General features: G+C 35.0%; 2 protein-coding genes across 2 annotated transcripts; both read left to right on the top strand.

Moving 5' to 3' along the window:
* The first annotated feature begins 30,104 nt into the window (after positions 1 to 30,104).
* On the top strand, positions 30,105 to 38,414 carry LOC128557244 (uncharacterized). Its single transcript, XM_053544425.1, has 3 exons — positions 30,105 to 30,330; positions 33,466 to 33,609; positions 37,879 to 38,414. The coding sequence occupies exons 1-3, from the start codon at positions 30,105 to 30,107 to the stop codon at positions 38,412 to 38,414; spliced, it is 906 nt and encodes a 301-aa protein (XP_053400400.1).
* A 9,592-nt stretch (positions 38,415 to 48,006) lies between these two features.
* Positions 48,007 to 64,856, top strand: LOC123556405 (uncharacterized). The gene is made up of 3 exons (XM_053542620.1): positions 48,007 to 48,370; positions 50,601 to 50,750; positions 63,045 to 64,856. Exons 1-3 carry the CDS (start codon positions 48,151 to 48,153, stop codon positions 63,674 to 63,676), a joined length of 1,002 nt encoding a protein of 333 aa, XP_053398595.1. The 5' UTR covers positions 48,007 to 48,150; the 3' UTR covers positions 63,677 to 64,856.
* Positions 64,857 to 72,089: the final 7,233 nt, after the last annotated feature.

The following is a 72,089-nucleotide window of genomic DNA, read 5'->3' as shown; positions in this document are numbered from 1 at the left end:
CTAGGCCACGGAGGCCCCAAAAGTGATTCTTGATATATAATATATAATACACAAATGAAAGGCACATGAAAGAAATAATTTAATATGACCCGAATAAATCCTTAAATGCTAATTTACAAAGTCTTAACGAATTACAGCTGATAAATTATTAAATACACCGTAAAATTTCTTAATAGAAATGGTCAACATCCAACAGGGAATTCCACGTCTCCCCAAACCGCAACTCACACACAGACACACATACACACACACACACACACATACACACACACCCTTCGACCCCTCTCCAAAACACACACTAAGCAAACACAAGCGAACTCAGTCTGGCACCGCTTTGGAACGGTCAGTGGCAAAAGCATCACGTGGAGTGCTTAAACAGGTTTATGATGCGCACCTCTCCACAAATTGCAACACGCACGCACGCACGCGCACACACACACACAAACGGGCGCATGCAGACTCCTTCCCCTATTCCGTCAGACACAATAATAGAGGGAAGCGTAGTGTCAAACTGTAAACGTGTTGAACACTGAAGATGACTGAGAAATGTATATTCCAAGATATATCTAAGAAATGTAAGTTGCACACCACGAAGAGTGATACCGAGACAAAGTAAATGGTTTCAATGAATTTTTTGTATAAACGTTATTTGTATGAACGTAAATCTGGCATCGGGGCCGGTAAAAACACTTGTTTTATGGCCTTGATTAATACGAACTTAACTCCCTCAATCCCGAGTTTTATGACGGAGTGGTTCTCTGAACACTACGCATATTTTGGTACAGCTAACGATTTTCCACGTGTCAGCTGGATAACTTCTTCGCATGAATATAACTGACACCAGACCAGAAGGAAAATGCCTCTGTACATGTTATACCCTACCCCTAGGTATAATGGTCATGAATGGGAGAATACACTAACCCATTCTCACATAAAACGCGATGAATGGGTACCAAGCATATTGAACAAGCGGTAATTTATCTTCCATCGTGCACCAGTCACATTGTCTCAATATTTCATATTGCAGAGATACTCTACATATTTTATGCTTTCCTCAACGTTATAGAAAAAAACTTGCGTGAACTTCCCTAATAAACATCCGGTCTAGAGGTCACAGCAAAGTGCACATGTTAGGCGGAATGTAAACAAACAAAAACAGAATGCAAAATATTCACAGTTATACAATAAAACTCAAAATGATGAATGAAATTCATCTTAGAAATGATTTTGAATTTGAAGTCATACATTGTGAAGTATACATCTGTTTTGTTTATTCTATTCACATTGCACGTTTTTGCTGCATATACACATTTTAGCGGACACGTGTAGTTAAACGACGACTGACCTACATTTTCACATCAACCAATCAGAATAGTTTTGTAATCTAGACCGGAACTTCAACGGGCAAGTTCAAAAAAGTTTTTTTCTGTAACGTTGAGAAACTATATTCTACGCATTGTTTCTCTAAGATAAGAAATAATGAAGAAATGTGACCGGTACACAATGGAAGATAAATTACCACTTGTTCAATATCCATAGTACACATTTACCGAACTGCACGTTTTAGGTGAGAAATGCGCGATTGAAATGGGTTAGTGTATTTTCCCGGTCATGACCATGGTTCTTATATTATACCTAGGGTTAGGGTATATGTACAGAGGCATTTTCTTAGTGATGAATATATTCTACATAGGTCCCACGAGGTTAGGTGAAGAGAGTTGAAAACTCGACACCTACCTAATACATTACTAAGATAAACATTGAAGCTGAGGCTCAAACATATGCCTTACTTTGGACGAGCTTTTAAGGACAGAAAATTAAAAACAAATAATGCATGTCAAGTAATCTATAATGACGGTTTTATGTTACGCTATATACATTCATGCATGTCTACACAAATAACAAATGCGCGTCTTTAATTTGAAATGAAAAGTACTGTAGGAAACTACAAAGCATGTTGTAATAGTTTAGTTAGAAAGGACCAAAACTCTAGATAAAAGAATTGACCATAAAAGTCCGGATAATATGCGCATGTCCCCTTCATGTTGCTTATATACTGTATACCAAGTTTCATTTCAATTGGATGGAAACTGTAGGATTGAGATCAAAATGTTATAAATTTGTAATATTTTGAAGTTCAAAAAAGGGCATCAACTTCAGGAAAAACTATTGGGCATGAAAGCCCTGAAACAAAACTCACGCCTCTTCATATTGATGATGTATACCAAGTTTTATATAAATTTAATGGACACAGTATGAGTAAAGCTTTACGGAACCGGGGACATAAAATGTGTTTATTTTATATCAACATCATCCTGAATGGAAAAAGTATGCTTTTTTTCAACGTAGAAAGTTGGTTTCGTAAACCTAGATTAACAGGAACTTCTATATATGACATTTGAGCTAGCAGTCCGAGTTATAAATTTTACATGCCATCTTGTTATGTAAATATTTGCACCACTTTATGTGAGCTTCAATATATTCATAAAAAGTTACAGACAGAGAAAGAAAATAGATGTTTAATATTTGACTACTTATTGTAACCTCGAGTTTCGAACTGACTTATTTTTGTCCTTGTTCTTACGTTTAGATATAGCATGATGGCCATGCGACACATCGAATTTTAACATTAAATGACTGTGAAAAGTTTTTTGAAAATCTATTCAATCATGGAAAAGTTATTGACGTAAGTATCTTGATAAGACGGCCTCAATGATAATAACATTATTTTAATCTCACTTTTCACCACTAAAGTTACTTCTCATCAAATGTAATAGCATGGAAAGTTTTATATTAAAGAATTAAGATTTCTAATTTATAAACGTAAATATGTAACACTTTATACAGATACATGTTACAAAGTGTCCACTATACTGTATACAATCAATGTATTTCTTAGCTTAAAACAATTTTTGGTCGGGCAAACAAACCCAAACAGACACACTGACAGACAAATCGCAAACGTGTATTCCCTAAATCAGGTTTTCAACCACACTAGATTATTAAATTGATGTAGCTAATTTAAAATTTTTATGTAGAATTATGCTGAGAAAATTTTTACAAAAAATATTGTGTCAGTTTCTACAGGACATACATTTTCCCAGAAGAGATGGGTAATAAAAAAACACCTTTCTAAACTTTCATATGCATAATGCCATAAACAATTGTGAGGTTTCAAAGTAGTTTGCAAATTACTCTTATTAATACCCTGGTGACTTCTGTCAGCAGATAAAACTAAGATGATAAATGTATTAAGTCTGGAACCTGAAAGTATAACTGTACTATCCTCGTCAATGTAAAGAATGGTATTGTTGTTGAACTCTTTCGGGATGCAGCGAAAATTGCTGTGAAAAATTGTTGAAAAAGATTGACTCAAATTCTTCAAGACATACAGTCATTGAAACATTCAAGAATAGCCTAGGAAACCTGACAGTCTTTTACTTTCTCTACCCCTCACACCCTCCGCCCCCCCCCCCCCCCCCCCCCCCCCCCACACACACACCCATGCAATGCCATAATGTATCACCATTACTATAAATAATGAAGATGATGAAGTGCAACATGTTCTACTTTTGTAAGATGACTTTCTCTTCCAATTTTAATTCTCTGATTGTTAATAGAAATCTGTTTTAGGACAATCTTATGTATCATTTATTTTTTATTTAATTCAATGAAGCAAGCATAAAAGAAAGGAATATACATGCTACATGGTTTAAAGAGTACAATCTTTAAGTTAAGCAGGTAAAGCAGCACACATGAAAATGAGATGATTTAAAAAAAAATACCTACCCTACTAACATTTAGGGGCAATGTTCCCTGAACCACACATATTTTTTTATTTTGGCCTAAGCAGGTTCTCCAAGCATGATGTACATTTTTTCTTTAAACTCTTGATATTTCTTTTATCTGATTCTCCGAATTTGTGACTGGAAAACTGATTGCACATTTTGTAATGATAGCAACGTTACAATTTTTACGTAAAATTATGATCAGAAAATTGAAAACAAAAATATTGTGGCAGTACTGATAGGACAAGCATTTGCCGAAAGATGGCATCTTTCTTAATTTCCATCTGCATGGTGTCATTAACAATAGTTAGATTTCAAAGTATTTTGCAAATTAATCTAAGGCAGGTTTTTCACGCATGATGTATATTTTTGTCTCCCTAACCCTTGATATTTCTTTGTTTCTGATTCTCTCAATATTTATCTGGAAATACGATTGCATATTTTGTATGACCCACCAAACAGTTCAGCTTTTTCCTGACAGATGGTTCAAACAGCAATGACTCTTTAGACGAGGATCTGAAAGGAAAGAAAATGTAATTGTTTCATCAACAAAATTTTTACACTAGTATAAATCTTACAGGTTTCGTATGTTCATTTTGCTTTCAGCTTGTTTGTGATATAGGACATAGCTCAAGAAAAAATAATCTGACATATAAGTCCGGAAATATGCGCATGACTTCTTCATGTTGATAATTTCATACCAACTTACATTTGCAATGTACGAAAACTGTAGGAGGCGAGGAGTACATTAGGTACACATGTAATTGTAATATTTTAAAGAGGCACAATGCCCCTAAAAATAGTGAAATGCCTTGACATTTATGGTAATAATGTAGAACAAGTTTCATAGGAATTGGATAGAAAGGGAGTGAGTAGCTGAGTACACAAAGTACAAAAGTAGCTGTAATATCTAATTTATAAGGTCCATAAAGGACCATAACTCTAGATATAGAAGTCACGACAGTATGTGTATGTCTGCTGTCTGTTTATGGTGTATCCGTAGTTTGTCTGATTCTGATGGAAACTGCAGGTGTTTAATACACAATATATCAATGGAACTGTGATTATAATAAAATAATAAAGGGGAACAACAACTCTAGACAAGAAAGATCGGTAAAACCGATGGATGCTCCCCGAAATTTGCATATAAAAAGAACAAAAGTTGAATTTACAGACTATAGCTGACGTTGAATGATCAAAGGGAAATATCTCTTTGAAGCTTATTCTAACCAATAATGAAGAAAATATGCATCTCCTCTTAAGGTGAAGCTTCCTAAGATTTTTTGCTGAATTCGAGACGGTGGTGGTTGCTTAGAAATACTCCCGACTACGATAGTGCTATAGTTTACTAATGTTGAATAATCAAATAATCTAACCGAAAGACGAAAATAATATGCGCATCTCCTCTGGACAGTAAATGTCCTTATGAGGTATGGCGAAATTCCGACCAGTGGTTGCTAAGAAATACCCCGGACAAGAATTGTACTATAATATACTACTGTTAAATTTAAATGATAAAGGGGCAAAAACTTGGTATAAAATTATCCCACCGGAACAATATGCCTATCTCCTCTTAGTGATGAACCTTCCTTTGAAGTATTGCTTGATTCCAACTAGTGGTTGCTGAGAAATACAAGAACTGTACCGTAGTACAATATTGTTGAATAATCAGAGGTCAATAACTCGATGAAAAATCCTATGACCAGAACATGAAGATAATATAGGTATCTTCTTTTAAGGGTGAAACTTCCTATGAAATTTCACTAAATTTCAATTGGTGGTTGCTGAGAAATACTCCGGACACGAATTGTACGATAGTATAAGACTGAGCAATCACTGTGAGAAATACTCCGGCCACGAATTGTACGATAGTATAAGACTGAGCAATCACCGTGAGAAATACTCCGGCCACGAATTGTACGATAATATAAGATTGAGCAATCACTGTGAGAAATACTCCGGACACGAATTGTACGATAGTATAAGACTCACTGTGAGAAATACTCCGGACACGAATTGTACGATAGTATAAGACTGAGCAATCACTGTGAGAAATACTAGACTGAGCAATCACTGTGAGAAATACTCCGGACACGAATTGTACGATAGTATAAGACTGAGCAATCACTGTGAGAAATACTAGACTGAGCAATCACTGTGAGAAATACTCCGGCCAAGAATTGTACGATAGTATAAGACTGAGCAATCACTATGAACAATCATCCTATGAAGACTTTTGACAAATCTGATTTTAAGTATTTTGAAACTATTCATACCGCTGTAGTTAAAATACTGCACATGGATCTGTCTATGTACAAATAAATGTAATTGAAAAAGTCATGCTTAACATGAACAATGTTTATTACTATTTAAACTCACTATATAAATCTGGGATAATATATGTTATTATCATTCGGTTAGTATTTCTTGACATTTTAGTTCATTACCATGCTTCATTCAGACCCTTGTCCGTTAATAAATTTATCTATATAGAGGTTGGCTTACTTAGAGGAAATTGCGTTTTTTTTGTTGTTTTTTTTGTTTTTTCAGATAATGATATTGTTTATAAAATATATTGCCATATACCCTTCTGTACTGTTGGTCTCAATCACTGGTTTTCAACATACATTCCGTGCTAGATAATACATGATTGTGCAGGCACTGGATACGCCGAGTATGGTTCGAACAATTTACAAATTTAAAATATTATTTCAATGTTGCAGGTTTTTATTCATCTGAAACGAACACACGACTTTTTTGTAAAAATGAATGAAAAAACACGGTAGTTAACATTACAGAACACTTAAGGAATCTTAGTGGCAATTTCATTCAGTGCTGACCAGCTGATTCAGCGTCACGGCCAATCATACATGTATGCAGAGGTTTTCTGCTCCCTCCCCACTCCCACGCCCTTAGAAAATACAGCTTTTTCAATTCTGTGTCAATTAATTAAGTATACATGTCCTAAACAATAAGTTCTTTTACGTTGTTTTTTTGCCATGACCGATTTACTACTTATGAAACAATGAGTCAATTTTGCATCTAAATTTCTGTTCACAGTGATACACGCATTCTCTACCTAGATAATTCGTTAAAAAATGTTCATGTTTGTGTAGTTCGTTACCAAATCTTGAAATACAGACGACTGGTTATCAATCTTGTTTTGTACTCTTTGCAACAGAACCGAATCATTTATAAACTTGCATTTACCTTGGTTCTTTCCAGAGCGACGTGACCTGTCAAATAATGTCAAAACATGCGAGGTCTTTTGACAACACAGTCATGTAAAACTCCCAGGGAAATAGTCAAAATTTGTTCCACTTTATTCCATTTATGATGATATCGTGAATTATATTAATGCATAATGTATCGCTTGTAGGTTTAAGCATAAATATATCGTTTACGAACCCTGTTCTTCAACTGTTTTACGTTAGGTGCCGAAAATTACGTACTCCTTTAGGTAATGTTCTTAAGCCTGATCACATTACTACGCACAAACACAAACATCTCTGAAAAAGTGCTAAAATATACATTTTATTCTGTCAATTACTTTACGAAAGCATCCGTTTCTAAAATCAAGATTGCCACACGGACTTTTGTGTGTATTGCCCTTGTAATGAGATTAAGTGTGTGTGTGCGCGTGTGTGTGTGTGTGTGTTCGGGTTTAACGGTTTTTTCAACAATTTTTCAGTCATATAAACGACGGTGTCTACTTGTAGCAGTGAGCACAATGCCCAACTTTATAGTGCTGCCTCACTGGAATATCACGCCGTAGACACGTGGCATGATACCCCACCCAGTCACATTATACTGACACCGGGCTGACCAGTCCTAGCACTATCCCCTTAATGCTGAGAGCCAAGCGAGGAAGCTGCTAGTACCATTTTTTACGTCTTTGGTATGACGCGGCCGGAGATCGAAACCACGACCTCCCGCAATCGAAGCGGACGCTCTACCACTAGGCTACCGAGGCGGTTAATGAGATTAAGGATTCTTGTTGTTAATACACATGTAATGCCAAATTAATAACGAAATGATGATGTTTATATGAAAAAAAGGAAGAAAGTATCAATTATCGGAAATGATCGACAGAAACAAGCCTTTTAATCACATCTAATTGAAAATTGATTGCACGGAAGTTGATGATTTATTTAAGTTTTGGTCTCGATTTTAGATAGAATACTGCTTGCTTGTAGTAGCTGTCGATTTTGAAAAAAAAAAAAAAAAAAAAACATGACCTCCTAAAAAGATATTTTCTGTCTTGCGTCAGGACTTTCAGATAAGGTTAGCATTTATTTTTCAAGATATACTTTAAAATAGTGCTTAATCGTTTTCAAGGGAGTTTCATTCATCAAAAAATGTTCGTCTTGCTTGCATTCTTTTCTCCCAAAGGATCTTTTTACATATTTTATTAACTATCACAACAGCAATCTTTAATAGTCGTGTAGCGGCTGTAAAAAGTCTCCCCGTACTTGGATTCAGTGTTGTTATATTTTCGTGTCCTTTCGGATCATGGAGTCCATTCAACATATGTGTAAACCCGTCCGCTTAGCTCAGTAGGTAGAGCGTCGGTCTACGGATCGCGGGGTCGTGAGTTCGATCCTCGGGCGGGGCGTAAGTTCCCCGTGACTATATGATAAACGACATTGTGTCTGAAATCATTAGTCCTCCACCTCTGATTTTTGCGGGGAAGTTCGCAGTTACTTGCGGAGAACAGGTTTGTACTGGTACAGAATCCAGGAACACTGGTTAGGTTAACTGCCCGCCGTTACATGACTGAAATACTGTTGAAAAACGGCGTTAAACCCAAAACAAACAAATAACATACGTGTAAAAAAGAGTTCCGCTTAAGCCGGTGCTAGGGGGCGTGAGAGGTGTTGCACATTTCATTACCGTTCGTGAGCAGACTCAGTTAAACCGAGTCCGCTATTATTCTTCTTGGTTGCATTCTTTGCTTCCAAAGGATCTTTTTACAGATTTTATTACTCTTCAGTAAAATTCCACAAAAAGGTTGTAAAGACAAAATTAGGATCTATAGTTTAGGTCGAAGATGTAAAAGACAAAATAATTGCATTTATCTAAGTAAACTACTAAATTCAGAATGTATATCTCATTAGTAATTGAACAACAAAAGTATTTTGAAAAGAATGTTTATTTGGTTTACACTGAAAAAGATTCTGGCCTTCAGGTTCTGAAAAAATATTCTGACCTTCATATGTAGAAAATATTAAACACTTGTCTCCAAACAAAACACTGCAAGTGAAAACACTGCTTGTTGTAAATCCATTACGGTTAATTGAACGGCTTGAAAACTAACACTTGTATTGCCTTGTTGTCTTGATCTATAACAGGATGTTGTTTATTTTACAGCGTGGCTACTTGCTGTTCGTGCTATGGAAACACTAGGTTTCATTGGATTGATGATTTCGGCAGTACTTTCCATGATCATCGTCTGCAAACGAATTCAAAACAAAGGAATCAAACTGTTCAACATAGTATGTGCTGGGGGCGCAGGTAAAGGACTATTTTATATTAAAGAAAGGAACAAAATTTAAATAAAACGTATCATTTTTTAAACTTATTCAGTCTTAATAAATTTTTGCATTCATGGACTTGCCTGTGGCAAGATTAATACTGAAGTATTTTGTTCATATTTAATGGTTTGTGATATGTCTCTACTGATAAAGTGTACAAATATCTACAAGCAAGACGACTAAGCATTGCTTATGTTCATACTGGCAACCATAAAGGTCGATGACACAATCATATTGTAATAACAAATACTTGTCGGATTTAAGAATATTTTGATGCAGTGAATGGTTTTGTTTTAATTCTCTGTGCAAAACGAAAAAAAAACTTATAACGGACCTTATGACCTTCGGACTGAAAACATCATATTTCTTGTCCCCGTGAACATTAACATACTTTCATTTATTTTTTTCTCATTTTTTTAATAACTACCTCAGAACTAAAAGTACTTCTCCCGGACATATCCTGCATTTGTACGGATTTTATTATCTCTGCTTTGTTTTATCATTATTATTATTATTTTGTAATTGTGTATTTCTATGCGGACGCCAAGTTAAATGTAGCTTTCTTTCATGACCGCGCCCTAAACGAAAATATTGCATCCGGGTACCGTTATCATTATCATGTAGGTTCACAGGTAGTGCTTCTAAGAAACTGTAGGGTGTCTGTCGGTGTCCATATAAAACACGTTGTAGGGTGTCTGTCGGCGTCTGTCGGTGTCCATATAAAACACGTTGTAGGGTGTCTCTCGGTGTCCATATAAAACACGTTGGCACAATAACAACACGTAAATGACATAACGTTGTTCACACTTCATTAGAGTAAGTGCCCTGTACGATAAAAAAAGCCTTCAGTTACATTTAAAAAAGACAAATGTATGTTTTCAGAAAAAATGTTTTGTTTGTTTGTTTTGGGTTTAACGCCGTTAAAATTCAACAGTATTTCAGTTATGTAACGGCGGGCAGTTAACCTAACCATTGTTCCTGGGTTCTGTACCAGTACAAACCTGTTCTCCGCAAGTAACTGCAAACTTCCCCACATGAATCAGTGGTGGAGGACTAGTGTCTGAAATCATTAGTGGAGATTTATGACACACTGATTTCCCATACAAACAACTATTCTGAAACGTATGAGGATAATTTTAAATGCTAACATTTGGCTGTTCTCCGTAGTAAGTAAAGTAACTTCAATGGGAAGTTTAAAGCAAAAGACTGACTTTCATTTGATTATATATCTTCACATTATATTTATTACTGACTTATTTATCTAGCTACGTAAGATCAGAATACCCATAATAAAATGTTCTGAACGAATTCAGTGATACACTCCTTTTTTATTTTCAGGTATTTGTATCTTCATTGGTCTTATAGTTTTCGGTGTTGAAAACGCAGAGGATTTTCGCCTCATTTACAGCTTCATTGAGGCACTTCCAATTGATCTGGATACAACTGCTTCCCTACATGCAAGTTTTGGTGCTTGTGTTGTAGCTGGAAGTGTCTGCCTCTTTCTTTGTGTTCCTCTCTTGGTGAGAGATTACTTCAAGCCAGTTTCACCTGCTGTACAACACAACCCTGTGACTGTCCAACAGGCTCAACAAGGTCAGATAAGCTTTGCTCCGCCTGGACAGACACATGTTCTTATCAACACTTTGAGTCAACAGCCGTTTGGCCACATGCCAGCATATACCTATCAGCAACCTAGCTACGTTCAGCCAGTTCAAGGAATGATGATGGCATCGACCGCTCTAACATCACAACCAGGCTACATACAACAAGGTCAAGGAATGCAGGGAGCGGTTACCTTCACACCAGGTCAAGGAATGGAAGGATCGACAGCGTACATACCGCAATCTGACTACGAACAGCCGGGTCAAGAAAAACAGGGATCGCCTGCCTACACACCGCAAACTTGCAATGTGCAGCCATGTCAAGGAATGCAAGGATCGCCTGTCAACACACCGCAACCTGTTAATGTGCAGCCAGGAGAAGGAATGCAAGGACCACCTGCCTACACCCAGTGATTCCCAGTATCAACTGCAGGAGCAAGATGTTCATAAATCATAAACAATTATAATTGATACCAACTTTTCTTTAAGTATATTCTTGTATATGAAGTAATTCAAGCCATTAACTTGTTTACGCATATATGTAGTGAATGTTAATTGTATTCATATATTCATATTTGAATATTATACTGTTTGAAAAAAAGTTACTAATTCAAGAGTTATCAGGTTTTTCAAACTTAGTTTACTTTTCGACAGGAAATGTAAAACAAAAATAACAAAATGCCATCGTAAAATGTTGACACTAACCCGCAAATCGGGAGAAAATGTTAAATGTTAAAAGAGTATCATTCGTAGTTACATAAATCAATGTGTAATATATATATATATATATATATATATATATATATATATATATATATATATATATATATATAAAGAAACAGCCAAACATGTTAGAGAAATTGCGAAAATTGAAATAAAAGATAATGATTTTATTTCAGTTATTTCTAACAGGTAGATTTTGCTATAATGTACCATAAATTGACTACTAAAACAAGAACAGGTACGCGTGCTTGTTTCCGAAATAATGTAAATTCGGTAACACCACAATAATCCATATTTTGGTATATGTTTGAAATATGCTTAATTAACACAGTGGATAAAATCAGCCAAGGAATTTTCATATGTCACGTTGTTGACCTTCTGATCGGGTTTAGATTCTATAGTATATATGTTTAAACTGATGACAAACTTCATGAAAATAAATTATCTAGCTTGTGGAAACGTTACCCCTATCTCCATTCAACTAGGTAAATCCGGCCAAAATAGTATTTTGTTGTATCTTCCTGGCATATTTTCTAACAATTGAATACAGTTAGGTAAATTTGCTAAAAAGTTCTTTAAATATTGACATGTCTTTTCTATTTATCATATACTTGTAATAAAGAGTGTCTAAGAATGTTCAATGGTTTGGGTTTATATTTCACACAATGATGGAGCATAGTTTAAGGAACTGCATTATCCAAGAACCATAGCTCTACATGGTCCTGATTTCAATCGGGTCGAATTATTATATTTCATTAAACTTTCCGTATCATAACTGACACTATTTATGAGATTTAGTTGACATTTCTCACAATGATGACGGATATTCAGAGAAACTACAATGTGCAGGAAACATAACATTTGTAGAGGTTGGTCTTGCTTCTCGTGAACTTTATTGTACGGGACTATAAATCTTTCAGACAATGTCTTAAACTGCAATATGCTATTAGACGGCATTTATATCTTTGATTTATTTTTATTTCATGGGGTAAGCATAACCAAATAAGGATCTACAATTGCTAGTAAACTGACCAATGCGTCTACAAACTATTATATAATTTACATATTGTTATTTAGTAATACTAAGAATAGTTGAAAAAGCACTTATGCAGAATAACATGGAAACATTGTTTATTAGTTTTCTTTATCATAATTTCAGAAGTTTTGTGGTAGTTTAACATTCACAATTGTATTGTAAAATCTAGAGAGCTTTTTAATTTTGGTCAAAATTTGACGATTTGGGAGCCTTTACTATGCAAAAGCATAATACGTTACCTTAAAGCCTTTGTGTAATGTAAAACAAGGAGTCATACAATATTTTCTTGCTTAACTACCGGGGAAAGATGAGAAGGTCTTATATGACTGCCTTTGTGTCACCCTTCTTTTCGTGTGTAAGACAGGGTTTTCCAAAACCCGATTAGCAGCGTGAAATGGAAAATTGAGCGCCAGCGAGGATTTTTATCCACGCTGTCCCGAGGGTTTTGAAATTACCTGTTTTACTCAGGCAGCAATGTTAGATCATTTTTTCATGACAACCGTTGATGTCATTTCAATAGGTTCAAATATATTATAAATTCAAAGTCGCTTATACACTATGACGTCAAGCTACACGTGCGCGTATTTATATGTCATTATTTGACGTTATATTATGATGTCATTGACTTAGAGCAGTATTTCTGAAAACACTGCAGTGATATTCACGATAGGCAAGAAAGTGATCTTACATGTCTGTCTGAGTAAGGCAGAAGTTTTCCCAATCCTCTGAAAAGTGAAAAGCGTGGATAAAAATATGGAAACACTTGAAACTCCACAGGTCGCTCAACACGAAAAAACAAAGGAAATGTTGCAGGCTCGATTTTCGATCCCACGCTGTCCCTCGGGTTTTAGGAAAACCCTGTCATACACGGACAGTCATTTAAGACCCTTGTATTCATAATAATTTTAGCCATTGAATTACTCTCCGTAGTCATTACAGAAAAAAATAAGTATGAGAGGTTTAAGGTATTTTTTATACAAAAGATAGTCTAAATACACAACGTTTGTTTAAGATGCAACTTTGTTATTACATGGTTTCAAAACATAGAAATAAAGTAGGTTTTAACTAGACGATGACCGCACACGTGACAGTTCTAAAAATAAGCTTGCTTCAAAACCAGCAAGACCTTACGTAATGAAAGGAAAAATATGGAAACATTTTTTGGACATTGAAAGGCGCAGAATCACTACACAAAGACAGATAAAATAGTTGGATTAATTTACTGTTATTTTTTAGCTTGTTTGCATTCTATGCTTCCGAAGGATCTTCCTATAAGTTGTGTTACTTACCCGCGGCTAGAGAGTCCGATTGGTGCTTTCGCACCGCGTTTTTAACTCATCGGAGCACAAAGTGCTCGGGATGAGCTGTTTTGATCACTTACAGTCCGACGTCCATCCGCCCGTCCAAACTTTCCTTCAAACGACATCTGCTCTGAAACCGTGCGTAGGAAGTTGATGAAACTTGGCCTGGATGTTTCCTTGCTGGGCTTCTTCAAAAGAATTTCAAACGGTTCCGCTTGGTTGCACAATGGGCCATAATAAAAAGTAAAACAAGGAATCGATAAAATCGAATGATGCTCCCCGATACATGTGCTTGTCCTAATATGGTTAAAGTCACTGCGCACACAAAGTGATTGGTAAAGAAGAGTTATGGTTCTTTGACACTGCACTTCCCGTCAATGGCCTGTATCATTTTTGAAGTTTGAATGAAATACCATTAATACTTTTCAAGTAATGCTCCGGACAAGCTTTATTTTGTATAATAAAGGGAGAAAATTAAAAAAAACTAGGTAAGGTTAAACCCCCGTACCTCAAAATTTGGATTTAAAAATGCAGCAGGAGCCACCATTTTTAACATATATTTCAAACATTTCCAGGCGGACACGCCCTGACCCACCTACCATGAGGGGTTACCCCCTTCCGTACTTAACTCCACTCGGCTCGCCGATGCCGCCTTCATTCTATATAACTGTTGCCGCTCCACGCACCCCATTGAAATATTTCTGGAACCGGGTCTGTTATACATACACGTCGTATTCTTAAAACGATAACTGACATCTGGCATATTATTGTATTGTTTTATAATCTCAGATCTCCTAATGCAGCTTTAGTGAATATAAATAAATTCTGAATTGCCTGTTCTTTCGAATAGAAAGAAAATGCTTCTAAAACCCTTTACCACTGGCTTCAGAATAACTACGTTTTATAAGAAGTCTGAAACGTGACGAAACCACGACAACTCGACAAATAAGGTTTTTGGCGTGTTTCCGTGTTGGCGGGGCGAAAACACGACAAATAAAGGCGCCAACACGAAAACTAGACAGATACATTTCTCGTGTCGGCGCCTTCTAAACGTCGAGTTTTCGCGTAAAATATTTCGTGTTTTCGCCCCGCCTAAACGAAAACACGACAAATTAGGTATTTGTCGTGTTTTCGCCCCGCCAACACGCGAAAACGAAGTGGCAGAACTCTGCCACCATAAAATTTGGATATTTTACCTCTGGATGTACTTGCTCCACGACTTGTTTTGGTGATATGAATTTACTGCAAAAATTGATATTCTACACCGTGCATGATATGTAACAGAGTCATGTGTCATTTGAAGTTCTTTGCGCTTCTCCAAGTAAATGGCTGGGACAGCTGAGAAACTACTATATTTACTGGTCATTAGCATGAATGATCATCCTGTGTATCCAAGATATATGATGCAAAGACACACTGCAAAGAGGTCAGCATATAACAATGGTTCAGTTCCCATTTACCCTCACACAAAGTAAATGTCAACTACTTTGGTACAATGCATATCTATGCCAGTCATGCACACAAGAAACATGACTGTGTATGTATATGCATAATGTATGGAGCGACGACCCGACACCGCTGCACCCTAGACTCAGGAGACCACCACCTAAACCAGGGTGGTACCTTATACTATATATTCATAATAAATGTCAATAACTAAGCATGCCGGAAATTGCCATACATAATCAGAGAGGAAAATCGACTGTATTTCGTCAGATATGCATTCAAACCAGTTCGTAATACACTGTAATGCCTTACTATTATAAATCATATGACAGTTGTTTGTCGATTATCATATTGCTGTAAGAATATATATGATATGTGATACATTGGTGTGACTCAAATAAAGACGAAATACTTGTATGATGAATAAAAAGGTATACACTCATTGTCAGTTAATTGGTCAGATATAATTTCTTGTCCCAGTTCAATCTATCTTGTACTGAATATAGCCTTCGTATAAAGGTTACTACTGTAAAACCTGTTTATAAAGGACACTATTTTAAGTCCTCGATAAAAACAAAGAAAAATATCAAACAGGGAATGCCACGCACCAAAAACGTAGCCTCCTCAAAACGAAACCCCCAGCACGCAGACGCGTGCACCACACACACATACACACACACACACACACACACCCAAAGCCAACACATAAGGACAAAACGAACAACACACACGTACACAAAGCCAACACATAAGACGAAACGAACAAACAAAGGAACACAGTGGGGCACCGCCTTGGAACGGTCAGTGGCAAAAACACCACTGGGGAGCTTAAACCGGTTTATGGTGCACCTAACCTCACTCTTACCCCCACCATGTTCCAAGAACCAAAAACGTATGTACTCAATGCCTTTTCAGAAGACAGAGCAACAAGAGAAACACCCTTAAGGGCCCGACGAAACAGGCCAGAAGACAAATATCAAAACAGTTCAGTCCTGGTAGGATTTAAAAACTGCTTATCATAGAGTCCTCCCTCTTCCGTCAGACGCAATCAAAGAGGGAAGCGTAGTGTCCAACTGTAAACGGGTTGAACACTAAACATGCGGTATGTCTCAAAACAATTGGGTCGTAACCTCTTTTAATAAAACGTTTGATAATCTTTCCAAATACATTTGGAAAATTACCGTGACCAAGATCTTACGAAGTTTGTAAACCACATCCCCATAAAAACGGGTTTAGAAATACCTTCTCGCAGAAGTGTCTTTAAATTACTATTGAATTTTAAAACTAAATCAGAATTACGATAATAAAATTTAGCAAAATATTTACGCAATTTGTAATAACGGTAGCCTTGCTGAAGAAGTTTACCTGTAATATATTGATTACGTTCATTGAAATGCTTGACATGACTACACACTCTGGCAAACCGAATTAATTGAGAAATATATACCCCATAAGATGTAGCCTGAGGTACATCCCCATCCAAATGGGGAAAATTTACAATACTAAAATTAAAATCATCCATCTTGTCATAAATTTTGGTATGTATAAAATTGTCATAAATAAAGAGATGTAAATCTAAAAATGAAGCATCAGTATCCGAATTGTTAGTTTTAATTAACTGAAGCTCCCTAGGATAAATAGTACCCACCATTGACCAAAAAACGGATTATCCATATTAAGAATATCATCTAGATAGCGTGATGTATTATTAAATGCCGTTATAATATCTGCCTGCGTATCTGGAGAGAGGCTCAACATAAAGTCTCTTTCATAACAATATAAAAACAAATCTGCCAAAAACCATAATTGCTGAAACTCTTGAGAAGATCCACTTTTGCCCCAGAATGGCCTAAAATCTGAAAGTCTCTAAATTGACTAAATTCTGAGTTTTCTTTCAGCAAATAATTTATAATTATTTCAATTATCGACGATTTGAATATTTTCCAAATACTGTAGGCCACATACAGCTGAAGTGAACCTTGACCGTTGATAGTGCAAGCTTACTTGTGTTGAGAGACCACCTGTCAATTTAGACAACATTTTTCATTTCCTGAAGGTGGACACTACAGAAAAATTTGTCTGTGAGATGATACTTGAAGTTGTGCTTATATATTAAAATTCATTTGAAATTAGATTCTAAATTATTGAAATCTTGTTTTATTCGATGTCATTGCATCTTCAGATAGGTAACATTATATGTGCAGACTTTTCTCGTAACAAAATTATGATTTTAATTAAAAAAATAAAACAGACGTAAATGTTTTCAATAAAAATGATGTGTGTAATCACAAAAAGACCATCTTGTCAATCACCAGTATGATAAGAAACAACGTTGTAAGTTCATAAACGTTATAGTTACTAAATGAGTGTTTCCTAATTATTTTACCAACAATCAAACTATATACACGAAAACATAGAGCTTCGTTTTATCAGAATAACTGCTATATAAAAGAGTGAAACATTCAGAATAGTTGGTGCCTTTTTTATGGGATGCCTAACAATGAAAAAATTGTAGAAATGCAGTGTATACATCTGTATCTAAAATGTATTGTTGTTCAATAATATGGATAATATAGTGGGAAAAACGATTGCAGGGAAACCATTTTGGTATTACATAGTTTATAGTGTAAAATAACGACTTCTCTAGTAAATTCCTGAATGTCTGTTTCTAATTTTTCAGTATTTTGTTTCTCTTGTGTGGGAGCGAATTTTAAAGTTAACTTTAAAAGTTTATATACATAATAATCATTTAACTTTCTTAGGCCTTTGGTTCTTCATTAAAGATTACCGTGTTCTGTCCTGGTAGAATTACTACTGCGTGCTTCTCCTCTCCAACCTCGTTGAATTGATTGTGTACCGACAATTCTCTGTGCATTCGACTGTAATCGTTATAGATAAAATTATTAATCCTGGCATTTTTATAATTGATTTGCGGCCTTTCTTGGTTGCGTTTATTGTTAAACTTTAGCACGAACTAAAACAAAAATAGAACTGACAGAACTAAGATCAGAAAGTCATGCAGCACGGGTGGAGCGAATTGATGAAGAAATTATGGCATTATTCTGTCAGAAGATGCAGAAAATTAATTCTTGAAAAAAAAGAATGTAGTCGTGAGGAGCTCAAAATGTAGTGTTTAACTTTAGGCATAGAATTTGTAAAAGGATTTAATCAAAACGGTCATTGTACAATCTGAATCTGTTTATAGAAAATAGTGCTATTCCTACGAGTCAATTCCTCGGATTTTCTGAAAGGAATAGTACTACTTCTCAAAGGTATACGATTCTGGCGATAAAGTTACAAAAATGCATTTTCGCTACCGTCCACCCCCTCTAGCCCCGGATTGAGCAGAACTCAACATTTACGCAAGCTACAAGTACAAACATCAATTTAGAGACATCTGCAGATGTATTCATATGGCGGTGCACATGGAACCTTCAATGATACACTAGCGTGTAATTCCAGGAAAAGCGGCGTATGGTCCCCAGTTAAAATAATGGGTTTGCCCTAAACGAAAAAACAATGGGCAGAACTAAACAAACTTGAATTTAAAAAAAGGGATATGTTGTTATGGAGCCTGCATAGTTGTTTGCATTTTCCTACGATATTGTTTTATGGCACACGTATAGACAGTCGTAATGTACATGTATATAAAGTAGATAATTAACAAAAAACATTTACAAGTGTACCTTTTTCTGACCAGAATAGTTATTTTATCAATGGATTGTATATAACAGTGAATGTCAGATGCAAAATCATCAGCCATTATTTAGAGAAAACAATCATTAAAGTTATTAAGAACTGATAATATCATCATTTCGTTGGTATATGAGATAGCGTCCGACCATTCCCGCAACAATTGAATATCAGTATAAATGAAAACTGAAAAACTGCTTAGTGGGAAAAGGCCGCCACAGAATTTAAAGATTTCCCGGTGAGATAATGTTTGCAACTATACAAACAGTTAAACGTGTATATTGAAGATAGCCTAATTTCATTTGCCCTAGCGAAAACTGCAAAGGAACAAACAAAATCCATTTGCCCCTGCGAAAACTGCAAAGGAACAAACAAAATAAATTATGTAAATCAGAAAAAATCTGAATCCAGCGAAAGAACAATTATCCCCAGCGATGTTTGCAAAGGGAAAAACTTACGAACGATACATAAATTATTAGAAAAACAAAAGTAATTTACTGATAACATAAACAGTAGTCGCCAAATTAACATTCTGATAATAGAAAAGGAAACATACGGCGTAATGAAATACAATGGAAATGTAACTCTTGTTCAAATATGCACAAATATTATACAAGATGCCGTCATATCTATTTAGATGCATGCCACAATCGAGTCATTATATTAAACATCACAGTTCAAGCCTCTACATTTTGTCACGAAGAACAAACTATATTGTATATTTCTCAAACGGAATACAAAAAAATCTCCCGGCAGGATGAATCGTGTTTCCAACACATTTAAATGCTCAGACAATTCCATGAAATACTAAAAAACGGAACTAATTCAAGCATGCTAAATTATATAACAATATTCTATGACTATCATTTCTTTTTAACTATTTCGTATGATAGCCATGCCTAACGAGCAGAAGAACACCAAAATACATGTAAATGCATTCTATATATACAACTTATATATCAAAGTGTTTATGATTTTAATTTGAAATAACACTGCCTCATCGTAAATAAATGCAGAGTATACAGGTAAGGTGCTGGGGACAGTGACATATGGTATTACCGTTACACTTTACTCCTGTCACTGATTTTTATAACTACGGTCCCGGAGGTAGGTATGCACTGTGAAACGAAGGCATGTACAGGAAAATGAGAAATTCACGAGCCACGGGGCGAGCAAATCTTGCGACCCAGACGTCTAGAACAGACCATACATTGATCAAGGTAAATAAAAATTGATACAAAGCTGAGTCTCCACACTACAGATCCTACAACATGGCAATGACTTTATACTATGACGTCATCTAATGACAAAAACTGAAGTCAATATTCGACGTCAGTTAATGACATAAAATAATGACATAGAAAGCACATCCACCTATTGTCGCGAAATTGGTCATTTCGCGCTTTAAGTGCATTTCGATAAATTGTGTCAGTATACAGTGGTCTATGTAAAAGTCAGAGGTATTTCCGTAGGCGAGTGACGTCATACGGCCATATAAATACACACTGCGCATCCAGTTTGGGCAGATCGTCCTGGGAGCTCGAAGAGAAACTGGAGAAATAATTTATAATAAATAAGCCATAATAATAACTGTGACTTTGGTAATAAATAATGTAGGTGAGGCGCCCTCATATTTGCAGCTTAGGCTCATCCTTGCTGGGTCCTCTTGATAGCTATATTATTTTATTGGTCCGGGTCGCAGTATAAGCTGATGGTTTAAGGTTATAGCGCTGAACCTTGGTAGGTCTGAGACAAGGTTTAAAACATAGTTTGAGACAAGGGTTAAAACAGTGGTTTAGGACAAAATTGTTGGGTGTTTGAGACATTTGGCTTGAAATAGTGTTAAGTTTTGGACCTAGGTGGGTTGTTGAAAGGTCAGTCCCACATCCTTGTAGCATATGCACATACTTGAAGGGGTTTCCAATCCATATACTCATTCTAGGTCGAGTGATTCGTGACAAGGTGTTGAAACGTACGGTTTGAAACAGCTAGTTAAAGGTCAGAAATTTAGGTTGTTTGATACCAGTAAGTGAACAATAAGGATTACAAATTGAATTGATTATCTGCTTGATTTTAGTTGATTTATGTTTCAAACAATCATTTACAAATCATTGGTCAAACTAATCAGAAGCAAGGCAGCTTAAGAAACATTTACTATACCAGTTTTATACTAATTAAAAGCAGATAACTTAAGGAAAATTATATATATACAGTTTAATAATTAGTTACGCTCGGTACACGTGACACTATATTGGAATGCCATTTTTTAAATTTATTATAATGAACTCATATCTAAACAGTACAGACACTGATATTCTTAATTTTGTGAAAAGAAACTTCTTGCCAAGTTAAAAGTTAGTTCATATACAGACTGACTTGATTTCCTCAACAGAATTATTTATTGGCTTCTAGCTAGTTCCGGCCGAGAGATTGTAAACATCTATGAAACACAAGTGCAGACCCACAATTGAGACTAATACGCCGACAAACTATATCAAGGATTCTGCTTACACTAGAGAAATTTATGATTTTATCTCCAAAACCACTATAACGGACCTTAAAAATTGTCCAATATACTTTCCCGCGGAAATAGTCCGAGGTGATTCCCGTGCAAAGTTCAATATTTGGCGGGACATATCCATACAAATCGATATGTTTACCGACTGACAGAATGTTATTTTATTCTATTCTTTGTAGAAATTAAATTTGTTCTATCGAGGTAAGAAGTTTATTTGTTAGATGTTTGTAAAATTTGAATTATGTTTTATTTAGTAAGTTTTTGTTCATTCTAAAGCATTTTGTAAAAGGTTTACTTTTCGGCAATCTATAAGTAGGTTTCTAGATGTCAGGCTAATTTATTTATCTCGAAAGAGGAATCTAAGATGTTTCATTTGTATTAGATGTATTAACGTGATATTTACCAATTATTTTCCTCATAAATCATATTTGTCACTTTTTCCGTTGTAAATCATGGAACGCTGATATTGTATTGTATGTTATATTAATAATGTATGGTTTGGCTAGCACCTTATATCTAATATTTAATTGCAATTTAAAAATATTGTGTGCCAGTGTATTGCATAACTATAAAGTGTCAGTTTTGTTACATGGTAGTCGATGATACAGAGTTATCGTTCATGTCAGCTATTGTATTTTGTTTAATTTGTATTGCATGGTTGCAAATAAGAGCTGCAGTAAATCTTCCTCTTATCTTTAATCATAATCTTATCATATCTTTATCATACTTTAACTTTAGTAAGTGTAGTAAGTAAGTAAATAGAAAAAGTGAAAACTCCACAGGTCGCTCAACATGAGAATTGATAGAAGTATCAAGTGACGTATTGTATTCAAGTGACATATGAACTAAATAGAACGTATACTTTGTATAACTAGCACGTATTATTTATGGGAGCCTGCAGAGGTATGGTGTACCCAACGTAACAGTTTGTGCTTTTGATTGTATTTGCTATGGTGCTTACCATATGTTATTTATTTTTGCTTCTTCCACTAGACGACATTTTTCCTTGTGATGTCACGACCCGGAAGTGATATACCCGTGACTTTCTTATCTCGCCTGAATGTAAATTCCTAGCGCTGAGTTTACGTCCCATGGTTGTGCCTTATCCGCTAAGCTGTTGATCTTTGTAAACGATTGAGATAGCTCAAGTATACAAACACCAGCTTTGGGGAGCCAGAATGGGATCAATTTCTTCGCGATATGATAGGACTGTATTTCAAATCGTGATAAATCTTTAAGTGCTACTCTAGTTGAATGGAACTGAAACATCTGTGAAACGTTACTATGAAACTGTATTAGAAATCTCGGACTCGAACATCTTTTCCTACAAACCATTATAGACATATTGAGCTCAACTGTTTCTTTCCTTCTATTTGTTATATACTTATTTTTTTTCTTTTCATTGTAAATATCATTTTCTGTAAATAAACTTGTAAATATTGTAATGAGTGTTAAATTATTCTTATAGTTTCTGTCCCCGGTTCGACCATCCTGTCACACCGGGTATTACGCAGCTGTTTTCTTCACAAAGAAACACATTTTATTGGTAACTGTATCAAGGAAGATAATGCGCATAAAACAGGTTAACACATAGAAAGTACATAATTTAACTGTAACTTTCCCGTTTCCTTGGTTTTCACTCAAATTAAATCCGGTTTTCTTGAATATGATGGTCAGTATTATGACTGTGCTTATCAATTACCCCTGCCTCAGGTCCCATAACTGTTCGTAACTTTTAATGACTTCTAACCAAGTGATTAATTCCTCTTTCGGATCAAGTCCAAAAAGGCGACTGGGAAATGCAGATCCTATTCTTCCGAATCTTTATTAAAGGCATACAACTTGGTGAAAAATTGCTAGAGTGTTTGATGTACTTCAGCAAATTTTAAGAGATCTGGTTTTGGGTAAAGCTAACACTGTTAATTTTGGCAATGATATCCTGTTAAGCAGAAAGGAAGAGAAGAAATTAGTCGAACATTTGCGAGCAAGGGCAGAGCTAGGGTATGGGTTAACAAATGTGTACACCCAGAAGTTGGCAGGAAAAATGACATATGAACTAAAGAAAAAGATCGGAAATACACCTATGAGTAACAAGTGGTTGTGCGCATTCTTAAAGAGATGGAAAATGAAATAGCATCATTAAAACATCAACTTGAAAGCACAAGAGCCAAAACTTCAACTCTAGAGGCAATAGATATCTACTTAAAGAATCTGCAAACAGTTATGGAAGAAAATGAATTGTTATATAAACCCCAGCATATTTATAACCTTGACGAAACTGGTAAACATCCAGAACATAAGCCAACAAATATTAATGCAGGTCCCTATTTCAAAACCAAACAATTACCTCACCCAGATCTACAACAACTGTCATTGGCTGTGTAAATGCGATGGGTAATACACTTCCACCCTTGTTCGTTTTTAAAGGGAAGCGATGGAACCCAGATCTTATGAAAGGAGCATATACTGGGACGAATGGAAGAATGTCGGAGACAGGTTTGTCCAACAGTGAGCTGTTTAGGTATTATCTTGAGCACCATATTTGGACCGTTCAAGAAGGCTTATTATAGTACAGTACATGTATACACATATGGGACAGAACATAACGATATATGAAATATGTGCCCTCGCATACAGAGCGTTTCTGAAGACATTAACGCCAATGAACATACCGTCTGGCTTTCGGAAGACAGGTATCTACCCTCTGAACATTGATGCAATTAGCCGTGAGCAGCTGTTACCCTTTGAAAACCTTCGAGAGAAAGATCCGGTAGGAAAGGCAAAAACCATTAAAGTCGGTCCAGACGCGGTTAAAAAATTCTTGACAACAAAGACGAACATATAAGGAAAATAGTAGAGGCGGAAAAGGAAAATGATGGCCATGAATGTTCATGCAAAAGCAAGGAGAGGTGTTTATTGTAGAAACCAGATGCTAGTGGCAAGGCTATAACAGAATAACTATTTTGAAAATATGACAAATTATATCGACCAAAGACAGAAGTTTCCAAAGCTCAATGTGAAAAAACTGCACTTAAACAAAAGTACTGAGGAGCGTGTTAAAAGGAGGCACAGCGTGTACCTGTGTCCTCATTGCAAACAGAATAAACAAGCAAAAACATCACATACATTCTATACCGTTAATATGTTTTACCCAAGTTGTTCATTGAAATAGTTACACTTGTTTTATCTTGTTGATTTATCAGCTTATTTTACAGACACATGTTTTCCAGGGCTGAGGGACTTTTTTTTATTTAAGGAGGTAGGTTACCTTAACATTTGTATGTGCGCTTGCTCAACCGGAAGCTAACGTGACGATTTACGACGACGTTTACCACAAACTAAATGTGTTTGTATATCCATTCTTCAGGAAAAAAATCATGAACTTGTCTCCGATCTGAGACTAAATGGTTTACTAATGCAGAAATAATGAATAAATTGCCACAGAAACGCTTCAAAACATTGTTGCTTTAAAATGACGTCATTGACGTCATGACGTTACGTGTCAGTTACTGCGCAAAATTAATAGTTTTTATTTTGAAAGTACGTAATTCTGTGCATTTTCTTTATTTGAACTATTTTTAAACAGCCATTTTTGCTGAAATATTTTTCATGTGTCTTTGGCTCTGAATAATAATCAATATTTTTCTTCTTTTATGTAGTTATATTGAAATGTTATGCGGAATGTAAGAAAATGAATGATAGCAGCATGCAGGACGATATTTCCATAAAAAATGTCAGACGAGGGGTACTGCTGTAAGTATTTTAAGCTGTAAAAAATGTTTAAAAAATGCAAATAACACGAAAATATTACTTACGTTAGAAATAAAATGTTTTAAAGCTACATTAACAAGAAAGATAATCTTATTTAACATTTTTTTTATAAGAAATTACGATAAAAAGCAAGATATAAGCTATTTTAAACAACCCTGTTGCCATGGTTACTTTAAACTTTAAGAAAAATAGGGTACCATGAAAAGTGCTTGGTATTTTGCTAATAATATTACCCAAATATTCCATGTTGGTCATTAACAGAATGGCACTGAAGCCGTCGAAAACCCGTTTTCATACATAATTGTTTAAAAATGAGAAAAATATGCGTTACCATGGAAACACGAGCCCCGCGACATATACATTTAAAGCTTATATTAGAAAGCTAACGCGCATACTAGTAAAATGATTAATTATGCATACTTCGTATTTTCCTTCTTTTTTCTATATAAAATACCTTTGGAGGGTCATGTTCTTCAAACCTGTATAAAAATTGTACTTGAAGAGCCAGAGATAAACGGAATTGAGATTGTAGCAGTTAAAACATTAAATTACACGAAATACAAACAATTGCTGCGGTTCAACTAATTTGAATTAACCCTGGTAACAAGGTAACCTACCTCCTTAAGTGATTAAACTGAGCAGTGACTCTGTTTTGCATTTGATGCTGGAACATATTAAATGCAATGGACTCTAGAAGATGTATTGTTCTTATAACTTTTGAATTATTGGCAAGTGTAAATGTAAATGACGTCACGAATGAGGTGAAAGCTCCCAGGCGATCCTGATCATGATGCACATGTTAAACAGGTATGCAGTTTATGCATATTTTCTAAAACTTTCATACTTTTTGTGTGTTACTAGTTTATGTTGAAGTTTATCCATCATTTAATTATGATTTGACTGCTGCCTATGCACATCGTAACGCGCATGCGCAAAAATCGGTGTAAGGGTCACAAAACTAGGGCATAACAGGATAATACTATGTCTACTTTAATACATACGGCTCTGGTACTCTTTTACTCCCACAAAAGAAAATTCTTATTTCATAAACCGACTTGACTTTCAAACCTCGACCGAATTATTTATTGGCTTCTAGCTAACTCTGGCCGAGAGATTGTAAACATCCATGAAACACAAGGGCAGACCCACAATAGAGACTAATACGCCGAGAAACTATGTTGAGGCTTCTGCTAACGCTATTAAGGGCTCATGACATCCCCAAACCAATATAAACCATAGCCAGTGGTCGACAGCTGAAAATTGACAAACCATCAACCAAGGCTAGTATATTATTTACTTTTCTACACGAGACCTAACGACTTGTATTCGTGACTATTTAATTTACTTGATACCATTCTGAATCAAAATATATATTACTGCCGATTAGAATCACTATTTTATGAAAATGTTATAGAGTCGCGACAAAAATTGATGTTATCTACCAGTTTGAATTTATGGCATTTAACAGAATTTTTACTAGCACTTACACTAAACGGTCTGACCCTGTAGGTATTTCATTCGATTTTTCAGTGCGTCATATCAGCAATAATCTCACAGAATCCGTCATTATTTTGACTGTTTTTATTCAACATTATTTCCTGATCGTATACCTTATCACTCAACAAAATTACTGATGTCACTACATAGCCTTTTGTGTGTGAGATAGTGGCATATAAAATTCTGCTATTGTACTGTTCCCTTGTGGGGTATGCTGCAGGAGCCTGAAAAACAGGAAAGATCTCTGATTCACGATAGGTGTATAAAACAATATCAGCAAATATAGGGATAGGCGGGTGGGATAAATTTGGTGAAAGTTCATGTTGTTCCATTGCTGACCAGGATTGAAATTTCAAACAAACGTGTCGAATAAAAAAAACGGTATTGATGCTTTTCCAATAAAAAACGTGCTTAAAATGCAAAGGGGAACAACTAGCGCGCTACTAAATGCTAAGATATTGTTCTCGTTGCGACAGGGGTCCATGAAAAATAAACAGGTTTATTAAGTACAAATGCAACATAAAACCAAATACTTCTCTTCAACAAATGTCTTTTCTATATTTTATACATGTCTAGCCTTAACTATCTAGCCTTAACTTTCAACGACATGAAACAGTAATCCGTGTTGGAAAAAGTAGTATATAGAGGATATTTGTCTGTTTCAGTGAAATATCAATTTTATTTCACAAGTGAGCATCCAAAACTGATATTTTCACGAGTGGCGTAGCCGCGAGTGAAAATGACTTTTTTGGTGCTCACGAGTGAAATAAAATTGATATTTCACTGACACAAACAAATTTTCTTTTTATTTCATGTGTAAAACTCTACTTTTGTTGCGTAATTTATAAAACGTCGAAAATCGCGGAAAATGTCAACAGAAAGCATAACACAAATGACGTCATTTTAACAACGTCATCGTCATTATGGTCCCCGGTATTCATAACGCTCGGTATACAATTTGACGTTAATTGCGACGGAGAACCGGAACTAGTTCGGCAAAAACAGTGAAAAATAAAAGTGATAATCTACTGTTTTAAAACTGTGGATTATCACTTTTATTTCACTGAGAAAACTCTATAATTCACTGGAAAGCATAAAATAAATACATATACTGTGGCATTCCATCGATAGCAAACTACTTTCACTTTGTGCTAATTGCGAAGGTGTCCTGCTTCTCTGCTTGCATATTGCACATTGTCCAGAACACAAGGTAAAATACATCAAAGGTACCCAAAAGCTTCGATCATTTTTTTGCTGTAAAACAAAAATCCTATCGCAATATCTAGTCGAGACTGGCCAGAATAACGGGAGCATTAACACATATTCCGTGTCCTTGTAACCCGTGCATGACGACGCCACGTCAAAATTCAAGCATCCGTCCAGCAAATATACGGCATAATTTCCGGCTATGGTGTCATTTTTAAAGAGACTCATGGTCGAGGCCTGAAAGGGTAAAGGGTAACCTGAAACTTACACTTTGTATGATCGAATTTATTCCCCTAAAATTACAACATTTTCATACTTTCTGATTTTCAAAAACTGAGGGTTTTTTATCCAAGCTGCCTCGAGGGTTGGGAAAATAGCTGTCTTACACAGGCAGACATGTAAGATCATTTTTCTTGCCTATCACGTTCAAACTATAACGTAGAGATAAAAAGGTATGGGTATTTCCTGGCATTATTTTATAGTTTATGACGTACTATGTGATGTGACCTAAGTGCCCACTATTTTAGACAATATTAATTTTTCACTAGGGAAATACAGGAGTATCTTTCCCTGGCGCGTGCTCAGACAGAATGTGTACTTTTAACGCTAGGTAGGTAAAAACACTTGTTTCTAAGACAGATTTACTAGAACAGAAAAAGTACAGGTCACTGCAACCGTTTTTATTTCATAAGGCATTATGTTTAAAGACAGTTTAAGCATTTCAGAAATTAAGTAAAATTGAAAAAAAGGTATACTCAAAAGCACATAATATCCCACAGAATGTTTTAGGGATTTCAGATCTTAGTGTTTACTATAAATACACATTGATATTGAAAAAGTATAAATGCCGTTAATAAATATCTATTTATATCCACAAGAAAAATCTTTCGTGTAGATTTTAAAGATTCTTTCTGCTTAAATGACACACAAATGGAAAGAAAAATACTTGGAGTCACCACAGATATAATAATGATTAGTAAAAACGGGCTAATTATTACATTTCTATTTATTTTCTGTTTTAACTGATGCTTTCTCGACAATATAAAGTGAATTGTTGAACACTGTACTAGTGTATTATAATTGTTATATTAGATTTATACAGCGCCCTTTTCCTGATAAAAAGCGCGTTTTACATAGCACAAAGGCTGCCATCCATTCAGAGCGCCAAATCCATCCTCTGCTAGTACAGACATGGAGCTATCTGACCACAGGGACAGAGCGAGACAAAATCCACAGAGACAGACAGACAGAGACAGAGAGAGAGAGAGAGAGAGAGAGAGAGAGAGAGAGAGAGAGAGAGCTCCGACTAAATTAGCCAAGCTTGGTTGTTTAACGTGCCTTGTGTATACTGTATAGCACTGATACACGCGAAGCCATCTTTCCTGAGAACAAATACAGGCCTCTTAGTTAGGAGGGAGACATCTCAAAAATTTCCAGTGCCTGCACCGGGACCGGGATTTGAACACCGGACATCTGGACTGACAGTAAAAAAATTATCGGAAACAAATGATGACATTTTCAATTAGAAAATGTAGTTGACATTACCGACTACCGCTGATCTTTACCTTGGAAACTAGAACTTTATTGTTTTCCTATTTCATTTTTTGTGTATATTTTTGTAGCTTTTATTTAAATGTTCACGGCATATAATTTACATACTTAAACATGGTGACGCACTATTTACACTGTTTCACTGTAATTCTGTAATAGCGTGCATTTGTCAAGTAATAATATTGATTTTGTTTCCTTCATCCTGTATTTTTCTGAGAAATAACGCTTTTAGCAGTAACATTTGTATCCTATATCCTGTTATTTTTTCGCAGAAATGAATTCTAAAAATAGCTAAGCTACATATTTTTACTGATTATTCAACCGATACGTTTAAACGGGTTTATAATAGTATAAAAGAAACTGTGCATTCTCACTGAATATCCTAATAGGAAAGTGTGTGTGCTAACAGTTTCTATTCCATCAACCGCTTTGATTTATAATGGCTTCTGGGACAACATGTTGTTTGAAACTAGCAACACTTTGTTCAGTTCTTGCTTTTATGATCTATGTTGGAGGATTTGCCAGCCCTTTTTGGTCTTCTTTCACAGTTTCAGCGGATGTTTTTATCGTTGAAGTTGATGGCAGACAGCTCTCTGGTTTATGGACGGATTGTGGCTGTGTCACCCTGGTTGGATGCATTTGTTTCCCTAAAATATATAATCCAGGTATAGTTGAATTTCATTACTAAAGTATCATATGTGTATTAAGTATAACTTATCTCATGTTTGCAGCCTTGCTGCCGCTGGACACCAAGTTATATTTTAGAACTTACATTACTGTCATAACATATTGAAGTTGACGTTGGTCGAATTGATTTCTATGATAGGGATAGAATATTTTAGCAGAATCGAAAACCTAGAATGAACAGAATCTTACAAAGTGCCTGTCAACGTTTGGTTTATTAAATTTGTTTAAGGATGTAGGATCAAATTTGTCTACAGTTAAGAAGTTTTACATACTTGGTGAGCTTGAAGAACATTAATTTCTAAAATTGAAAAAGTGGAAACTCCACAGGTCGCTCAACACGACAAAAAACGAAAATGTTGCAGGCTCGGTTTGACTGAGCCTGTTCATGGACGGTAGTGGAAATGCATGCTACCGTCCTCGTCCTCTAGCCTCGGGTTGAGCAGAACTTAACATTTACATATGCTACAAGTACAGAAATGATTTAGAGACATCCGCAGATGTGTTCATATGGCCATGCACATGAACCTTCAATGATACAATTGCATGTAATTCCAGAAAAGTGGCGTATGGTCCCCAGTTAAAATAATGTGTTTGCCCTAAACGAGAAAACACTGAGCTGAACTAAACAAACTGGAATTTAAGACAAATAAGTGCAGGAAAAGCATAGGTCATCGCACTCATTTTTATTTTATTTTATTTTATAGGACCAAACCTGATCTACTTGATTAGATATTTGAAATTACCGACACCTACCCCATTGTACATCTTACATCAATTTTAGGCAAATGCCAGCTAAAAATAAGGATGAAAATAGCCGCCGGTTTCTTTTTGCCACGCCGGTATTTGGCAAATTCAGCCCATATTTATACGCGCTTTACAAAAATGAAAATTGCCTTAAATTGTTACATTAACCCACCTATTTTAAAGTGTGTTTTGATATAATATCATTACTATTTGTTTCGTAAATAAGTACGAGAAAATTGCATTTGCCATGGCTTAAATCGATGGCAATTTTTTCATTTTTCTTAAAACTGACGTTAACTATTTCCAAACGAATATTTAGGTAGAAATATGATGTTCCATATCGATAAATCGGCAAATAACACATTCTCCGTATACAATTTCAGCATTCTTCAATTTTTACGGAATGCATTTATGTCAATTCTCATTTCTATAATGGTCGTTAGTAAGCAGCTGCTTATAAAGTTTATCAACTTTGAAGTTATTTACTATTATTCAGTTTTTTGTTCAGAAAATAGACACGATCCATAATAAAAAATTATTATTGTTTAAACCTATAAATCAACACAATAGTGGCAAAATCTATGTAGCCAGATGCTCTGTACATAATGACTCCATTAGAAAGTGTGCTTTTTATTAATTACTTTCATAAAAGTCATTTAGTTGAAGACATTTAATAATATATGCTATTTTAGATTGAGTATCTATGGATCGTAATAACAAATAAGCAATTGCGTATAAATGTTTGCTCATTTAATTTATTAAGAAAAAGGAAGAACAAAACTACTCATTGCCAATGAAAATCAATTAGCATTTATCCAAACCATTGTGAGACAATCTATGTAGCAAGATTCTGCGCTTGTCAATTTAAATATGCCATCATAAGAAACTTAAAATCATTTATATTCCTGCTAGTATTGCTTTTCATAATCACTAAATTTAAAAACCTTCCTTTAAAATATTTGAAAAAAACTGTCATGGCAGAATCTTTCCTTGGCAAAATTGCCACGGTAAAATCTTGCCATGGCAGAACCTTGCCATGGCAGAATCTTGCCATGGCAAAATAAAAAAGAACAGAGTTATCGATATGGAACATCATATTTCTACCTATACATTCGTTTGGGAAATAGTTAAAATCATTTTTAAAAAAAAAAATGAAAACAATTTGCCATGGCAAAATGATGAATTTTCATGGCAACGCATTTTGCAATGGCAATATTGGTTTTGCCATGGCAAATGCAATTTTCTCGTACTTATTTACAAGAAACTAGTAACGATATTATTTCAAAACATACTAACATTAAAATAGGTGAGTTAATGTAACAACTTTAGGCAATTTTCATTTTGTAAAGCGCGTATAAATATGTGCTGAATTTGCCAAATACCGGTGTGACAAAAAGAAACCGGCGGCTATTTGAAACGTCTTTTTGCAACAAGTAAAATATGTTTGGTTGAATAGTACATTATTAGTCATATTTTAATTATCTGGCATTAAATTTTACATAAATTCTGTTAGAAAGACATACATTTTTCGAAATGGTGGATATCCTGAAAAAAAAAACGCTTGTATCTCCTTAAGAATACATTAAATTATTCAACAGATCCTCGAATTTTATTATATTATTCAACATGTTTGATAAATTCAAAATGAAAAGACACTCGTGCAAGATCTTTTATATGTTTTCATAATTTTTAAATGTGGTTGTTTATATTTTGGTCAGCAAATGGATTGGTTCGAAACTTTAACAGCTGATCATTTAGACTTATTTGTATCACTGAATTGTTGATACATGCAAATTTTTCACTGAAAGTACTTTTCAAATTTCATTTTCCAATCCTGTTTGCCCAAGTAAGATAGCATTATTTAAGCATAGATATAACTTAAATAGATACACTTTCCCTATGGAATGATATGGATGTTAGGACTATTTTATTATTGTTTTAAGATTTGCATGGAAAAGAATATATTTTGCCGAAATACATTTTAAGTGCAAGTTTGTAAAAGCATTATTACCTCCCTTTGCAAGCTTGACATCGGTTGCACAACCAAGATAGATTGAAAATAGACGAATTCTGAAGCTATAGCTATTTTAAAACTTGCCTTTTGTTTCAGATAGTTGAAACATCCTAATATCATTCTATCAAATGCAAAAAAAAAGGAATCTGGTTGTTCACACGGTTTTTATTCAGTGATCTTTTTAATTGAAAGAAATAAAACCCTTGATATAACATAAAATAAATGAATAAAAAGTTGAATTATGTGACTATGTTTGTCAGAAGCGTAATTGTTTAATAATTGCCGTAACCTGAATACGTGAAAACCGAACAGCCTGTTTTGTGACACGAGTCTAAAGATGTTGTTTAATTTACAGGATGGCTAACAGGGGTTCGAGCCATGTTAACACTAGGTTTACTCGGATTGCTGCTCTCGGCCATGATTTCTATCGGCATAGCATGCTGTTGTGGTACGGGGAAAATAATGAGAGGTTTCAACATATTTTGTACTGGGGTTTCAGGTAAAGAACTCTTTTACATTTATGAAAGGAACAAAGAGTGATTGAAGTATAACATACCTTTTTCAAATACAATATTATGCTTCTCACATGTTTGTATTAGCACGATATAATATGTGGCAGAATTTTCTTACTTTTGTTTATTTGTGTTGTATCCACAGTTTCCAATAGCCTGACATGGATTTTATTAACGTTATCGTACACTCATGAAAAGTTAAAGCACAACATGACCTGCCCGCTTAGCTCTATACGAAGCGCGCAGATCTACAGATCGAGGGGTTTTGAGTTCGATCTGCGGACGGGGAATGTTCTCCGTGACGATTTGTTAAGAGATATTGTGTCTGAAATCTTTCGTTTTCCTCAACTGATTCATGTTGGAAAGATGACAGTTATTTCCTGAGAACAGGCTTTTACTGGTTCAGAATCCAGGAATAACGGATAGGTTAACTGATAAAACTGTATAAAACAATGAGCTTAATTAACCTTTGATTCAGAAATCTTATACTGCTGTTTCATAGTTTAAGAACTGTATACAGTCCAATAGATACGTATTAGAAGTATATGCAAATATTAAATTTAAGTCGTATAAGAGATGGATTTTTTGTCATTTTTACATATTTTTCTCCTCAGCTTTATACACTGCTCCATTTGCAGAGAGCTAAACTAAAACAATTTTGATAAAATATACGCTAAAATATTATAACTGGTTTTGTAAAGTACCAGGTAGATGTAATTATTTTGGCAGAATCAAAAATAATTACGACGGCTTAAATGCTATGCATCAAATAACAATTTGCTCGCAATTTTTTTTCATCCAAAATTTTAAAACAAATGTACAAGGAAAATGTGCGAGCTATCCAGGTAATTCATTTTTATACCGTTTTACATAAAACTGATATATTACAATCTCCTAAAGCTTGGAATTTACCATGCTAGCAGATCGATATACTGTATTTAGCCGTTATCATGCTGGCCATTCAGTCAGTATGTTTTTGGTAAGCACCTCTTTTAACAGTTAATGGTACTGTTCAAATTGAAAGATGAACAAGTTGATTGTAGAAATTAGCAGGAGAAGGGTTAAGCTAATAGCCCAGTAAAAAACAATGCATAATAAATGCACATATACACACATTTGTTTCGACTGTTTTACGACTTTAAGCCCTATAAAAGACCGTTCAGTATTAGCATGTTTCACTAGGTGGGAAATTTGAATAACTTGGGTTCAACATTTAATGTCAGACATTAAACCATTTTACGTACCATTTATTTAACTCGTTTTACATCGTATAAACGGCGAAAACCATAAATCAGATTACTTCTTTTTTCAGGTTTTTAAAAGGTCCATATCTCGTGAATTATACTTGCGCTTGTATCAGTTCAGTTTTCAATTTGACAATATCCTACCCTATAACAATTGCCATAGCTTCTTTTTTATTTAATTAAGCAAGGAAACTGATGTTAGCTTAACTTTTAACTTGTTGATTTAGGTATCAAATCTCATATGTAAACAAAGATGTTGTACTTTAGAGGACTAATTTATCAATAGGCAAAGAAAGAGATGTTAGCACGTGTACGCTGAATTTGCGGCTGATTAAATACAACTATGACCTAAGTGTAAAGAAAACTTATGCCCTACTTTCCATGCTTCGTTCTGGTTTTGACAATGCATCAATTTCAAGACCCACCACAGAAGAAGTGACATACATTTCCCAACACATGAACGTCATAAATCCACTCTGGTAAAACAATTGTTGATAATTTAGGGCCTTTCCTAGTTATATACGAGTTAAAGAAATTGTTCTTTGTTTGATATAAAATTCAGTCATTTCAGATCCATTTTGATATAGTTTCAAGATTTTTACACAGCCATAGACCTATTTCCCATAATCTATACATTTACTTATGAAGAGCTCGTAGAACACGAAATGCCCCCCCCCCCCTCCCCCACCTCTTGATGCATTCAGCTATTGTACAAGGACAGAAAGTATTTGGTCATTGTACACAAAAGTTCTACTATTCTGTCTCAATGTGACCTTGACCTTCAACCTACTGACTTCAAAATCAATAGGGGTCATCTGTTGGTCATGAACAACCTCCCTATTAAGTTTCTTGATCCTAAGCCCAAGTATTCTCAAGTTATCATCCTGAAACGGTTTAACTGTTCTAGGTCACTTTGACCTTGACCTTTGACCTACTGACCTCAAAATCAATAGGGATCATCTACTGGTCCTCCCTATCAAGTTTCGTGATCCTAGGCCCAAGCATTCTCAAGTTATTGTCCGGAAACGGTTTAACTGTTCCGGGTCACTGTGTCCTTGACCTTTGACCTCAAAATCAGTAGGGGTCATCAACTAGTCATGACTTTCATGATCCTAGACCCAAGCATTTTTGAGTTATCATCCGGAAATCGTTTAACTTTTCCTGGTCACTGTGACCTTCACCTTTCAATAGGGGTCATTTGCTGGTCATGATCAACCTCAAGTTTCATGATCCTAAGTGCAAGCGTTCTTGAGTTATCATCCCGAAATCGTTTAACTGTTCTGGGTCACTGTGACCTTGAAATTTGACCTAATGAATTCAAATAGAGGTCATCTGCTTGTGATGACCAACCTCCCTATCAACTTTAATGATCCTAGGCCTAAGCACTTTCAATGCGCTAAAAATGGGAAAATTAGGATCAATTTTTTGAGGACTTGTTTTCGCCCACATGTTTGACTGATATTTGCGTTTCATAGTGTACAACACCCATATGTAATTTATCTAACACATTTAAATGAATTATTTCAAAAACTTAAATTTTCAAAATACCTCCCTTTGATATAGAGTCTTGCCTTCTATCTTTATTGTTGTGGAAACTTGTCGGAAACTGCTCAATATGTATCACATTGTCAAGATTTTTCAAGTTACTCTGATTCGTCAAATCATATCCACTAAAGGGCTGGTAACTTTTCCTAGTATATGAAAATTAAAAAATCTTCGACAGAAACTCTTAAACTGATTGTTCAAAGTATTCTGACTCGCCAGATGACTGCCAGTTTACCAGTATATCTATAGTAGTTCCGTTAAAAGTTCTTCTTGTCAAAAAATGCTGAGCTGTTTTTAAAATAATTTCACACACATGTTCTTTTTGTTTACAAAGAATATAATCATGTCTTCCAAAACTACGCTTCAGCTGGTGCTATCCGATGAATATTCCAATCAAGTTCCCAGACAATAGGTAGAGAAATAATGGTCGTCGCAGGCAAAATAATGACAAAACTAATATTTATCCAGGAGTTTTTCAACCACCTCTTAGTGTTTAAAAGCAATTTTCTCTGACTTGTCTTTTTCAGAAATTAAGCCCATAAGAAATAAAATTTCACCTAGCGATAATTTTAATTGACCACTGGTCGTAGAAAACTACTCAAGTGAAACAGAAGTCATTAAGCTGGTTCTGCAGTATTTTCAAGAGGGCCTAAAGTGTATTAACACAGTTTCCGAGTAAATATTTAAATAGCCCTAAAATCAGTTAAAATTAAAAGTAATAAGTGTCCGCCACACTGCTTCCAAAGTAGAAAATTTGTGTGCAACTAAGTCACCTGCAATACGGACACAGACTGTAACTCGCAGGACAGCATCACTCCTATTTTAGAAGTAATTTAATCATTATTACTACAATGATACAGAACCATTATTACAATGATATAGAACCATTATTACAATGATACAGAACCATTATTACAGTGATACAGAACCATAGCTACCATGATATAAAACCATAACTACAGTGATATAGAATATTATTACAATGATACAGAACCATTACTACAATGATATAGAATCATTATTACAATAATACAGAATCATTGTTTACAGAACCATTATAACAATAATTCGGAACCAGTGTGGTTGTAAACTTACCGTCTACCTTATGAGTCTTAGCATTAACACCACTTTAGACTTATTAAACTGTACCACATACCCCTACCTTACAAGGGGAATTTTAAGGGGAATTTTACTTAACCATACTCTAGGCCAATGTAAGAGAATCTGTTCCAATAACAGTAATTTATATAGAGACTTACTCTAAACTCGCTATATTAAGGTCAAACGGCATGGGTCAGGTGAGCGACTTAGAATTATCATATCCCTCTGCTATTCCAGACATAGTAACGTCTTAAAACCGATGAACTAGTTGGAAGTTTTAGACCTTTAATACTGTATTTACTGATAAGAGTATTAAAATAAAATGTATTGTGCTGCATTGATGCTATATTATATTTATATTTTCAGGTATTTTCATCGCCACTGGCGCATTAGTTTTTGCCATAAACAATGCCAAGGACTTTCAAAATATGTTCAGTTTCATTAAGTCGCTTCCGCTTGACTTGGACACCTATGGCAGTCTATCTTTTAGTTTCATTGCTTGTGCCATCGCTGGAGGTCTTTGCCTTGTTGTTTGCATCCCCCTGTTGGTGTATGACTATCGTAATCCAATCCCACAAGGTGTACAAAGTGTCAGCATGCCATTGCAGTTTGCAACACAAGGTCACTTGAGTTTTGCTCCGCCAGGACATACATATGCTTTTGTCAACCCTTTGCGTCAAAATCAGTTTGGCTACATGCCATTATATGCCGATGCGCAACCTGACAACATACCACCGGGTCAGATTATGCATGTAGCACCTGAATACACACCGCAAACTGGCTACATGCAACAAGGTCAGGTTATGCATGGAGCACCTGAATATACACCGCAGATTCAGCCCAGTGTTTCGCAAAATCCACACCAGGAGCAGGATGTTCCAAACATATCATCAATAATTTAAATTGCTATTTTACATTTCGGCTGTTTTTTTTTTATTCATTATCTAATAACTTCCTGTGTAAAAAAGTTTAATCATTCAATTTTTTGTTCAAAATGACAGTCTTGAGATTGAGACGTGTTGAGCAAAGCTACTTAACAGGTGCTGGATATTAATGATAGAAGCGATGCCACAATCCCAGAAGTTTCTACTGCTTGTTGAACGTGCAAGGTGCCAAGCACCTACACAGGACCTCGATATAAAATCATATGTGAAAGACTATAAGTACTTTAGGTTTAGTTCGATCGAGTTTGTACCCACGAAACGAACATCCGTATTTGAAGCAAGTGCAAATTCCAGTGAGTTATAAAAAAAACTTTGCAATGTATCTCTTTAAGGCTTACAGATTTGTTGTTTTTTTATTATAATTATTATTAAATTTTCCGAATAGGGATAGTATAATTTTACGGTGTGCTATTTTCTAAATTCAAACGAAAATGCGTTTGATTTCTTTTGTTTCTGTGGACATTAGATTTTCAGTGTTCAAGCGCAGAAACGGGTTAATAGACGTGTTTGTATATTTGATATAAACACACATAATATGTCTCATATTAACTAGACTAACCATAATACGCCACAATTTGTATTTTGTCTTCCGATAAGATAATTAACAGTCTTGTATCCTTCCTTACTATAAACAGCATGTGATTATAATATCTGAAGGCATGGTTGTATGTTTGTACGTCAAACAGGATCATCTATCGTAACTATCGTAATGCTGTAGTGTATTTTATAAATTTTACATGTATGTATTGCATATTTCATTGCCTCTCATGAACAAACTCAATCAAACCGAGTCTGCTATTATTCAGCTTAGTTGCATTCTTTGCTTCCAAAGGATCTTTTTACAGATTTTATTATACATAATACTAGACTGAATCCTTTGTAAATTTTAAATTTATTTACTAGTACGAGTGGTAATGTTTACTTTGTTAAATATGTGTTGAACAGCACATATTTCCCACTGTTTTTCGTGTGCACACATAGTATAGTGCCCAAGACTAGCTACTATTGTATGAGTATGGCTAACACTGTTTTGACTTGAGAATATAAGATTTTAGGAAATGTTCAAAGTTTACTGTATAAATGGCATTTTATTAACATGTTATTGTAATAATTAATATCGTGTCTATATTAAAATATTAGAACTATAAGAACAATTATTGTCACCGGCTGGTAAAGTTCAACCTGTAAAATATTCTATATCACAATGTTTGTATTAGCAACATCTATTAATTAATTCTGCAGTTAAAAGTCATTGAATGCCTAAGTCAGATTTTGTTTGTCCACGTGTTAGTTGTCCTCCAAACGTCCGCCATTTATGCGAACCAGGATGTCGCCCATTGTTTTTTATTGTAAATGAATGAATTACAAGTACTTGTGAATTGTATGTTTTTAATAACGATTAAATTTGAATAAGCGCTGTTTTGAAATTTTAATTAAGCCTCACTTAAATATTCATCGGAAATGACGTTAAATACAATATTGTTTTGAAAAACAAAATATGATTAAATTTTGTTGGTGTTTTATTTTTTACGGGCGTAAAAGCGTGAAAATGATAATTATTTCCCTCCCAAATGGTCAGAAACTGGACTTGAATTACAGTAAAAGAATACATATACAATGTACATTTGTATACATTCCATATATACATTTTACCGTGATTTACACACTTTTCTTGACTGGTCACACGAGAGTTCAGTGCCAACTAGCAATTAATGCATTCTCCACGTTTCTTTTCTAAAATCAGGCTAAAATCACTTAACTAGTAATAGTGCCATCGCTTGTTCTATTTAAACTTTTAATCAGATGCATATCGTTCGGCTGAAATAAATAGAAAATAAGTTGTTTTATTCAGAAAACAAAATCTTGCTATTTTCGGAATATCAGTTGTTTTTTTTCTGTAGCTATATTTAGAAAATCAGTTGTTATACTAGGAAAATAAGTTGTTCAGTAAATATATTCCAAAAATCAATTGTTATATTTGGAAAATCAGTTAATAATTTCGGAAAATAAGTTGTTACATTAGGAAATCGGTTGGTTCCACTTTTTCTATTTTATATTTGGAAACAAAACATTTCCCTTTTATATCAAAGCTATTTTGAGTTTTCTTTGAATATACCGCTAAACATACCTCTAATACTTTTCTAACAAAACTAAATATGTGCTGAAAGTACTGTACGATTTAATCAGTTTCTATATCAATTTTAGTTTAAATATTTCCGATGGATTAGCCATGCATTGTCGATTTAAACTGCTGTAAAGGTTTCTGAGTTAGATTTGGGACAATACTAAATATGTTTCTAAATAAAAATCCGTAAGAAAGTTTAAATTTTGCTAAAGTTGTACTTACATTCAGCCTCTTCAAACTTGTTTTGGAAACAAAAATGTAATATTTAGCTACATCTAATATTCTATAAAAGTGAGTCTTCTTCATGGTACATGAATAACAGAAATACATAATACTAACGTATAAAAATCGTGTGTCAAAGGTCACGTGATTGTTCTAAAAATATATTTTTATTGTCTCGGGTTCAGTCTTTTATATTGTTTGTTGCAATGTTATTTAGACTTATTCATATAATATATGTAAATATTTGATCATGATATCTTAATTCTGTGAAAAAAATACTATAGATAGAATAAAGTGCGATATCTACGTCTTTGAGTTCGTTTCTTTCATCTTGGAAGTTTGTACATGTGCTAGTGTCACTTCCTGATGGTGTAGGTTGGTTACTTCTGAACGGCGATTCTGGTAATGGAGAGAGCGGTTCAAAAATGTCTGTTATTACCGTTTTCTTGTTCGTCTCTGTGTGTAGCCAATGTTTCTTCCCCGGTACGGTGCGGAATGAAGGTGTTGCCTCAAATGTTTTTTCCACGGTTTCACAGGTTTTATTTCCGCTGCTTCAGTGTTCTTTTTTCTAGTCTTGCCATGTATCTAGTTGAAGGTTGTTTATGTTTGTTATTAATGTGGACCTGGAGGTGTTCCCGTCGGCTAAACGAGTCATTACAGATGAAGCACACATATCTTATACGTGTATTTTGATGAGTTAGATAGTGTCTGTTAAAGTTGCTCTTGGATCTTTTTAAAACATTTTGCAGGTGTTACACTGTCTCATGTTTTTGTGAATGATTGTAAAGGCGTCGTCTGGAGTTGTTGTTTGTTCTTGTTTGATTCTTGATTCCATGGTTTTACCGTATTAGGTTAAGTCCAAATGGTACTCTTGTTTTAAATATTGCTATCAATGTTTCCTCTGTTCTGAGGCGGATGCTGATGTTGCTAGGTGTTGACAGTAGTACCGTGAAGTCAACGTCATTGACGTTATGGCTGTGTGAACAGAAATGGCGGGAAACTGGTTTTACGTCATTGACAGTTTTGATATCGGCAAAATGTCCATAGAAGCGTTCTCTTATCGTATTACCAATTTATCCGATATATTGTATACCACATTTTTTGCATGTAATCAGGAAAATTACGCTAGATGATGTACAGTCATATGAGCCTGTAATTCTGAAATATTTTCCTGTATAATAGATCCTGATTTCTAATTTCGCGCTTATGTGTCTGCAGATGCTTCTAATTCGGACGGCTTGGCTGTAAGCGATACTTTTCTTTTGGTGTTTCAGGTGGAATGAACTATAGTGAAGGTACATATTCGCATCAGTAGGTTTTGTGTATAATGTTGTTGATAAGTTGCCGTTTCTATCTTTGGTCATTGTGACTTCCAAGAAGTTCACCGTTGTCTGGCTGACATCGCTGGTAAATTTTATCGTCGGATTGGAATTATTAAGGGTCGTGATGAAAGCATCTAATTCCTCTCTGGTATGTGGCCAAATCATAAAGATATCGTCAATGTATCTCCACCATACTAGTGGAGCGTGTGTGTATCTAGCTAAAAAATCTTGTTCCAGCTTGTCTATAAAAAATATCGCGTAGCTAGGGGCACATTTTGTGCCCATGGTGGTTCCGGAGATTTGTTCATAGAATGTATCGTTGAATCTGAAACAAGTTTTAGTTAGTATGAAGTGCAGCAGTCTAAGGACAGTCCAGGTTTTAGGCTCTTGTTCCTTCCTTTTCTGTAGATCGTGCTTTGCAGCTAAATGCCTTCTTTGTGTGGAATATTAGTGTAAAGTGCTGTTACGTCTATTGTAACAAGATATGCATTTTAGGGACCTGTTTAAGTGTTTTTTAATTTTTCCAGGAAGTGGTCAGTATCTTTAATATAAGAAGGGATGCCTTTCGCTAGTGGTTGCAGGAAGAGGTCTACATATTCTGATAACATTTCTGTGGGCTGCCACAAGCTGAAACTATAGATCGTCCAGGATTGTTGGGCTTGTGTATTTTAGGTCGTATATAGAAGATGGGAGTTCTGCAGTTTTTTGGTGTTAAGTAGTTGGTATGGTTATTGTTTAATAGAGAATGTTTCCTCAGGTATGCCAAAAATTGTTGATTTCCCTAGAAGCTTTGCTGGTTAAGTCGGTTGGTGTCATTTTGTAGATACTTGTGTCTTTTAGTTGTCTTAAGTCTGAACCCTTCTGCTATATAGTCTGATTTGTTTAAAATGACTATTGCGCCTCCTTTGTTGGGGGGGGGGGGGGGGGGGGGGGGAGGGTTATGACGATGTCATTGACTTTTTGAAGCTTTGTTATAGCAAGAGATTCTTTTGATGTGATGATAAGTAAGTCGTGTTGGACCATGGTTAAGAAGGCATCTAAATTTGTTGATTTGCCAGCCGGTGGTGTCCATCCTGAGCTTGCTGTGAATGGGTCTGTTGCGTTTCTGGGTTGTTGAGCGAAATAGCTTTTTAGTCTCATTCTTCTGTCGAAAAGTAGAATATCCCGATGGACTTCTATTCTATTTAACTTTTTCAGGGGTAGGACAGAAGGATAATCCTCTACATAATATGTTTTTTGGTCTGTTGACGGATTGTAGTTGGATAAGTTTTTTCTATAAATTTGTGGTAGTTTCTGAGCAGTAAATTCCTCACGTGTCTAAATCTCCTGTTTGGCATTAGTAGATAGAGTATACAGAGATTATTTAGTTATAGCTGGTTTGGGTTCTGATTTGTGGATGATTTTTTGTTGTTGATATCTTTTTGGACCGATACAACTATTTTTGCGATGATGTCCGAGATGAGATCGACTTCGTTACTTGATGTAGTTTCTTTGAGATGCTTTTGTACTTCGTTCATTTCTTCTGTAATTTGAGCTTTTCGTGTGTTCCAGTAGTCTAGAAGAATTTTAGTGAGTTGTTGTCCAAAGTGTATGTGAGCTTCTTCCCATTTAATTTGGCTACTGACACATTTTTCTAAATATTGTACGTGGTGGTCTGTACGGGTTAATTGGATGTGTAATTTCTTTAAAACTTTGAAACGCGGGAGGTTCTCTTCAGCGATTCGTCTTGTTGAGATGTCGTTGTCGTCCGCTTTGCGCTTTTTATTAGACTGTGCCGGAAATGTAATTGTTGATGTTGACTGTGTAGTTATCTGTATCAGACATTCAAGTGATGTTTATGACGGGTTTCCTTTTTCAAAGTTATCGTCGATGCCTATTTCGGTGGATCCAATAACTGGATACGCAGAGGTAAGATAATGCATCTGTGAAAACCTCTCACACCGTGTTAGGTGTCTGTTTGACGAACCCGCGAAGATTGAAATTCTAACGGGATTCGTGTTCGACTAACGCAAAATACTATAAAAGTGGGAAAAGTGGAACAATCAACACAGGATGGTTTAACGTTCGTTTATTGAAATAACATCTAACATAGTCAAAAAAACTTTTTAAACAGTATTGAGCTTTTTTATAGTAGAAACACAATAACTTGCATTTATCCTATTATTTTACTACTCCAGTAATAGTGAATGCATGTTGATGATAAAACCATTATACATTTTTTTGTAAATATTGCATATAATATTGAGCTAAGATCACTCTCATTGGTATGGACATTGACATATAATGTTTTTCAATAAAATTAAACTCATCCAGAATTTAATATGCTCCATGCATCGGTATACAATTGTAACATTGTTCTGGAGGCGAGTTTTTATAACATATCATTGATCTGGAGGCAATTTTTATAACATAACTCTAATCTGGAGCCGAGATCCTATAAGAGAACATTAATCTTGAGGCAAGTCCGCATCGGATAATATTAATCTGGACGCGAATCCCTTGAAATTAACACAAATCTTGAGGTGAACCCCTTTAAGATTATATTATTCTTTTAAAACAACATAAATCTTCAGGCGAATCGCTATACAATAAAATTGATTGAATTAAGTCAAGTGTAATATTAGTATGGATAAATATATATTGAAGTGCACAAGATCAATGTGTATATATTCTATGTTTAGGATAAATAGGATAAACCTCATTACTTGGTTCTGGGTTTTTTTTCTATAAATATTGAGCAACCCTGTCACAAAGAACAATCCTAGTCAAAGTGACATGAAGAAAAAGCGTGAAAAAGACGCAGAGTAAGGTAATCTCTTATTCTTTAAAATAATTTTAACCTGGAAATACAGGGGAAAAACTCCTTAGATCTACCAGGTAAATTTGGTCAAGTATGGCACCAAGCTACTTAAAAGGAGGATGCAGATACTATAAGCCTGTCATTACAAGGTACACTTAGATTCGCAAAATCATAGAATAAAATCTGGAAAGTAGATCCCTCGGAAGCACCGAGAACAAGGCAAACAGTGAAAATTGCAGACTCGGTTTGATTGAGTCTGCTCATGAGCAGTAATGGAAAATGCAACACTGCACACGCCCCCTAGCACCGGCTTAAGCAGTATTCAATCTTCAAATCTAAATGAGTTGAAATCAATGATCCCGAAGGAATAGAAAATATAACAACACTGAGATGAAGTCGGGGCGACTTTTTACGGCCGCCACACAGCACTTAACACCCGCTGTTGTGAAGTAAATAGTAAATAAAATCTGTAAATTAGATCCCTCGGAAGCACCGAGAACAAGGCAAACAGTGAAAATTGCAGACTCGGTTTGATTGAATCTGTTCATGAGCAGTAATGGAAAATGCAACACTGCCCACGCCCCCTAGCACCGGCTTAAGCAGTATTCAATCTTCAAATCTAAATGAGTTGAAATCAATGATCCCGAAGGACCAGAAAATATAACAACACTGAGATGAAGTCGGGGCGACTTTTTACGGCCTTATTATATCCTTATCACATTTATAAGATGGCTCTGTGCAAAAGAAAATAGTTCAATGAACGATTATCAATGATAAGGGAGTCCTGCATCTGCCATTATACTATGTAAGCTCTACTAAGATAGCAAAGCCCATGGTTACCTGTAATCTGTTAGAATAACTGTATTATGCTAGTATTATCAGAATAATTTGCACGAAGTTCATGTGGGAGAAAAAAGTAGGTCATTAGGTCGTGGTAGGTCTTTAACATTACCTGAAATGATATGCATGAACTCACACAGCCAGGACTATAAAGGCATATTTAAGCCGTCACCGTACTATTGCATACTGAGGTACATGTATACTAGTACGAAGAAGATTAATTTCAATTTCCAACGTGGCTGTTCTCATACACTGATAAAATGTATGAATGATCATCACCTCCATCTTGACCCAGTGTATACTGGCCTACCCTTCAAGTACTTGAAAAATGTACTCTGTCCGTTGCATTCACTGGATAAACCTCAGTTGATTGTTTTAACGTAAACTGTATACGACGTGTAGATATCAACCTGATAAATGCATATGTATATTGTTACAAGTGGATCGGAAGTAGTATATCACATACTGATGCGCTGAGTATTTAAGTTTTCATGTACTTTACATTCTATCTGTTGTTGTTTATTTTCCTTGTTCTTGAGATAAAATTTGTCGTCTGACAGATTTTATTAAAATTGCGTTTTGTACAAGTGACACGTTATTTGTATCAGACAAAATATAAATTCATGTTGTCCCTGCTTCTTCCCGGCCGTCTACAAATCAAATTGTCACGGAATACATGATTATTCGAAATAATGGCAGTTTGGAAACATCTGACTCACACCAACACAATGAAGGTTATAGGGCGACTTTTCCAGCTTTTTCTGGTAGAGGAAGTCCCCAAGTGCCTCTCTGCGCATTGGTTCAGACATGGGTGGGCAGTGGGCACCTCCGTAGAGTCCGCCCGTATAGCTGAATTAGAAACTCGCAGATCTGCGGTTCGCGGGGCTGTGAGTTCGATTATGATCTCCTCGGCGACTTGATAACAGACATTGTGTCTGAAATCTTTTGTTCTCCACCTATGATTCATGTGGAGAATTTGGCAGTTACTGGTGAAGAACAGGATAATACTGGTACAGAATCCAGGAACACTGGCTCGGCTAACCACCCGTCCTCTGAAATACTGTTGAAAACGGCGCTAAACCGATAACAGACAAACGACATTATTTACCGCCATTTGTTATTGATAAAGCACGCTAGGTTTGAAACTAGATATTAAGTTTGCTATGACAAAATGTACTTTAAACTAGAATACATATCTTACCTGATCTGCTAAATCTCGATTAGGTAGGCACTGTTATCCATGTTCTAAAAAGCCGTTAGCAGCTGACTGAAAGCAATCTAAGAAGACAAAATGTGAAAATACTGTTGTAAATTTTATGCTTCATTCTAATTTGACAGAATAAATCACAGCAATATTGACGACACATATTATTGACATATTATTTGACGCCATACAGCCGTCCAGAAATGGTGCCGCCACATTTGATCTACGGTTTTATATAAAAGACAATCAAAATGATATAACAGAACTGTGCTATACTTACTAGATTATTAGGCGCACATAATAACTCACTAGACGCCTACGTACTCCTAAGGTATTCTAAAGGACGAGTTAGCTCCCGTATTTCAACATCGGCAACCAAGTAAAATACTAGCAGACCATGTTTATGACAGATTATGAAATGTACAACACAACTCGTGACCTTAGCACCGGCTTAAGTGGAAAAATATCATAATAAAATTGAATGCTCTTTGTGAACTCAAAGGACCAGAAAATATAACAACGCTGAATCCAAGTACGGGGAGACCTTTTACAGCGGCGACACGACCCTTAAAGACTGCTCTTGCGATAGTTAATAAAGTCTGACAAAACATAGAATGAAACAAAGGAAAATAATAGCAGCCTCGTTTATGGTAACGCGTTGGCGTCAAGTCGACCTACTACATTTAGCGCAATACAAGCGGTTGTGCTATGAAATAAATGTTTTACTATTTCATGCTATGTATACAATCGAAATAAAATATTACATGACCATATTTTGATACATGCATGCTTAAACACCCCGAATTGGTTTATATGCAAACTTGTATGTTGTCTAAGTTTAAAGCAACTAAAAAACACATTTTCATGTTAATTTTTTTGAATTAATGGAATTTATGCTATTTTTCAGTTTTTATAAAAATAACTCCATTATTTTCGAGGAAGTTTTAATGAAAACTAATAGCGAAGTGGTGGCAGTTTTAAGCCACCGTAGTAACACGCTGACTTTCTACCTCTTAGTAAAGGAATTTATAGTCCTCGAACGTTTGTTAGGTCAATTACATACTTGTAACCTATCGAACATAGGGCTAGGGCCTATATAGAAATAGGCTTATACTTCGAATCATATAGTTGGACTAGGCGACTTCATTCGCCGTCTGGCATAACTACCAGTTAGATTAGGAATGGCAACAACATGTAGCCTGAAACTAGCAACGCTTTTTTTATTTGTTGCTTTTGCACTCCATATTGCTGGATTTGTACTCCCTGTATGGTCTACGTTTAAGTTGTCGGCGGAAGTTTGGATTTTTAAAATATCCGGCACCCACGTTTCGGGGTTATGGAAAGACTGTATTTGCATGGGATTATTTGGATGTGGATGTTTCCCTAAGATATATAATCCAGGTAAAGTTTAACTGTACTTTAATCTTGAATTTAATGTCTATGTATGTTAACATATTATACATGAAACTATACCGTTGGAATACTAATGTACTAGTTAATCAAATATATAAATTATAATCAATGTAAAACAATGGTTTTTGTTCAAACAAAGAGATTTTTCTTATATATTTAAATTCATGTAACTCTACGTTCCTTTATTTTTTTCAGTGTGACTGGTTTTACCGTAATTATATTGAAATACCTATGGCCACCTGATAGCCTTTGCATAGTTATTCATCATAATTATATTGAAATGTCTATGGCCACCTGGTAGCCTTTGCATAGTTATTCTAATTTTTTTTCATCCAACTCTGTGTTACAAGATTTGTACACAGGGTGTTAGACAATAAAAACTAGTGAGAAACTTACTCCTCTTAATCTTTACATAACACAGTCTGAAAACCAACCGGATTGTTCTAAGGCCCATGATCTATCACTAGTCCCAATCCGTGACTCTAGTTACCTCCCCTGACGGTCCGTCCACAGAGTCACAAGCGGCCACTATTATAAATCGGCGTGATTTAGGTACATCAGTCTGTCTTTCAGACATGACTGCAAAAATAATGACGATTTAATGGCGAAAAGAAAAAAATCTAAATAGCAAATATTATTGCGTTTGTCTTGTGAAATACACGATATGTCAGGTCTTGAGCAGTTCGTAGTTCCTGAAGAGACCTACATTATCGATTTGATTTTCGCCATTGGTGACGTCACAGCTTTATTACGTCACTATTGGCGCATTTCATTCATAGTCAGGTACCGGTTCCGGATTAGCACAACATGGCCCTAATCCAATGTCATTTTGATTACGCCTGTTCTATATGGTACCATAGTCTGACTCAGTTACTTAAATCCAAGCTCCAAACCACACAGAATAAGTTAATGAGGTTTGTTCTGGACCTTGATGCTAGGTCGCACATTGGTCCAGAGCACTTTAAATCGCTCAAATGGTTACCAGTCAACAAACGTGTAGACCAGATTATCCTGTGTCATGTTTTTAAGATAAAAAATGGGTTAGCCCCGGACTACATGGGAGACAATTTTATCCCACAGGATACTGTTCATTCATATAGGACAAGGTTAAGTCACAAAGGTGCTTTTGCTGTTCCAAAGGTCAAAGGTTTTTGGTTAAAGTCCTTTTTCTTTTCTGGTATTTCCCTATGGAATAAGTTGCCTGCTAGTTTAGCACAGACTGAGAAATTACCTGTTTTTAAAACGTTAGTAAAGAATTATTTACTAGACAGTTTAGCATAATTACTTTAATGTGTTTAATAACTATTTAAATTAAATATAAATGTGTTTTAATAACTATTCTTATGGCCTTCGATGTATGTACATTTTAATTTAAGCTCGCATTTTACTTTTTGATATAGTTGTGCAATTTCCATCTAGTCACATAATTCTTTATTTTATATAGCTGTGTAATTTCCATCTAGTCACATACTTCAATTTCCATCTAGTCACATAATTCTGTAAACTCTGTTATGCCTCTCTATGTCATGCCACCAACACAAAGGACCACAATGGAAATAAGAGTTTTCTCTTTTTTGTGTAATCCTTGGTGACGGTGTGCATGTCATGGCTATTTTTAATTTCATGTATGCATTATGTTATTATGTTGTAATTACTATACTTGTTGTTTTTAATTGTCCATGTATGTGCACTCCTTACCGAAATAAATCTATCTAACATCTCAGGCTAATTCTAAATGTATTAGCGCAATATTATTTGTACATTTACTACGATCTAAAGTTGGATTATAAAATTTGAAGACAAAGCAAATATTGGGAGAGAACTATTCACATATATTCTCATGTTCTTGCTCCTTCACGAAAACCTGGAATAAACATTGATGAACAAATCGAGTACGACTTCACATTGTGCTAAATGCTGTACGTTCATGCATATATTTGATAGCTGTTTTTCTATAGTTTTTTTTATGCAGAACATGTCAAATAACGTTTCTGTTCACGAGATAAATGTAATACCTACAGCAAATTAAAATATTTATTTCGTTTTTCATACTGTGCAGCTTATAATTTATGTTCATATCTTAATCACTAATGATTACGCCTGTGTTCGGACGTGGCTGAGTTGGACGTAATATCAGACTGAAATGAAATGAAAGTGATAATTACGTCATGAGTTGGACTAGTCTATCATATGGTGTACAAATGTTGTTAATTTACAGGATGGCTAACAGGGGTTCGAGTCTTGCTAGCAGTAGGTTTAACAGGTCTGCTGCTTTCGGTCTTTATCTCCTTCATGATAGTATGCTGTTGCGGTTGTACTGCGGGGAAAATAATCAGAGGTATCAACATATTCAGTGTTGGAGTTTCAGGTAAAGACCCGATTTACAATTAAGAAAGTAATGAAATTTGAAATACTAGTATCCCGGTCCAGGCACTGGAAATTTCTGAGATGCTCTTGAGTGTCTCCCACCTAACTAGAGGCCTGTACTTGTTCTTCCCAGGAAAGATGGCTTTGCGTATATCGATGCTATACGCTATACACAGAGCACGTTAAAGAACCAGACTGTCTATTCAAAAAGAGCTAGGCTAAGTTAGCCCGGACACGTCTATGTCCCTCTGGTCAGATCGCTCTGTGTCTGTACTAGTAGAGGATGTGCTTGCAGTGTATGTAAAGCGCCTTTGAACGTGTTTATCATGAAAAGGGCATTATATAAATCTGGTATAATAATAATAATGTATGAAATATCTTTTTACAAATTTATTGCTAAGACATCTTATTTACGGGACAACCTTTACTTAATTCAATATTTGTTGATGTCTGATGAATATTTATTTCATGTATAAAGTGGTTATTTTCTATTAGTTTGATAATATGACTGGCTTTTTTTATACGTTATCATAAAACATGTTCTGATGTAATATATATATTTCAAACAGAAAACGATGCAATTACTCGTGTATAAAAACTTGTATGTACATATGACTTAGGGTGTGTTCGATTCGGGTAGAGTCGAGCGGATTTTTCACACTACCGCCATTCGAACGCTAGTGTCGAGGTCAAGTATATCGTCGTGGTCACTTTAAAAATGCCGGAACTACAAAACACCAAGTTTTGAGGAGACGGAAAAAACATTTTTTCTTGAAGAATACAAGTAAAAGGAAACTTTTTTTTGCATGATCTCACATCAGATAAAATGTCTTATAATTGGGTTATGCTTTTGTAACAAAAAAATAATATTGACCGAGATAACTGCAACATCGGCATTTTATTATTTATGTTTGCTGTTCCGGAAAATTGAAATGCAATAAAAAGCCGGAAATGCATTTTTCAGTCTAGAAATTGCAATTCAGGGATTTTACATTGAGTTACAATTAGATTTGTTGATGCTTGTTTTGTTGGGTTTAACACCCGTTTCAGCAGTATTTCGGTCATATTACAGGCGGGCAGTTTACCTAACCATCGTTCCTGGTACAGACCAGTACTAAACACCTTTTCTCCGTAAGAAACTGCAAACTTTCTCACATAAACAGTCATGGTCGGGATTATACATAATAATCGGTAAATCATTTTTCAATTATTTATCCTTTTTGCAACTTCCAATTACATTATCGACTATAACTGTTACTCATGAAACATAGCTCGACACCTGTCAAATAATGCAAGGTCTGGGTGTGCGCAGTCGGTTCCGTCCACACCAAAGTGTCCTCGTAAAGAGGCGGGAGGGACGTAAAACTATGAACTAACTAACAACAACAACAACAACAACAACATGTGCGCACGGTTAGTTTGTGCTGGGAGATTCTGCGATAGGAGCGGATCATTGGTCTAGTGGTAACACAAAAGACTTGTCACCAGGGGTCGCAGGTTCGATCCCCCGCTCCACCACTGAAAATTACAAACAGTTTTCTGACGAGACAGTATAATTTGAAATGATCTTCAAACGTACAACCTTGTTGAAATAATATATCAACCCAAAATGTTAATGTTCATCTTTTTTATTCGAACTGAATAAACAATTTAAACTTCAACATGAAACGGATATTACGTTACTTTTCGTAGAACCTTAACATAAAAACTACTAAAACAGTGCTCAAAACATTTACCTGCTCATTTTCTACCGCACTAAAATACTCTTTGTTTGCAGAGGCCATAGGGTACTTTTATCCATTGAAAAGGATAAAACATCAATATTGCAAATGACTTATTGACAATAATAAACTACCAATTACGTCAAAACAGTTAACTAGAAAGAAACAGTAAATTTAAAAAATGTAGCATAAGTCCTTTAAACAGTTTCTGCAAGATATTTTAAAGTCTTACTTCAATAGCCGTTACTTCGATGAATTGAATTGTAAAACTAATTGAGGAAAACTTTACAAAAGCAATTCAGAAAGCAGTCATTTTATGACAACAACACTTTTCTAACTCCGAAAGCAGTCATTTTATGACAACTTATCAATTATAGCAATAAAACTATTTGACAATAGTTAAAACTACATGTATAGCACAACATGTTAATGTACCTAGTTGAGTAGAGTGTAACTATTGGAAACGTTAGCACCATGAAATTAGAACTTGTAAATTTGACATTAGTTTCAATACCTTCTGCTAATATACATAGATAAATGTCATATATTTCTAAAAATTGTTTCTCTACGATATATTTTAACATTAGTACACTATCAATGATGAAGCAATACTGTCTTGTCAATCTGTAAGGACACATTTGAAACTCAATTGTAATAAGCACTAGTCAGACAGTAATTTTATAGTCGTCCGAAAGTCAAAATATTTGACGTCAAACGTTAATGCCTTACAGTCAGTAGATGTTTTCGCGTGATCACGACTCATCATTGTGGAAGTCCATCGTAGTACGCATGGTAGTCCCTGGGAATGACTGCTTTGATTTGCTGGAGATGATCATATTTCGACTTTCGCAAAGGCAACGCTTTAGCGTATGATGAATGTACTTCTTCATTGAACGTTGGTTTGGAATTTCTAGGCTTTCTCAATGCTACGTAGGCGTCAGTATAGTTAAATCTATACATTATCTCACCGCCTACTGTGTATTTCAGATTTCTGATATCTGTTACAACTGGATCTCCTGCTCTACTCCCGGGTCTGATTGTTGTATGATACTTCAACTGAGAGTAGTCCTTAAAAAAACTATAGTCAACGTATTTCACTTTATATTGGTCATCTTCTCTTGCATCTTCAATCAGTTCAACATACCTCTGAGGTACATATACGTCTTTGTTTTTAATTTTTCTACCTATTACCGAATGCACGCTATCGGCTTCCATATACGTATGGCCCCTCTCCAAGATTTTTTGTTCTAATTCAACCTTATGGGTTACTTCAAATCGCAGAAGTACACACGATAAGGTTACATTCCTATTTTGGTATGTACAACCGTCGCTATAAAGTATAATCTTTTCAATCCCAGTTAAATCTAGGTTTTCAAGATAATCCACTATGCATGTCGCAGACAGGTCTGCTGCGGTCTCATTCCAGAAATAGCACATAACAGCTTTTGTGTGCAAATCGAAAATGGTGAAATTGTGGCAACATAATTTTGTCTTATAAAATAGGCAACTGGCTTTAAGCTTTGGGCATAATAACAGACTCTGAAGATCCATTGTGAGCACAATCTGCTTGCCCTCTTTACACGCTTCTTTGTCAGTTTTCTTTGAATTTTGCGCCTCCGTTTTTCTTTTGATGTGCTGATTGTAGTCGTCAGTCGATACTGTGCTTGCCTTAAAGCCAACGCAAAGGTCGCACTGATCTTTACGAGGTTGATAGAATGTCAAGTTCAATTCGTCGAAAAGTTTGGTGAACTGTGTTCTGCCATACACCGGTTCATTGTTTTCTTCTGATACGTCTGTGTAGTGTTTATATAATTCTCTTAAACTTGCAAGTTCAGTTTCTAAGTAAAGTTTGGAGGAACTGGCTCTACAATAATGGGAAGGCATTTTAGGCAATCCGTTTAACCTTTAGCATGCTAGATAAATTGTCGTCTGCTGGAAATGTCGTCTGCTAAAATTATAAAGTTCATTCAATTTGCTCCAACATTGGAAGAAATATTGTCAGAGTAGCAAACAGCTTGGAACCTGATCAGACGCCGATTTAATCGGCGTCTGATCTGGTTCCAAGCTGTTTGCAAAGGCTGTTAGATTCGCCTGCAGCAGGCTAAGGGTTAAATATTTCATTGCTGTTTCTCTGGCTTCTTTGTCCTTTCTATTTCTGTTCAGCCCTTTCGTGTTTAAATTCGGTATTCCATCACTTGTATTGTTACGTTCCAACCAATTGTATACACTGTCTTCTTTCAAACCGAATGTTGACAGGAACAATGCCTTACAAACAACATGAATCGTACCAGCTACTTTAATATGATACTGATACGAGAACTTCCTTCTGCTTTCATCAGAATCTTGTTTTGTTTTCCTTTTGACTTCTGTTCTTGTAACTAAATTTGTTACATACATTCTCCTTTCTGGCCATGTCATGTTGTTCCAAAAGTCATTGAATAATTCCACTCGTGCATTTTCTTCAATTTTTGAACACTCTCTACCTCCCCAGCCCTTTTGACATCTATCACCACATGGCCGTGATTGCAATACCCTTTCATTACGTTCAATACAGTATCTTATTTTGCCATCAGGTGCCTTTCCATAACCAAGATAGCTCCTACCTTGCATTCTCATTCGTCTATTTTCATCAAAACCTGTCTTAATGGTTGGATCAGATGTTGTGACTGTTTCTTCATGCTCTATCATTTCTGAAACACCATTCGCTGAAGCGGTTTCTGTATCTGGCGTCCAATCAGGGTCATTCGCTTTATCGTCATAGTCATAGAACTCTTCTTCACAGCTACTTGCATCTAATGAAGTATTTTGAGTTTTCTGCATAATTGTATCTATGCTTTCTGTTGCTTGTAACGTTTCCGCGTGATCTTCAAGCGTCGACATTTCAATGCTTGTTGCATGTAAACATTCAGCTGAATCAAACAACTCATCTCTGACCGGGGTATTCTCTGGCTCAGTCATAATTAGTAGATTCTCTATGTCTATAATTTCTGTGAAAAAAGTTTCATCATTGTCACTATCGATCTCGAAATCTATGCCGGACTCAGATGGTTCAGCTGGACTAAATATAGTATAATTATGCTCTGTTATCATAGTTAAGTCCTTGTTTTTATGTTGTTCATTATGTGTAACTTTAAGTTTTTCTTCGCATGTCTTGATAGATTCATTACCCTCATTTACTTTATGATTATTGTTCGTGTCAATTTCATTCTCTTTAAATTTCAGTTCACTATTTTCATTCACTTTGCAATTGAAATTCACTTCATCATTGTTCTCAATCTCTTTGACAACCAAATCAACTTCACTGTTTCCATTTTCATCACAATATAAATTTGTGTCACTATTCTCATTCCCTTTACAATTCAGATTCACTTCATCGATTTCATTCACTTTACAACTGGAATTTACTTTCTCATTTTCAATATATTTGAATTCAAAATTCACTTCAGTATTATCATTTTCCTCACAATTCAAATTCATGTCACTATTTTTATTCCCTTCACAATTCAGATTTTCTCCATCGATTTCATTCTCATTGCAATTCAAATTCACTTCACTAATTTGTTTTTGTTTCTCTTCACAATTCATGGCAACTTCATTCTCATTATTTGCTTTATAGTTATTGTTTGCGTCAGTTTCATCATCTTCACTATTCAGATTCACTTTACTATTTCCACCCCCTTTCAGATTCACTTCAATAGTTTCATGAGCTTCGAAATCAATTTCACTGATTTCATTTTGCTGACAATTCAAATTCAATTCATTGATTTCATTCTGGTCACAGTTCAAATTCACTTCATTGATTTCATTCTGATCACAATTCAGTTCCACTTCACTGATTTCATTCTGGTCACAATTTGTATTCATTTCACTGATTTCATTCTTATCAAAATTCAATTTCACTTCACTGTTTACACTTCCTTTACAATTCAGATTTACATCATTGATTTCATTCTCATTGTCTTTCAAATTCACAACATTGTTGTCATTACCGTTGAAATTCGAATTTGCGTCACATGCTTTAGTCAGTTTGCATTTCAAATTCACTTCACGATTTTCCTTCTCTTTGCAATTCATTTCACTGATTTCATATTGTTTAGCTTTCAGTTTCTCTTTGCATTTCGTTATAACGTTAGTGCACTCATTTTCTTCATGAAATTTGTTTGTGTCATACACATTGGCTGCATTATGTTCGTTTTGAATTCGTTTTAATGCCATAAGTACTTCTAGCCTTCGTCTCGTAGATTTGTGCTTCTTTTTTGCAAGCTCTTCTTCGGTATTCATTAGTGAAGTGGCCACCGGCAACTTCCTTTTTAAACTTGACATTTTGAGCTAGTAATTAATAATTAGCATGCCAGGTTCACATTTTGGACAATGTATGCCATTTTCTTTTATATCACTTAGGTGTGCATGGTTAAGATTTTCATCCGGGAAAGTTACATGCAAACACTGGATATGGTAATAGCGTTCACAGTCTGGAAATTTACATCTCACATAGAGTTGTCCATTAGGCAAGTGAATAAGATACGGTCCGTCTTCAATGATTCTTTCAAGTATATATACAAATGTGTGAAAATCTGGTTTGTAATTACATATATGGCATTTATAGCTACAAATGTTTGTTTCTAGGTCACTTTCCGTATCGCTAGCTCCAGAATATTCAGATTCAGAATAGCTCATTGTAGTTGTCTGGGTATCTCATCCTCTCACAAAATATCTGAAACACAACAAAAGACCCCCATTTAATTCAATAACTGTATTGATGTCACTGTAATTTAGGTATGGCTGCAGTTAATGATAGTTACGTCATCGTTTGTCTATCCTAAAGCTAATCAAGAATTTGCAATACTGGTAGAGCGTCTGCCTCTAGATACAGAGATGGTGGATTCGAACCAACCTCAGGTAGGCTTCAGTCGCAACCTACGTAGGCTGTTTCGGTGCGAATACTGCTTAATAATCAGGAAGCAACCATCGAGAGTGGTTAAAAGAAGCTGGAATAACTTGCCGCAATCGATGCGAAATAAATAGCTTTAAACTAAACCACAGTCTTGATATCAAAACAGTGCCAGTCCTACAAGCAGTATGACCTTTTGCCCGCCAAATGACCAATGCCTGATTCTTGTTATAATTTTTGAGAAAACATTGAAAAAACATTAACTTGGGTTCGAAAAACGTAGTAAACCGCAGCAAAATAATTATTATGCCAATGGACTCAACGTGTACAAGTACAGGGCATGAAGTCAGTCTGCGTATACAAATATGGGGTATGTTTTCAGTCTGTCTATACATTACTGCAATAAATTAGTTAAAATCCCCTGGATCTTATTAAGAATATTTTTTCCAATTAGAACGACTTTAATTGGCAGCAAGTGCGTTCTAGTCACGAGTGTAACGTCATGTTTTTAACGTCATCGATTTCTGATAAGGGTACGAGTATTATGAATTTATACATGTATATATTTGCTTAACCTGATATACATGAATAGGTGCGATTTTAAGCTCAGGCAATATTAGATCTACATTGTAATTAATATAAAATGCCGGACCTACACGAACTCCTTGTCAGATAGAACCTTTACGAAATCTATAAAATACCGAAGTTGCATTTTCACCCTGAAATAAATGTTTATATTTCATTACAAAATATGAAACTGAAATATATGTTTTCAATATCTGTTAGCATACGTAAATCATGAACAAATTCGGTAGAAGAAATTGATTTGTTAAAATTTTCTTGTCATCGTTTTAGACCCAAACGCAGTGCTTCCATTTTCAACATGATTTCTGTCTTTTTAAAGCAAAGCAATGAATTTAAAGATGCATTATGCAAATGCTTAGTTACTATATTAAAAGAGAAAATAAAAATTAATTGGCTTACCTTTCAAATTATCCGTCTATTATTGATTAAAAACACACTTCGTCGGTCCGGTATTATTTTTGGACTGTTATTGTTTACCAAGAAACATAGAAATGCCGGAGTTGCACTTATTGTAATTCCGGCATTTTACACTTTTCAAAAGTTGACCAATGAACATTCGGCATTTCTATAACTTGAAAAAAAGCATACTTCTGATTGGTCTATTGGGATGAATATCGAACAGAGCGACGCGGGAAGGCATGTAGTTACGGAAATTGCAAAAAGCGAAATTTTGTAGTTCCGGCATTTTCAAGTGACCACGACGATATGCTCCTCCCGAAATGGGGAGTTAAGTCGAGCAAACGTGCGTATGATAAGATAAGATAAGATAAGAAATTTATTTATTATAGTGACATGTGTAACAACAATTATATGATACATACAAACAAGAGACATGAAATTTACACTCGGCCCAATGGACCTATATGTCACTTTGTTTATAACGTACAAGTATTTACAATTTTCAAAATTATTTGCACATGAATATCTAAGAATGGCGATTATAAAATTTGGAACAATCGTAGAATAAAACAATGAAATGGAGCTCCCCTATGAATGAAGACTTAATTAAATGAATTTTAGTTAATTATCAGTGATATGGATCAATAAGGCTTAGTGCGTATGACTTAATCCAAAATGGCGGCATAGCAGCGGAAAGCGAAAGGTTAGCATTGAGATTGTAAAAAAGTTTAACATCTGTATCGAAGCTGATGTTGAGAAACAATGCAAATTCATCGAATTAATACAGATGCGTCATTTTGATTTAAAAAATCATATTTACGCTCAACTCGACCCGATTCGAGCCTGTTCGATTAGACAGTAAACTGCGCATGCGCGAGTGTAACACAAGTGTACTACCGCTCGACCGAATCGAAAACACTCATAGACGTGATATGACCACACGTATTGAAGCATTGTTTTAGATTTTTCGAGGCGAAAAAATACTATGCGCCTAAAGAAAATTCTTCAAATACTTCGCCCAAATTCCAGTGTGCACGTTACATACATATTTGGTCCGCGAAAAAAAAAATCGGCAAAGAGTTGAGAAAAGTATTGAGAATGTCTGGCAGACTTTTGTGTCGAGGAAAGCACTCAATTTCCTATCTTCGACGCGTTTTATACAATTTAAATCAGTCAAGTAATAAGGCAATTTTAAGTAAAAATGATACCTGAATCGGGCAATTCCCACGTGTATATGCTAGCAAAATGTCACGTGGGATGGCCACCCTGACCAAACTTATGTAGCAAAGTGATTTATTATTTAATTCCGTTGACATTGTGCTGATATAGGTAACAGCCCCTATAAAGGCTAAAGTTCGACAAGCAAGAATGGTAGGTATTTCATCTGTTGATTGGTAAAAAGTCTTCGTGTGTATAACTACTTTTGTATTTTCTATCAAGAAAATAAAAAATAAGAGTTTTTTATAAAACGTGATAAAAGTATGTTGGCTTTAGTTATTTGTAGAAATAATGGATATATAAATATGGTACCCGTTCTGGAGAGATCCGCAGAAAAAAAATCACATAGAGTAATAGAGAAGACATTCAACGAAAAACAAAAAAATATATATATATAGGAGAAACGCATAGACATGATATAAAACATTTGATAACCGTCTGTTTGATCTGCAAAATGAAGCGCGTTACAAAATTGTATGAGGGCCTGGACAGTAAAAAGACTCAAAACTTGAAACATTTAGTCGATGTTGCTTTAGTTATAGGTCTATAGTTAGAGGTTAATGCACAAAAGAGCCGGGTCGGGGGGTGATAAGCGGCCCGGAAAATGAATAATCGCCAGAGGCGATTATCACCTCCCGGCCCGGCTTTGTCGTGTATTAATGTCTTTAATACATAATGTTTTGTTTCACTACTCAGAGGGAGTAATTACAAAACCTGACTTTAGTTTTCAATAGCTAAATAGTTTGGGATGCTTTTTTTCTCAATGTGTGTTTAGTCGTACCCGGAAGCATTCTGTGGTTATATGGTGGAAATAAGTGAGTGCACTTAACTTATTCTTGCACATTTAGAAAAATTACAGACTTTTTGACGGTACGGAGCGGAGTGAATTCGTATTTATGCATTAATCAAACTCATCAAATGGTTCGCCATTCTTAAAACTTGGAACAACACATAATTTGAGTCATTCCATGAAAAAAAAAACCTGCAGTTTTCTTAGCAGTAGATCTATGTTTATGGAAATCAATTTTAACATGTTTGCAACTTGTTCGAAATTTGAAATTGTTTGTAAATTGTAAATCATACTATTTTACAACACAAACCCGAACACTGTTGAAACTCGGAGTACTAGCTCCAATGTAAATATGTGTATATCCTGTTTTATTACTAAAAAACAAGCATCGTAATTCTGCGACAAACAGTATTTTAACGTTCAGATTAGCGACAGACCATCCAAGCCTAACAAACTGTTTGCTAACGACTCCAACGTCAGCTATCTAGCAATATTGAAAGCGCACTGACCATGATGACGTTTATGTGGCCATAGATTTTCGCGTACGTGTAGCTATTTCAGTCTCTTATGATTTTCTAATAGAATGGTTTTGCATATGATTTTATGTTCCTATAAATTGTAAGTGTGAATTGTATTTTAAAGTGAGAGGTAAATAGAGTATATATATATATATATATATATATATATATATATATATATATATATATATATATATATATATATATATATATATGTGTGTGTGTGTGTGTGTGTGTGTGTGCGCGTGCGTGTGTGTGTGCGCGTGCGTGTGTGTGTGTGTGTGTGTGTGCATTTAATCATGTACTTGCTCGGTCACTGACTTAACATACGTACATTCATGCAATCACACAGTCTCTTACTTAACACCCATACATGTATTATATACTCACTTGTTCACTTACTCAACATCCGTATACTCACTCAGTCACTTACTCAACATAGGTACTTTCACGCGTTCACTTGGTCATTTACTCATTATTCGTACACTCATGTACTCACTCGGTTAGTTACTCAACATTCATACATTCATGCACCCACTCAACATCTGTACATGTATTATGCATTTACGAGGTCGCTTACCCAACACTGTACATTCATGCATTCATTTGGTCACTTATTCAGCAGCCGTACATTCATATACTCACTTGACCAGTTATTCAGCATTCATACATTCATGTACTCACTCAACATCTGTACATTCACTATGTACTTATTTGGTCACTAACTCAACATCCGTACACTCATGCACTCACTTGGTCACCTCTGAACATCCATACATGCACGTAGCCACTCGGTCAGTTACTAAGCATTCATGTACACACATAACACCTGTGCCTGTATCAATGTACTCACTTGCTCAGTTACTCAACATTCGTGCATACATGTACTCACTCAACACCCGTACATATATTATGTACTTACTCGGTCACTTACTCAACATTTGTACACTCCTGTTCTCACTCGGTCACTTACTCAATTTTCGTACATTCATGTACTTAATCCGTCATTTAATCAACTTCGTGCATTCATGTACTCACTCAACATCAGTACATGTATTATGTACTCAGTCAGTCAGTTGCACCACATTCATACATTCATGCACTCTCTTAACTTACTCATATGATTTGCAACTCTCAGCTTCTAGCTAGTTTAACCTTGAACAGAGATTTTATCCATACTGGTTTTATAAAAGCACATTTGAATATATATATATTGTCTCTTGTAGTTCTAGTTAGAACGGTCATTTACAATACAATTGTTTTATGCTGTATGTAAATTTAAATGTTTGTTAACTTAATGAGACGTAAATAAACAATAAAACTACGTGTTCAACGGGCGGGTTATAATTAGAGTTTTCGGCCCGGGCCGATAAGTGATTATCATTGCGTGAAAGCAATAACCTATTGAAAACACATTAATTTGTGTTACTATATATAGTAAAATATGTGTTAAGCTTCTGTATTTCTAACAACAATAATACAAGATAGGCGCCTTTAAGCAAGCCTTTAGATATATAGAAAATTGAAATAACTAGAAGTTTGAACTGTACTTAAAATTAACTGTTTCAGCTAGACTACTGATACAAAATATTTCATTTATATTTTCTTCCGAAATTAAGCAGTGCTGAAACATCCAATCAATTTTATATACCGGACGACAGTTACTAACTAGCAATATATTCATTTTAAAGCATTCCTAAACATAATTTCGTGAAAACTGCATATGTCTATCATCATCGAATTTCCTTTTCCTGACATTAGTAAAATACTTGTATTTATGTTATTTCATGTCCGGACGGCCATCTTAGTAGAACTACCAGCTGGAAGGCTTTTTATCCTGTTTTTCAAGTGAGTCAATCATCAATGATTCCAACGCGCACATGAATAACGTGCAAATCGGCAATTGTGGGACTACTTACTTCACGGTTGATGTTTTTTTTTAATTTAACACGTGTAGTTCTTACAGTGTACTCGTTATGTGGTGTTAAGAAAACAAGTCAAATTTATAAATTTAGATTTCTTATAAAAATACACCAGTTATACATCTGCATAGTTTCCTTTTCTGTTCAGTTTATATTATAACATTCTTAGTTTATTCACCTAACTTCCTGTCTGAATATTCAATTGCAAAGCAATAAACTGATTCAATAAAACATTGTATTTACATTTTCAGGTGTTTGTACCGTCACTGGTGTAATTACATTTGGCATTGAAAACACTGAGGACTTTCAGAACTTGTTCAGCTTCATTGAGTCTCTCCCGCTTGGTTTGGACGCACATGGCAAACTATCTCTGAGCTTCTTTCTTTGTGCCACAGCTGGCGGTGTCTGCATAGTTGTTTGTGCTCCCCTCCTGGCGTATGATTATCGTAGTCCAATTCCGACAGGTGTACAAACAACCAATCGGGTGACTATACCATTAACAGCAGTAATTACTGCTCCGCCAGGGCAGACATATACGTTTGTCAACATCCCGGGTCAAAGTCATTTGGGCTACATGCCAGCATATAACCAGCACCCACCTTACTACGTACAACAATGTTCAGGAATTCAAGGACCTACTGCCTATTCACCACAACAAGGCTATGTACAACCTGGTCAAGAAATGCCAGCACTGACTGCATCCACATATCAACCTTGCTACGAACAGCAGGTGCAGGTTATGCATGGAGAACATGCAAATACGCCACAACTTGGCCATGTTCTACTAAGTCAAGAAAAGCAAGGAGCACGTGACTTTACACCGCAACCTGGCTACGTTCAACCAAGTCAAGTTATGCCAGAACCACCTGTCTATACACCGTAGATTCAGTCCAGTGGTTTGCAGAAACCACAACAGAAGCAAGATTAACTTGAAAAGTCTTCAATATGAAGTCCAGCTGTTATGTTTCATCTGTTTGTTTTATTTTGTACTCATAGGCGACGTTTATTGAATCATATCTTAGTATTCTAGAGTTTGAAAAAAAGAATATTAACCATGCACGATGTCGCAGGTTATAACAGTTTTGATAATGATATTTTTATGCTATTTTTTTTTGTCAAAACATATTATCGTTAGATATTGTGAAAAAATCTAAAATAAATGATCATCTATATATAGTTTGGTTTGATCAGTCATCGAGTAGTGTATTATGTCGATCTTCTGTCAAAACTGAATGCCAAAGAGATTCAGCCATTTATTAAAAAAGTTTTTAGTGGTATAAAATGTTTAACTTACATTAGCGTGTACTGGTTTAAACCTAATATAAAAAAATAATTATTATTCTAATGTTTTGGCAATTATTCGTATTTTGAAAATATGAAAACAGGTCATACTGTTAAAAACAAGAGTTCGTTACATTAAAAAAAAAAACAAGGACGAAACGTCAAACTGAGCAACGCCTTTTTAACTTTGTGCCGTGATCTTTTTGTGGTAAATTTATTATCCATTTGTGTGTATATTCGGCATTGCACATGTTGGAGACTCCTTAATCTTTAGCCTGCTGGCAGCAAGTGATTCTGTCTTTGCGATGCATCTGCACTGTTCCCTATGTTCAGTGAACACCCCTTCCAATCATAAATGGTACGGCTCAAATTTCATTATAGACAAGTCCATTGTAAAAAAGTTAACAGGGTAAAGGTTAAAAGGAGACTTAACTGAAAGATGTCAAAAACACTAAAAACATGTTATCCATATTTTTATGAAGAGGAACTCAGCCTCGTTTTCGAACCCCTACCTTTCCGCTTGTGAAGCTAGTGCTTTTCAGTTCTTGAAAATTTATTCCTTCAAGACTTCTATTAGTTGAATCTCTTTCATATATTTACATAATAAAAGGTTTTCATTAAAATACTATATATGATGTAACGATAAACGCTTGAAAGAACATGTCTGTGTTTCATTTGTTCATATTTTTAGATGTCTGTATATACTGAAAATGTTGTAAACTTTCAATACAAATCAATCAAGAATGGTGTTTATAGACAATAAAATTTATCTTATCACTAGACATTACTTTACCTTGATATAAACAGCACATGGTAGAAAAATTTCATGCGGTAATCCTTAGCAGCAACTTTTACCAGCAAAATTGACATTTCGGCCTAGTGTATAAATTTTTACTTGCATTAAAATAATTTGATTACCAAAGGCAAAAAGTAATATTGTAGTATATATAACGGCGCATTACAGCTTATCCTGGCCTACAATCTTTGTAAGATGTTTTCTTAAGTTAAATAAACGTGTGTTTTTGGAAGCAAATCAAATTGTTTATTATTAATTGAAATGCACAGGCTGAAATGTTTTGAGAAGACAAGACTCTTGCTCCGTGATGTTGTCATTTCTTCAATATTACACATGTATCAGTTGTAATTTTCATTGGCCGCGCAGGTTTGCGCAGGTTCGAGCAATTTTGCAACGTAAATATTTATTGTATGAACCCAATGTGACTGTCAGTTCTTAAACAACAGAGACTCTCAAAGCTTAGAATTTATATTATGTATTACATACAATATTATAACCTATTTGGAATGTTTCTCTGAATAAAGACTACGTTGCAACATAGTATCATATGAGTAAATGGTTACTTATAATGGTTTTAAGGTAATTTACATATAAACTTCTTCAATACTAATCTATTTCAGAAACTAAACTATTTCAGCATTATTTCATATATAAAAGAAAATAACACAATGTTTTAATATCACAATCAAGGACTTATGTGTGTCCTTTTCACAAGAGTAAATTAAAGCACTAGGTTAAATGCGTAATGTCAAAGGAAGAGAGACTTACGCAGAAAAGACACAGGTTTTACAGTCATGCCGAAAGTGGTTTCAACCAACCAAAACTTACGTTACAAAAGTGCTCGGACTTGCGCAAACCTGTGCGGTCATTGAAAATTTCAACAAAATGCTGCCATAAGGGTCCTTGCCAATCAAATGATGTATTGTTACGTCAAAGGGTAACCACTGCTTGTTAAAATACCTGAAGTGACAGAAAAACAAACCAGAATCTATGAACAATAACAACTTTATTTATAAAATTTACAATTCAAATACCTCAAACAAAGCCCATTCTAATAAACAATAAAAGTCAAATTTCTGTCCTGGTAAACTTTAAATCCAAAAGTAATACTTCCATATTATTAAAAATGATAACTGAATTTAATATGACATTGTCTAATGAATATAAATCCTCTCTTCAAAGAGGTATAGGAAATAGAGATCCATATAATTGCACCTTTAATAATCTTACCTGCGCTGTATTACAACAGTGCTTCTATTGTGACATTTTATTACAAGCAAAACTATATTTAAGCACTAATACATACTTACTGGCAATTTTTTACCATAAGTGAGCTTGCAAAATCATATCGACGATGTCGATCAACAATCCCGAATTACGAAAATGCCTATTTATTTCTTTGCCGAATAATGTTCAGCATTTTCCCGCGCTTATTCTCTCCAAATCTGGGTTCAATTAGACAATGGGAAAAGGGTGAAGCATGAAGAAATAAAATGCCGAATGAATTCGCTGATTTGAAATAAGCCGAATAGTAAAATTCAACATCTTTTTAAGTTAAGAGGGTCTTTTCAATAGTCTAACATGTAGCATATCCAAACACCAATCAGCATTGCAAGTATCGATGTTTTGTGTAGTTTACTTATTTAAATCGTTATTCGGTATTTTATGTTTGATTTGGAAAAGGCGGGAAACAGTTAAAATTGTTTTTTGCCTCTCCTGGAAACCATCTTTTTACTTTTCGGGAATTTCGATTGACACCGTCGATATGGAGCAGGTTTTAAAGGGTAAATCAAGCACATATAAATACATCATAAATGATTGTGTTGCGCGAAAAGGAATGATATTGTGTCTTAAACCATTTTCATTTTACAATCAATTGTATAATTGCATGGGAAGTAAACTAATAGATATCTCTGCTTCTAAGTACTCGCCTAAGTAATGAAGTAGTTTCAGTTGACGTTTTTACAATAAAATCCATACTTTAAAAAGTAAATACGCGCCGTTGTTTATGATTTATGTTACTATTTAAAGCGTATTTTGTACATGTATCCCCCAGCATTTGATTGGTCAGACGATTAGATGTTCGGATCATGATCGTTGATTTCCGTGGATTCTCGTTAAAAACCGTAGTGAAATGGGCTATAGTTGTCATTCTTTGCGGAGCACAGCTTTAAAATAAATAGCGTAACTTCCGTTATTGATATTTACACAACTATCATAAATGTCACATTTATAAAACGATTTTTGGTAATTTCAAGACTTTATTTAATGTATTGTGTATGAAACGTTCTTTTACTATTAACACCGCTTTGTACATTAGCGTAATGATACTTATGTTAACATTAATCATTATGTCGTTTTTGGCCGGTGGCTTATATATCAAGAAACTGACATTGTCATTGTCATTTTATTTCTATCGTTGAAAAGTTTAGGGTCTATCTCCACTTCAAAGATATTTGATTTTACGCCAAAATGCTAATTTAAATCCTTTAGATATTGCATGTCCAAGCAGGAAATATTTTGTTATTAAGATATACAGGAAAGCTTTTAATAAGATCTTAAACTGTAGGTTCAACTCTCACCTCGCAGAGCTCTCTGTTTAAAGTATCATGGAAGGTTACAGAACTGTCAAGTATCTACAAGAATGAAAAAAAGATTATATAAAAAGAAATAATCTAGACTGTCACACCCTGTTTATCAGTATTGTGGTAGAACATTCTGGGACACTATAGAATATAAACAATTTATTTACATGATATCTCAAAACTAGGTCAATAAATAATGATACATTAATAAGATAAGGCCTAAAGGTGAAAGACACATACAAACCACTACATATGCGCATTTAGTGACAACTGAATGAGATCACTGAGCCTGTAAGGCATGTTTATACTTTAATGTGCATGCCCTTTAATGAATGCCAATTGTAATATATTATATTCAGTCCTTTGTAAAATTAAATTCATTTAGTTGTATTATAATTTGTTGTTTCCGGTTTGTTATTCTGTCACATGTTCCTTGCTTTCTTTTGATGAACACTTTGCATGATGTAAAAGACTATCAATGGGTTATGTGTCTTTGGAGTTCATCCAATAGATATTTGATAGAGTTTTGCTTAAACCGGGGCTAGGGAGCGTGAGAGATGTTCCACATTTCATAACCTCTCATGAACAGACTCATCCGCACCGAGTCTGCTATTATACGTTTGGTTGCATTCAATACTTCCGAAGGATCTTCTCGAATATCGATGATTCTAGATATATACGTTCAATCTGAATACTTAGCATATCACTTACATCTTCTGTAAGAAATTATGACAAATTTACTTGAAAACATTAAATTGTTTTAATTCGTTATGGTGTGATTACGAATATCTTCATATTTAAACGTCTGTTTTATACTGAAAATGAATTATTATTACATTTTTTGTTAATATCCTAATACAAATCAATAAAGAACAGTGTAATAGTAATTTTAGACACGAAAAACATTTTGATCTGATCTATAAATGCTTATGTTGCTTTAGTTATTTACTTTACTATAAATAGCACACGGTGAAGAAATTTCATGCGGTAATTCTAGCAGCCAGTTCTACCAGCAAGCTGCAGCAAAATTGGCATTTCAGCCTAGTCTATAAATTTTAATGCATTAAAATTATTTGATATTCAAAGGCAAAACAATAACATTGTAGTATATAGAACGGCGCATTACAGCTTTTCTTGACATCTTAAGAAGTCACTTTTAAAGTTCAATAGAAGTGTCCTTTGGGAGCAAATCAAATTGTTTTATTACTTGCAATGCACAAACTGTACTTATTTGCGAAGACAAGCCTCAGGCTGAGTGATAGCGGCATTTCTTTAATATTATAAGCTGGAATTTTCATTAGCCTCGCAGATTTGCGCAAATTTGAGCACTTTTGCAATGTAAATTCTTATGACCCAAATTTGAGTTCTTTTACAAAATAAAGGCGTCAAGGCTTAAAAATTATATTATGTTTAATTACAATATTATAACTCAACTGTCCAGAATTTTTCTCTGAATAACGACTACGGTACGTTGGTAAGATGGAATGTTTACTTGTACGTATTAAAACACAATTATGTAAAGTAAATTTCATACTAACTTCTTCGATATTAATCTATTTCAGAACCTCAATATTTAAGCCGTATTTCATATATTAAAGTATATAACAAAAGATTCTTACCTAACAATAAAGAATATATAAGCGTGTCCTTTCCGCAATTATAGTAAATTAAAGTAATAGGTTGAATACGTGAAGTCACAAGTTTTTCAAAAATGCCGAAGTAGATTCAACCGATCAAAATTTACGTTACTCAGGTGCTTGGACTTGCACAAAAGAGGACTATTTAAAGAAATGCCACTATCCGGGTCCTTGAAAATCAAAGGATCTATATATATGACAGCTGAAAGAGATCACTGAGTCTGACGCTTGTAAAGCATGATTGTACTCAAAATGTGCATGCCCTTGTAATAAGTGATTCAGTCCTTCGTAAAATTTCGTTGATTTAGATGTATTATACCTTGTTTCCAGTTTCTTATACCGTCACATGATCCTTGCTATCTTTCGAAGAACACTGCATAATGTTGAAGATAGACTACTAGTGGCCTTTTAATATCGATGATTATAGGAACTGGTGAAGTCTGAAGACTTGGCATATCACTTACATATCTTGTAAGAAATTCTGACAGTTTTAATTGATAACATTGCTCAGTTTAAAGGAAGCAGAAAACCTTGTTACCAGGGTAAATTCAAATGTATTGTATTTCGTGTAAGTTAATATTTCAGCTATTAAATTCTCAAGTCCGTTTATCTCTGTCCCTTTGAGTACAACATTGATCAAGGTTTGAAGCACATGATCCTCCTACGGTAGGAAGAAGAAGGAAAATATGGATATTTAACTTTTTCAGTGAGTCTCGCTTTCACTGTTATCCTAAGAAATCTGCTTAGTTGATAATTTTATTAGTATGCGCGCTGTTAAAATAAGCTTAAAATGTATAGCTCACGGGGCTCCTTTTGCCAAGGTAACGCATTTTATCCCATTTTTAAACAAGTATGTATGATAACGGGCTTTTCGACGGCTTCCTTGCAATTTATGGGATATTTTGGTAATATTACTAGCAGAAAACTAAACACTATACTTAGTATCCTTTTTATCTAAACGTTTAAAGTAACCATGGCAACAGAGATGTACAAATATCTCACCTCTGCTTTTACAGTACTTACAGTAGTACGCCTCACCTGACATTTCTATGGAAAAATCATTGTGCTTGCAATATTATTCTTATGGCTATTGTTGAAATACAGATATTAATCTGAAGCTGTTGTCCTTAAATAGACCAGTGTCAAAGCCTTTGAGTTCTACATTTAGACATATAATGGTAATAGCATTAAATTGATTCAAGAGTTTATTAAACTGATTTTGAAAAATTTAAGGTGATGTCACGTTTTGAATTTCCGGTGAATAACAAAAAAACAAAGAATATTCAGTTCTTTCCAAAAACCGTTATGTTATGATTCAACCAAATAGTTTCCTTTGTCTACCAGAAAGGAACACTTCTTACATCTTAGTATTGGGGTTTGGCACCTTTATAACAGACACTAAACTAAAACAATAGAAATTCATACGTGATTTCGGTGAGCTCAACAAAGCAATTTCAAGCATAAATATTAATGTGGAATGTAAAGTAAGTTACACACTACAACATCCGACCAAGATACTTACAAAAACAATGCATTTGCAGAATAGAGAGAGAAAAATAATTTTGACAGCTCGTGAAAACTAATGACTAATTTTGACAGATATATGATGACTCGTGACCTTATTATTTTTTTTTTTTTGTTATTTCTAACTTCCAGTTTGAGTTTCTTAAAATGGGTATTCTATCTTGTAGCTTACAACTCGTGAATAAAAACAATATAAGAATATATTGTTTCCTCACTGTTGTTTTGTCTATCCAAGTCTCGTACGAATTCCTATTGTTTCAGTCATTTGTCACTAATTAGAGCAACTCACGGTGTTGCAATCATACAAAACACATCCCTTATTTTCACATAGATATTGAGAATTTATCTAATGAGCACATGTATTAGAAACACAATTTTAATACCGATAATGCTAAACTATCTCAGCCGTGACGTGTCCTTAACAGCATATTTTAAGTATGTAAGTACCAAATTATCAATGATTAATTCTGTAATATTTAAGAGATAAGAGAATGATAACATATAGAATGGCTGTTTCCGTCACTGTGTGCATTATTTGATAGTATAAAATGAACAAACAATAACAAACGATATAATCCTATCTTGTTATCAAATACTTGTTTGTATAATTATTCGTTTCTTAATACGTTATGGTAAATGATACAATGTGATAAATTTCACGTAATTTTAGAAATAGTTTATCATTAAACTACATTCCACTTAAATCTTAGAATTGTATAGAATATAAATGTTTTGTGTGACGAAATAAGGAACAAGACTTTACGAATTGTTAATCTTTTTAAGTAAACATTTTCTGTGCGAAATATTTTTAGCATTACTAGAGGTTCGGTTGCCAAAGAGAAATACCGTTCGACCTTGACGGTCCACACATGAAAATAAATAAAACTGTCAGACAGACGAGCGGACGGGTATGTACAGCAAAACAGTATATATGGAATTCCGTTAGGGCCATCGCCTTCAAATGTGTTAATCTGAAATCATGAATCCGTGATAACAAAAACGCAATACTACGATACTGAAAACGCAATAATACGATAGTGCGATGATGATACTATGATAAACTATCGTGTTTTCTCCGTCGTACTGTCGCTTTTTCACCATGTTAATATCGTGTGTTCGTTATCATAGTATCGTGGTTTCGCAATTTCATTATCATACTATCGGGTTATTTTCATCGTGCTATCGCGTACTGTCTTGTTCTTATACTACCATACTGTCGCGTTATCGCCACCGTGATGTCGTGTTATCATCATCGTACTGTCGCGTTATCATATATCGTACTATTTGGTAGCGATTATTGATGAAGACCGACAGCTGGTTTATTGATAACGCCCCGGATAAAAATATAAAGGCGTACGTAGGATTTATATAGGCAGATGGCCCCCGATTTTTGAAAAATAAAAAGATCGATGACAGTGTTAAAAATCGACAGTTTTCATTAAACAAAACTTTAAACTACCGAACTATGTTGTT

The sequence above is a fragment of the Mercenaria mercenaria genome, chromosome 5, assembly GCF_021730395.1.
Source record: "Mercenaria mercenaria strain notata chromosome 5, MADL_Memer_1, whole genome shotgun sequence".
Taxonomy (NCBI): Eukaryota; Metazoa; Mollusca; class Bivalvia; order Venerida; family Veneridae; genus Mercenaria; species Mercenaria mercenaria.
This window is presented reverse-complemented; position numbering and strand designations above follow the sequence as displayed.

Excerpts from the sequence above, each read along its gene's own strand:
- LOC123556405 (XM_053542620.1), top strand. The coding sequence starts at position 48,151 with ATGGCAACAACATGTAGCCTGAAACTAGCAACGCTTTTTTTATTTGTT. Across the intron at positions 48,371-50,600 it reads CCCTAAGATATATAATCCAG|GATGGCTAACAGGGGTTCGA; the intron begins GTAAAGTTTAAC and ends GTTAATTTACAG. Across the intron at positions 50,751-63,044 it reads ATTCAGTGTTGGAGTTTCAG|GTGTTTGTACCGTCACTGGT; the intron begins GTAAAGACCCGA and ends TTACATTTTCAG.
- LOC128557244 (XM_053544425.1), top strand. The coding sequence starts at position 30,105 with ATGGCTTCTGGGACAACATGTTGTTTGAAACTAGCAACACTTTGTTCA. Across the intron at positions 30,331-33,465 it reads CCCTAAAATATATAATCCAG|GATGGCTAACAGGGGTTCGA; the intron begins GTATAGTTGAAT and ends TTTAATTTACAG. Across the intron at positions 33,610-37,878 it reads ATTTTGTACTGGGGTTTCAG|GTATTTTCATCGCCACTGGC; the intron begins GTAAAGAACTCT and ends TTATATTTTCAG.